The 72,089-nt window shown below is 36.2% G+C and overlaps 2 protein-coding genes across 2 annotated transcripts; both read left to right on the top strand.

Annotated features, from left to right (window-relative positions):
* Positions 1-3,764: 3,764 nt before the first annotated feature.
* LOC110458318 (heme-binding protein 2-like) lies at positions 3,765-18,500 on the top strand. The gene is made up of 5 exons (XM_021509973.1): positions 3,765-3,869; positions 9,627-9,769; positions 11,726-11,858; positions 13,045-13,213; positions 18,047-18,500. The coding sequence occupies exons 2-5, from the start codon at positions 9,629-9,631 to the stop codon at positions 18,216-18,218; spliced, it is 615 nt and encodes a 204-aa protein (XP_021365648.1). The 5' UTR covers positions 3,765-3,869; positions 9,627-9,628; the 3' UTR covers positions 18,219-18,500.
* A 17,258-nt stretch (positions 18,501-35,758) lies between these two features.
* On the top strand, positions 35,759-49,267 carry LOC110458337 (heme-binding protein 2-like). Its single transcript, XM_021509996.1, has 5 exons — positions 35,759-35,813; positions 42,380-42,559; positions 47,573-47,705; positions 48,029-48,209; positions 48,627-49,267. Exons 2-5 carry the CDS (start codon positions 42,413-42,415, stop codon positions 48,814-48,816), a joined length of 651 nt encoding a protein of 216 aa, XP_021365671.1. The 5' UTR covers positions 35,759-35,813; positions 42,380-42,412; the 3' UTR covers positions 48,817-49,267.
* The last annotated feature ends 22,822 nt before the right edge of the window (positions 49,268-72,089 follow it).

Consider the following 72,089-nt stretch of genomic DNA (forward strand, 5'->3'; position numbering starts at 1 on the left):
TATAGCCAGTAGCGCTACTGAAAATAGGCCTATGACTACTCTGAAAAACATACTTTATCAGTTCATGACAGGGACAAATGAGGGCAGGCCTATATAATGTCACAGATTAGCAAAAACTACATGTACGTGGCTTTTTTCTGACTTTTGAGGCTTTGCCTTTTTCACATTACATTTGCAGGCGAAGTGAATGTAAAACTCAGATGGATCCTATACGCGCATATATCCGCCCTAAAACCTATAATAATAATGCTAGCAACAAATCAATCTACAATTGTTATTCGGAAGACCTTTAATTGGTGAAAAAAAAATACACAAAAAAAAACATCCATTCCGGAAAAACAACCCGGCTCTGTTGACTCAGTTGTATTTCATTACAATCACTTGTTAAAATGTTGACGTGTATGGAACTTGAACACGTGAGCTTTTTCCCATCTTTTTGACAGGATATCGATATTCACCTTCACTTTAGTAAGACGAATATCGGCCTCGCTTGTAGTCCCGATATCACGGGTAACAACAGTCAGACTCAGGGGGGACCCAGGAATTGATTTTGGGTGTTCCCCAAAATTTTAAATTCAGAAGACTCAAAACAAACTAATAAATTATAATTGTCATGTCGGTTGTACATGTACAATGTATACTACTTTCTGACAACAAACAATATATAGATCTTCATTATTTCTGAGAGTGTGACAATTATAATTTCTCTGCCGAGCAGAGCGAGGCGAATTCTTTTTTCTGAAGATGTAATACTAAACTTGTTCAAGCACTGTCAAGCGTAGAAAGCTAGAATTTTTCGGACATTATTTCCATTGTCAAACAGATCGAATAAGGCATAGAATAGTTTTCTATGTTTGCGGTATTATTCCAGTTTATATTTTATAACATAGAGTATTTATATTTAATGATGGCCGAGCGGAGCGAGTGTTAACAAATTCTCTGAAACAATGGTACAAATGTAGGTTTTTGGTTAAAATGTTGATTTTTTGGTCATGTGCATGTAGTTTAAGCGAGGATTTTGGCAATTAAATATAGATTTAGTTTGTCATAAAAATGAATTATGATTTGACTGTTTGTCTTTTATTCTGAATTTGTATGCATTCATATGTACAAGGGCAACACCTGTTAAAAAGGATATATATATACATGCCAGGCTTTGATGCTAACATTGGTTATTATTCACCTGATAACGTGATACCAAGGTGGATGCTTTACTGTCTTTGAAATGTTTGAAATTTACATTTTTTAACAGGTATAATAAATCACTCCTGGTGATCATGTGTACATGAAACCACAGGTGAAAATACAGGATTATCTGTCATGAAATGGACTCCACCTTTGAAATAACAAGTAACATATATACCTAATTCCAACCAGGCGCGTAGCTGCCACGTAAGAAAATAAGCAGTTGCATGCACATCAAAAATTCAAATATACTATTATATTTTTATTTATTTATTTATTTATTTTGTAGTTCGGAAAAGTGATTAAATGATGTGTGGTTCAATTGAAAAATATATTAAATTTAACCACGGAATAAGATTGTTATCTACGTCCGTGATTTAACTGGATAACCGACAGCCAACAATCATTACGTATCCGGAAGTTCCAACCTAGGAAACCTGGTGCCGATTTTATTATTAGTATTTTGAAAGCTGCCAACATCGGAAACAAGCATGGCTGCAAATCCAACGAAAATCCCGCATCATCTTCGAAAAACAAGTTGATACATGACATCTTCCAAGCAGCTGTAGGTTCACACGAAACAACATCCTCTTTCGACATTAACTTAGGCATCGACGAGTCTAAAACGGCTACTAGTATTAGGGCCTAGTAATGCCGGACCGAACACAGTTCTGATCAGTCTCAGTGGAGGACCCAGGGGTGTTGCCCTAGTTGCCCGGGCAACACCCTTTTTTCTGTATCCAAAAATAATCTGGACTTAGGTTTTTTGAAGATTTTCCTCTTTTTCATATGGGATTTTCTTCTAATATCAACCATCATGTGAACTATGATTTTCTATGGCAAACAGCAGTCTGAATATCTATATATGCCTAAGGGTGCAGTTGCCCAAACAAGGAGTCCACTACTTATACTCTAAACAATAGGAGATTAATCCTGTTTTGTTTATATATTAGTAGGGTCTCCAGTCAGGTCAGGTCAGGTCGGACTGTCTACCTAATTGTATTGTTCTAATGTCACGGTGTGGTGATCACCCTGTTCGTGGAGAGATGATTAAACCATCTGTTGGAATTAGGTATATATGTTACTTGTTATTTCAAAGGTTGAGTCCATTTCATGATAGATAATCCTGTATTTTCACCTGTGGTTTCATGTACATATGATCACCAGGAGTGATTCATTATACCTGTTAAAAAATGTAAACTTCAAAAGTTTCAAAGACAGTAAAGCATCCACCTTAGCATCACGTTATCAGGTGAATAATAACCAATGTTAGCATCAAAGCCTGGCATGTATATATATATCCTTTTTAACAGGTGTTGCCCTTGTACATATGAATGCATACAAATTCAGAATAAAAGACAAACAGTCATATCATAATTCATTTTTATGACAAACAAAATCAATATATAATTGCCAAAATCCTCGCCTAAACTACATGCACATGACCAAAAAATCAACATTTTAACCAAAAACCTACATTTGTACCATTGTTTCAGAGAATTTGTTAACACTCGCTCCGCTACGCGCCTGGTTCCTTATTAATGTAATGTCTTTCAATATTCATCAATATTCATCAAACACGTAGTCATGTACATCGACATTACAATAGTCCAACCTTTTTCAAACTCTAAAGAAACCACTGACTATATCCGGTTACTGAAAAACTCATAAAAGCCGATTTTGTCAACAAGGGGGTGACTGTCATTAACATAAGTATTCCCCTACATCTAAACACATCATGGTAAGTCAAAATACCGGGGAAAACACTACACAATTTTTGCAACAAAAACCTCTTTTTGAAATGAGAGTACTTTTTATCTCCCAAAACAATTGTTTCACATTGTCGCCGTTAGAAACATTAGACAAACGGCACTGTAAGTGCACGTGCTAGTCCCGGATACACACGTTTCAGACAACGTGTCACTCAGCGTTCACGTCGTGTAACGTATGTATCTTGTATACAAATTCACATAAATATGACACTTACGTAAACCGAAGATTGATGACAAGGCTTCTGTAAAACCTGGATGATGAAGTAAAAACTTAAATGACTGAGGTCAAAAAACTTCTCTAAAGCTAACAAAAAGTGCAGTTGAAATTTGCTTTAAAGGAGTACATCATTAAAACATTTATTTTTTTAAAGATTGGGTGATTAGAAAAAGGGTCTAAATGTAAATGGTTTGTTTATTAAGATGAACATCAATCCTGAACAGGAATATTTATATATTATGCTTACCAATCAGAAAGATTTATGAATACAATATTTCTCACACGTGAAACAAGTGTAGAAATACAGTTTGTCTTATTGCATTTTTCATTTGAAAAAAAACACCTCTCATAAAATTCAATTTTGATAAAATGTTTTGTTTCTTCAGCTGGCATTATGTTCCATTCATACGCCTTTTTGAACTCCTGTTATACTTATCAATACTTAACCGTTTTGATCCTCATGCGACTTCTCAGTGCTCCTAGGAGCAACACTGTTGATAGTGTTAAACTATCCTAGATGCTATTTTACGGCATGCCCCGGTAATATATACCATTACTCATGTGTTTATATGTTTTATACGTGAGAAGGTGAAGGTCACCAAATGTGTATATATCAGTGAGTGTTTACGTATCTGTCATAAGCTTAACAGCAAACACAGTATAACAACAGAAGATATCACAAGGACGAAAGAGCGGTAAGCTTGGACTAAATAATGTTATTTAAACATGTATATTATATGAACTGTTCTGGATTATTTGTTTTTCAAAATGGTCAAGATTCAGCTTAATTATATGTTGATTTATATGCTAAATGTTTCATACATTTTATCACAAACAAACTGTAATTAACAATAGCGACACAGTCAATTTTCAAGCAATGTAGATTATCGTAATTTGTATTGTGACAATGATATATTGTATGCAGCATTGCTCAAGTAGCCGGATCCCATTTATCCATTGAAAAAAATCGACAAATAGAAACTTATAAGAAATTGTTTTCGTAAAATGAACTTATCACTTTGTAGGCATTGTCAACATCTTGCTTTTAAAAGATGTAATGACATGCATATAACTAAAAATTTGATTAAAATAGGAATATGATAGAATCATAACTATATCTGGCGCTTTAGCTCGGCGTTGCACACAATCTCTGATTTACCTGGATGATGAAATTTGATAAGCTTCTCTGCTTAATGAACTCATACGTCAGATTTAATATATCTGTGGTATTACTTGCGGATGTAAGATTGCGAAATTCAATAAGGAAATTTAGTTTTTGAATTAGTTGTTAAATAAATGAAGTTTCCAATTTGATAACAAATTTTGCAACAATAAATTTCATTTGGTATTCATCTTCGTGTACGAATTAATCAGTTTTAAAGTGCACAGCAGTCAATTAGCCGGCTATCACTTTGTCAGCGCGGAGTGTGTTTATTTGTTCCAGATATCTGATAACTCTATTAAAGTGCAGGAATGGCGAATATTCAACACATTTATGTTGTATTAAAAAGGAACCAATGGAATAATCGTGTCAAATTGCGAACCCTCAAAATACGCCAATTTTCCAAAAACTTACTGACGTATTTTTTATATACATGTAACAAGCTACTTTATTTTATAGGTTTATAAACATTGAACCTGAATTAAGACCTTATTTATGTACAATGAACAGTGATGTTCATGTATCAATGTGTTACCATTTAACAATAAAAGTTTATATTAAGATTCCTATCGATTTAGCAAGTGTACGTGTGTTCCACGGGAACTTGTAGAATGAGAGCAATATGGCCGAGAAAATTCGATTCCAAGAGCTAATTATAAGTTTTAAAATGTAGAGGAAATGGTATTATCTCATACATGAGTGATCGACGTAGAATAATGACTTTTCATTCAGAATCGGAACTAGGTTTTAGAAACGGGATGGACCATGTGAACTCCAAAGGAGCCTTAAGGTTAAGTCGTTGTCCTGCTTACTTAGAGCATTAGACTTTAGATTAAAAATAGTGAGAAACGCAAGCAGAAATCCTGATAATCGATGAACACTTTATCATTTGATTTTGCTTCGTTCTATTTCTGTTATGGTATGAAAATTAGATTACTGTTTCGTTTAGGATTTTATTTTTCATTTCACTTAATATGTGACCGCTAGAGAATGCAGTCCCGCGGTTAAAAATGTCTATGCCGCAGTTAACTACATCATACGATTAGAATAATTTTGTTTCAATAATTTAGTTAATAAGGTAGGATCAAGGGCCTATTTAGATTAAAAATTAGCGTCGGCTCACGCTTGGAGTTTTAAAACAAAATAAATGCAAAAATGTATGGGTATAGGAAGCTTAAATCAGGAAAAGTTAGTTTCAGAATTCATTTTATGAGAAATGGGACCTCACTGATTTCCACCTGTGTGGGTGTTAAAGGTGCGGTAATACAATTTCTCCTAGAGCATTTACATGGCACAATTATTATAAAATTATATCACCAACGAGTGCAACATATTCCAGTATGTTATTTTGATACCGAATAGTACACTATTACAAGAAAGAATTGTTCTTTAATAAAGATTAAATCAGAAACGTATGTGAAATTATTACTAATTGGAGAATTCCAATTTTGGACACGTTAATTCACATAATTCTAAAACGAGTCTATTTTTCATACTTAAAAGTTGCCTACTAATATTATCTTTCAACATCAGAAAATTTCAAAAAAATGACAACCGGTAAATTTTTCATGCAACACTTTTATTTAAGAAGAAAAAAGAAAAACAAAGCTTTCTTTTCACTTTTCTTATAAATTGTGTTTTCTTCACAACACAAAGTCCTTGGGTCGTGATTTTTAGAAAGCATGTTGTTAATGTGAATGGATATCAGTATGGTAATCATTGGTGACCTGGCCTAAAATATAATGTTTGTATGAGGAGCAGACAAGGATATCTTTCCTTGCTTTACTTGATTAGAGACAAGGATATCATTCCTTGCTTTACTTGAATAGAGACAAGGATATCCTAGGATATCTTTCCTTGCTTTACTTGATTAGAGACAAGGATATCATTCCTTGCTTTACTTGAATAGAGACAAGGATATCATTCCTTGCTTTACTTGAATAGAGACAAGGATATCATTCCTTGCTTTACTTGAATAGAGATAAGGATATCCTAGGATATCATTCCTTGCTTTACTTGAATAGAGACAAGGATATCCTAGGATATCATTCCTTGCTTTACTTGAATAGAGACAAGGATATCCTAGGATATCTTTCCTTGCTTTACTTGATTAGAGACAAGGATATCATTCCTTGCTTTACTTGATTAGAGACAAGGATATCATTCCTTGCTTTAGTTGATTAGAGACAAGGATATCCTAGGATATCTTTCCTTGCTTTACTTGATTAGAGACAAGGATATCATTCCTTGCTTTACTTGATTAGAGACAAGGATATCATTCCTTGCTTTAGTTGATTAGAGACAAGGATATCCTAGGATATCTTTCCTTGCTTTACTTGATTAGAGACAAGGATATCATTCCTTGCTTTACTTGATTAGAGACAAGGATATCATTCCTTGCTTTAGTTGATTAGAGACAAGGATATCCTAGGATATCTTTCCTTGCTTTACTTGATTAGAGACAAGGATATCATTCCTTGCTTTACTTGATTAGAGACAAGGATATCATTCCTTGCTTTAGTTGATTAGAGACAAGGATATCCTAGGATATCTTTCCTTGCTTTACTTGATTAGAGACAAGGATATCATTCCTTGCTTTACTTGATTAGAGACAAGGATATCATTCCTTGCTTTAGTTGATTAGAGACAAGGATATCCTAGGATATCTTTCCTTGCTTTACTTGATTAGAGACAAGGATATCATTCCTTGCTTTACTTGATTAGAGACAAGGATATCATTCCTTGCTTTAGTTGATTAGAGACAAGGATATCCTAGGATATCATTCCTTGCTTTACTTGATTAGAGACAAGGATATCCTAGGATATCTTTCCTTGCTTTACTTGATTAGAGACAAGGATATCATTCCTTGCTTTACTTGATTAGAGACAAGGATATCATTCCTTGCTTTAGTTGATTAGAGACAAGGATATCCTAGGATATCTTTCCTTGCTTTACTTGATTAGAGACAAGGATATCATTCCTTGCTTTACTTGATTAGAGACAAGGATATCATTCCTTGCTTTAGTTGATTAGAGACAAGGATATCCTAGGATATCTTTCCTTGCTTTACTTGATTAGAGACAAGGATATCATTCCTTGCTTTACTTGATTAGAGACAAGGATATCATTCCTTGCTTTAGTTGATTAGAGACAAGGATATCCTAGGATATCATTCCTTGCTTTACTTGATTAGAGACAAGGATATCATTCCTTGCTTTACTTGATTAGAGACAAGGATATCATTCCTTGCTTTAGTTGATTAGAGACAAGGATATCCTAGGATATCATTCCTTGCTTTACTTGATTAGAGACAAGGATATCATTCCTTGCTTTACTTGATTAGAGACAAGGATATCATTCCTTGCTTTAGTTGATTAGAGACAAGGATATCCTAGGATATCATTCCTTGCTTTACTTGATTAGAGACAAGGATATCATTCCTTGCTTTACTTGATTAGAGACAAGGATATCATTCCTTGCTTTAGTTGATTAGAGACAAGGATATCCTAGGATATCATTCCTTGCTTTACTTGATTAGAGACAAGGATATCATTCCTTGCTTTAGTTGATTAGAGACAAGGATATCCTAGGATATCATTCCTTGCTTTACTTGATTAGAGACAAGGATATCCTAGGATATCTTTCCTTGCTTTACTTGATTAGAGACAAGGATATCTTTCCTTGCTTTACTTGATTAGAGACAAGGATATCCTAGGATATCTTTCCTTGCTTTACTTGATTAGAGTTAAAGATATAAGATAATGTAAAACTCCGTCATATTTTGTTTAATGAATGAGCAAAAGACGAAATTGAATAATAATAAAGTGTATATTAGTTTTAGTATTAAGATTATTTAATTGTTTTTAAATATTTGTATGTCTTTGTCTACAACACAATCTCATCCTTAAGTAGTTCTCCAGGGGAAGACTACTGTTGCGGAATACATATTTATGAGTTATCACTGCTGCACATAACTTAAAAACATGCATAATATAATGAAGGGATTTTGTATGAAACATAAACAGAAAATGTATCAGTATTTACCCTAATAATCAATGATAATCAAATCTTCATGATTATGTAAAATTGTGCTTTGGCCATGTTTGGCATGCTTAAAACGTATTTTACCAGTTTTAATATTACATAAAAACGATTCTGTTGTCAGAATATATGGGGTTTTTTTCGAATTAGGGTTATCTTGCTTACTTCTTGTATACCAATGACATATTTAGTATCACCGTAATAGTAGTTTTTGTATACACTATACACTATCATAATGCATGTCATAATTGCATTCGCCTGCGACATTTATCCGTCATTTTTTTAGGATACCCCCGTCACTCAACCTGGTGTTATGCAAGGAGGTCCACTGCGGTTATCAGTATTAATAATGAATAATCATATATATGCGGTTATTGTTCATTTTATGTATCCTCATCTGTCGAAAAGTTAAACAAATCAAAGTGAGGGCCGAATGTTGACCCCCTCCTTTGAAATCAAATTATGATTTATACTATATTTGAGGCATACACCAGTGGTCATGTTCGTATGTGTATTTTATAGGTAAAACGTACGTAGACAGAATGAGTGAACGCAGTGGTCCGAAACAACGACAATAAATCTGTTATACTGACAAAATATGTTTTACCGCTGTCAGTCTGGCAAATGTTCAAGTTCACTACCTTCATCATCATGTTGTTACTATTGAGGACTTAAAAAACCCAAATGTCACAATTACATACCAGATTTTCGTTTTTATACAAATTCCTGTCATGTACATCGTTAAATACGCCCTAATTTATCTATTTAACACTGATTAATTCCGTCTTCTGTAGGAAACTCCAATAACAACATTTCAATGTTGTCAACTGCTAAACCATGGGAACTTCTTTGCCATCAATATTTATCACTGAAAACATATGCGACACGTACTGTACTTCCCCTCCCGTGTAAATCACCTGTCTCTTAACCGTATGAGCTTACAGGCAAGAGATCGTCACAGAATGTACCCCTATAGAAGAAGTATGCTAGAATTCATCTTTGGCATGCCTTGCTACACGGCATTGTTAATCATGATTTGAAGGAAAACATAGCAGGTGTTTTTATGACAACACATCGACACGACCACGAATATAAATATGTGTTTAATTCGGATGAAAAATATATGTATTGTACCATTAAATAATAAAAATTCACCTTTAAATCAGGGACGAATGTAATCGATTTTTATTAATTTGAAATATATGTTCAAGAAGCAAATGTGATGTTACAATGTATTATCACTTGCAGGTATGTTTTCCCCATACCGGTGGTTAGCGTTTTTTTGGTGTGCAGTTGCCCTTACTGACGCCGCCGTCATTCCCGTGGGTGGTACATGCGACTACAATGGCCTCCAGTGTCCAGTGTACCAAGTCCTTTCTCCGCCGACCGAGGTAAAGAACACACAATGTTCAGGTTTGCTTCTTTTCGACACATCTGATGGTGTCTTTGTGATAAATAAACCAAAAAAAACGGACTCCCGTGACACTGTCAAACAATATAACTAAGCGTCTGAAACTGTTGTTTCCGGCATGACTATTCCGTCTTTGCGTATTGCAGAGTTATCTTCTCTTGTGAGCAGGTATTGATTGTTACGTCATTTGTTTGTGAGAGTAACGTTATCAATTTTTGAGAAAACGTCGTAATTTTCTCACACAAACCAATGACGTAACAATCAATACCTGCTCACAAGAGAAGATAACTCTGCATTACGCAAAGACGGAATAGCTTTGATAAATCATTTTTGAAAAGAAAATTAAAATCATACCTTACGGGACTTTTATGAGAAACAATCAAGATGAAATGAACAAAATATAATCAACAACAGTGTTCGGAGTGTTAAAAAACAAACTTGGGCCCGACCCGGATGTGGACCATGAGCATCAGACTGCTAGACTATCGCTATTGAGCTGCTTTTTCGACGGAAGTGGCTTGGACAAATTGTTAAACAGTTATGTCAAAACGGAAGTTATGGGGGATTACTGTATATAGGAAAAACCAAAGTGCAGCGGGACAGTTATCGTGAACTAGGCCCGTGTGACAAAACTTGAGCTGCAGATTCCATCTCAACACACTACCTTCCTTATCACCAGCGTCGAATTTGGGTTTTTTACCATTTCGCGAAAACAACTATTGTTTTCGCTATCATTTTTGTTCATATTTTTATGCCATAGTTTCGTTTCGTCCTTATCATTTAGATAATTGCAGATATGTTTATGATCGTTTTGTATACTATATAGGTCGTGGTTTTGATACACCAATATATATATGTTTTTGCTGGCTATGGTAATGCCAAGTTATTAAAAATAAATGTCAAGCTAAGGTCTCGATATTGGTTGAAAGTCACCAATTTCATTTTTTAAACAAAATAAAAATGTTGACAACAGGACGTCACGTTGTGAATTGATAAATACCACGTATCGGGAAACATAACGAAGAATTGCATCGCATTTATCACTCTGTGGTTAAAATGTCGTTCTTGGGTAAAATCATGATGAACTCTTCAATCGTGACAGTAGGAATGTGTCAAAATGACATGGGTAAAGTGGCGAAGTTAGCAACTTTGTGTACCGCAAAGAGTCATGGTCGCGTGATACTATTAACCGGCAGGAATTTACAATTTGACATCCATGCGAATTGAATCGGTAATGATAAAAGTTTGACCTTGAAAAATAAACATTAACGGGTTCAAAACAGCCAAATAGATTCCGATCTTTTATTTTTAAAGGAGAATTGCTAAAATCACAATTGTTCAGTTTTCTTTATGTCTCGCAAATTCGGCTGTTGGCGGTCATCGTCCGACCTGTTTGAAATACTGCCTTTAGCGTACACATTCTGCCGATATCGATGACCGATTCAGTCGGATTTGCAGACGATAAAAAAACCTACTTGGAAACGTGTATTCCATAACAAAAAAAGGTAAAAGATTTATCCGTATATAAGATTGAATCTTTTCTGAAACTTATTGTTGTGAAAACAACATCGTTATATTCCAATTACCTGTTCTGCCCATGCCAGGTGACCGTGCCAGCGCTAACGTTATATTTGCGACGTGCTTTCTTATTAATTCCATGTGTTGGCATGGCTACCTAAACAGCATGTATGTATTTACACCTGGTCATTGTTTTCCATTTTGATTGACAGGTGGAAATATATACGTTGTAGCTTGGTCAATGATTAATCGGAAAATGATCATACAGAATGATGGGGTGTCTTTCATGTCATTCTGACATATTTCTAGTTTCATATTCATACGTAGCTATGTACCCGGCTTGCATTGGCACCGGCATTAAACATATGTTTCTACTCCTGTATTGAAGAACATAATACAACACCAGTTTTCCCTACAGAAGTACGAGCTTCGCCACTATGAGCCCGCTTCATGGATTGCCACGACTGAGACGGTGGCCGAATACACACCTAGTGTCAGTCGCAGGATGTACTTCCGTTTGAAGAACTACTTTGACGGAGGTAACAGCAACAGTAAGTAATCTGAGCGACGATACATGTACGGATGTGGAGTACGCGCTGAGACCTAATAGGGACAACTGTATCTGTTGTAATAGCTCATATATCAGTGTCCATTTTATCCATCTGATCCTTGCTTCACTACATTATTAATCGAAGGGTTATTCGATATTCTAATTTTGTCGGTACAATGTATATTAAAAGTCTGCAGTTGATGTGTCTGTATTCATCGCCGATATCCTGCTATAAGAAAATCCTCTACGCCAAAATAGTGACTGTAATTTTCTAGCTAATACTCGGGGAAATATCCCGATATCATCTACTCTTGTGTTTCAACAAAGGAAACATGGTGTCCACTGACATTTTGTTCTATACCACTGTCCACAGGGGATAAATGCCCATTTCCTAGTCAATCTTATTTCGCCGGATCTAATCTGTGGAGCTCCAGTCAATACGCTACGAAATGAATATATTTCCACTCATGCAGTAGATGATCAATATATATATATAGACCGATAAAAACGCATGTCTGTACGATTTTGAATACGTAAAAAATGTTCTATAAAAAATATGATACACGCATCAAAATACTAAAGAACAGAAATGAGTTTCCATGGAATATGATGCATTGAGCGAGCTATTCACCACATTTAAACGCGAGACTAAAATACTTTTAAATACATGTAATGAAAAAGATATTATACTCAAATAAACATATGAATGTACTACAAAGTTATTCAAACATCGTCAACAATGCTGGTGGTCATCATGAGTAGAAGGAAAAGTCCGTTGCTGTTCCAAAAAATATACGTAGGTATTTTAATGAAAGATACGGGAAATTAAAGCATTCGATGTTATTAAAGAGCACAATTTAAAAAATGTTCTTAACAGAAGATATTGATTACATTAGGCATTCTGCAAATCGAATTTTGATAATCATTGTAACCATTTAAGTTGTTTGATATGTGATCACTGCACTCGGCTAACTGTTCAGTGCACACATGTATGTAGTTTTAGGAGTATGTTAACATGTACAGAGGTCAAAGAGTTTATAGTAATTGAGAAATTGCATTTGTGTAACTGCATTACCTGAACACCTCAACTACGATTAGATGTATTCCTACTATGTCTGCTCGGGTTATTTGGTGATGTGCTATAAGGTTTCCCACGTATCTGAAGAGCTGTCTCGTTGTAACCATAGATCAGAACTTGGAAATGACTGTCCCTGTGTTGACGATGCGCGAGAACACGGATGTAAACGGGATGTACAGATACACCAAGTACTTCCTCTTGGTTGATTCGAACGCACCGGACCCCACCGGAAATGGCGTGTACAAGTACAACAGGCCTGCGTTTCGTGCGTATGTCAGGTGGGTAAGCGTGCGAAGGTAATTATGTAGATAAGTCATCATGAATTACGCCAAATTTAAGTAGTTGAGAACAGCAATTTTGCTGCCATTTGTAGATTTCGGGGCAATTTTAATATATTGCTTTTAACATTATTTTAATGGTTGTGAACCTAAATGTTGTCTCAAGCGGAAATTATGATCCTTTGCATTTTTGTTTAAACTAGCAGTGTAATCTTTAAGATAATAACACTCACTTTTAACTCACTTTTATCGACAGCAAGACATTTCCAACTGAATGCGCGAGTTTAAGACAAAATAATTGCATGTTAATGCAGTGAGATTAATGCTGACACAGTGGTTGAAACAGTAAAGAACAAGAAGATTGAGAATTATAGTTCTGAAGAGGTTCTTAAGAATCGACGTGAACAAGCAATATCACAATATGTTTGTGGTCTTTTACTGAAGGTAGTGTTTTGGATACGAACTTTGGTAAATGGATTGTACATGTGGAAAACCCGCAATGAATTATCGATTGTACATTTGTACGAACACCTATGACAACAGAACTCTAGACGCTATTCGTGTCTGGTGTTGTAAATATACGTACTATTACCTATCATTGCAATACTTACCAAATATTACGATCGTATATGACGAGTAATATATTAGTAGGGCCTAACGTACGTACACACATCGAGACCTGATAGCAGTGAGTTGGATTTTTACATTATTTAATGTTTAAATAACTCTTTTAAACCCCAGCTCTCGTATTGCTTTGTATTCCAATCTATAATCGATTAAAATGCCTAGTTGTTCTAACAGCGGTGTTTTTCTCTTATTGCTAAAGTTGAGTAAATATTAAAACTTCACTTTTTGGGAAGAAAAGTAGACAATGATAATTTGAAAAAAACTACCTTTTAATAGTTGTATAATCTTCGAGTTAAGTAACCATTAAAGCTGCACTTTTGAGAAAGAAAGTTAAAGAATAATAATTTCAAATAACCTACAATGTATCTTTTAACCGTTGTATAATTATATGATTTTCAAAAATAAAATATAAACGTTGGACGATCTTTGGTATCCAAATGTACCACCTAGTCATCACTCACAAATACGGTAGCATAGTTTACTTCATAGAGAATAACATATAGTAGATATGCTACTTAGATCGTCCTCTTATAGATTGACAACTGGCATCTATCATTCATGGCATACTTTCGATAGAAATATAACAATGCTACATGTACCAATTATCATGCTTACATATACAGGAAAACAAAATCGATGTCATTTATAAGATATTATTAACTTAGATCACCATAAAAAAAATAAAAAAAAATCAAAGGTTAAAAATGATCAACAGGATAACCCGTAAAATGATAAGACAAGCTACAGGTAAAATTAATCGCTAGTTTTGTTTAGCACATTCTTTTATTTTTATGCAAGAAAATTTGACTAAAATACAGCGAAAACGGAGGATTGCGTTAAGTAGCACGTGCCAATTGAATTTCAACCTTGTTGTCAAGCCCGACATCAGAAACTTCTAATAAAGATTACACTTATATAACGCTATTTGCTTTAATGCAGTAATGTTTTCGTACACAGACGTTATGAACATGCAATGCACCCCCTCCCCCCTTTATTTATTCATTTATGTGCACATTGAGATTATTATCTCGCTTAATGTATAATGGTGATTGTAAGCCGGTTTTTCTTAACAATTATAACTAATACTATTATCCATATGTGTAAAGCGACTTTCCTATTGACACTCTGGTTTCTTCTCACATTAAGAACACCTGAGCGCTTATACCCGGGCAAACAAAGAGTGGTCAATCTAAGTATAAAAAACATGTTTCATAATTAATGCGAAATAAACTTCATATTTATGTCCAAATTGAGTGATAAACTGTTGTTTGACTAATCTTTTAATTTTACATTCAGAGATGTTCTGTATTCCAACAACAAAACGATTTATTTTTGTCTCATTTATCCTATAGAACTTGAATAATCAGTTCCATATACCGACATGCACCTAAAGTATAAAAAAAAAGTTATTACCTCACTACTACAGGTATATGACAATCCTGGAGACTTTACTTTGACGGTCGTTACTTTAATGTTACTAAAAATATAAGCCCTCCTTTTAGCTGTTGTAAAATTCAATCAATCCCTCCATATGTAATTAACATGTCTAAGCAACAGGATGCTTTTAAAAGAAATCCACATAGCCAGGGAAATGTACCAGAGGAGGTCAAATGTGCACAGTAAATCATATCGTTGTAATCATGAACTTATTTCCGACTACAACTCTTCATTGGCTTTTATCATTTAACGTTTATCCACTGTCTCTTAGATCATTGATGACCTGGATATTTTTATAGATACAATGGGAGACATCATGGCGGGTTTCTCCTCCGTTTCTGTTATGATTCTAGCAAGCTTTCTTTTCTGTTTGATCTGTGTTTGCTGTTGTCTTTTCCTGTCAATTTTGATTGCTTATGTGATGCCGCTATGGAAAACCAATATTTTTATCCTGGTGTGATGCTGCTGTGGTATGCCTCCGCGATTGTATTCGAGTGGGCGGACATAGTGTTGTCCGTATCCGTCCCGTCCCGTCCGGTCCCGTCCCGTCCCCGTCCCCGTCCCGTCCCGTCCCGCCCGGTCCTGTCCCGATTCTTTGTCAATGATCAATCAACTTCATTTCTGAACGTTTTTGATCAAGCATTACATAAACGTCAAGCAAGAGAACATCTGCAATGAATATGTGTTTAAGGATTCCAAAGTCAGGATCAAGGTCACTGTTTATATTTATAGACATAAACGAAACAATTGCAATATAATTTGCATGGGAAACATGAGCATTGAGGTATTACAGACGTTATTTCAGTTCATTACACTATCGTTGCATTATATATATATTGTCCTTTTATATTCAAAGCAAGATATTTGTGTACGTTGGAACATCCATGCCTAATGATGCTTACTTACATAACTTTGTCCACGCGTGTTATAATGGTGGTATGGTTGACTCCAATGTGTTGCTGCTATTGCTTGTTTTGGCCTTGTATGTTTTTGCCATTTTTGTAAAAAAAATAGCATATTTTTTCTTAACAGAAGCCTTCCCTGTAACCGTCATTATACAAATAAAACAATGAATCATAATTTTGGTGTGATATACGCGAAATAGTTCGCCACAATTTTAAAAACATGTGTTCCTTAAATTTCTAATCGACATGTTTTTCAGTTTTAAATACAATATACGGTAATGCACTGCGATGTGCAAGAAAGACCTATTCGTACGGTGTTAAAAGTATTACCCTGTAATGGACAAAGGTAAACAGCAATTTACTTGAAAGAAAAAAAGCTATCTGATTGTTCATGTTAGAATTTCTGTTTTACTCATATTTAAGAACATACGATTAAGTTTAGGTCTTAACACTAAAAATTGTCCACCCCACCATATGGCCTTAGTTGTCTATCATCTTTTAAATAACCCATTCAAATAATCAATCTTCATTCAACAGTCGAGTAGTTGGCGTATACCTTTTTTGACTGTTATAATATAAACGTTACACTACTTCAGTATTGGTGCATTAAGAGTTTGTCATGGTAGACCGTTGTAATCCTTTTTATGGTGCCCGTAAGTACAGCTTTTAGTGTATCGGGGTTAACGATCTTTTTACAGTATCCATCCCAGTCACAGGGGACATATAGAAAACAGTTTTTCGTGTCGATACACTTTTAACTAGTGCTTAACGTTTAAGCAGGAAAAAAACAACCACCAGTTTAATGACTTTCGTGCAATGTATGTCAAGGCAAAGAGAGAGAAAATTGACAAAATAGGGGAGGTGTCATGGGAGGCGTTACAAAGTGGCAAGATAAACATTTGGAATAGAAATATAACTAAACTTAAAATAGGAAAAAGGCCTAACTGTCGCAGTATGGCACGTTATTCTGTACACATCAATGTCGACAATGCCGCATTAGCACTTGTCATTCATCGCAGTGGCACATGGGAAATTCTCTGATATGAAAAGGAAGGGTGAGTTGCTCTTCATCTGGTGTAGTTGTACTTATCATGTAAAGATCTCCAGTTCAGCGACACGTGCTAGCCTATCAACAACTGCAAGGTGACCCACTATTGGGGAATTTAGTATGACGTCGCAACCTCCTTAAAGGATATAGTAGATCTATTAACGAAGTCGTGAATTACTCGGAGGTGTAATGCATGGCACATCGATCAGTTTCTACCCCACGGCACGTTCAGAGAGGATGTGTGATTGGTCCCGAGTCAATTAATCACAGAGCTCGTAACAAAACCATTAAGGTCTATACTTTCGACGGTGAAAACAATATATTGTAAGTAAGGATCGAGTTCAAGGTCAATACACTATGAAAGCAACATTTCCTAATCTTGAATATCTTACATAGTGTTATGAATATAAACCCAAAATTAAGTTCTGTTTTAAGTTTCATCTGCAACCAATTTATCTGAGAACAATCTTAATAAACATTTATGTACAAGTTGAATTGCCTATAGAATACATACCTAAGGGCGAGTACCATTAGAAATGGTAGTTATATAGCTGTGAATGGATTCCTGTGCATTTTCATTCGGAAACTTTATATTTACACGCAGATTGCGAGCATATCAATCTGGTAGTGTTTAAATAGAAGCCACGAAAACAGGTACCACTGCACATTTCCTGATACGCAGAATGTTAAATGTATGCTTGTTTCCCCGCAGATTCCTTGAAGATGACATTTTATAAATTCAGATAATTTAAGTATCTACAAGTTCATTTATGATGCCAAGACTTAAAATATACATCTCGTTTAATTTATTTACAGACAGTATGGAGGAAGGCCCACTTTCCAGGAAAAGTTAGATGAGCTTAATAAGCTCACAACAAGTATTGGTGACTCCAGTCTCTATCGCGCAGATAGGGCGTACTTCGCCGGTTATAATCCCCCATGGGTCAGGATCAACAGACGGAATGAGGTCTGGGTGGAAGCCAACTGATCCAGCTTTAATACTAGTCATAGACTTCTAGGTTCAGTCTAATCAAATGTTTTATATTGAGATTTGAGGCGGATGTACACGAGTGATTACAGAAAAGCAGGCAGCTGGAAGCTTGTTGAGGAATACAATGCCTTCACTCCGTGATCGAGATTAAAGGAAAGGTGTTTTTTCTGCTATACAATTATATTCAGATGTTTTAAAACAATGACATGTGTAGTATTTGAGAGTTGTCTAAGTACTTTCGTACCATGTTTAAATAAAGTTGCTTTATTCTATTACAAAGATTTGTGTTAGTTAAATTAATTAATTGGTTTATTGATTAATTTAGTTTCTCATCTGTATCAATTAACGTTTTAAACCAAATGACAGTGTTTTCAAACCACAATTATTTTGTAATACTGTAACCAATGATAAATATCATAATATCATTTTTTTCATTGAGCACTCTATACACATTTTTCAAGTACGAATCATATACGTATTTCATGCCCTTACGTCCGTCATTTAAGTCTCATTCTTCGTCTGATGCGATCATATTACAGAGTGTAAAAATGTTTCACTGCATTCATAGAAAAATACCGCACAAAAAATCAAATATTGAAATGAACAAAGGGCAAGAACTTGTGCAAAAATTATTGAATCACAATTCTTTTAAGGGAGACACAACTTCATATCATGATTATAATTTATACCAAGTTTCAAAGAGATCGGTCGAAAAATGTAGGAGGAAATTGCCGGACAAACAAAAAATTCCGCTGGACGGACGGCCGGACGGACAACCCCATACCATTATACTTCCGTCAAATTTGATGGGCGTATACAAACTGTATGATCTGGATATATTCTTTATGTTAACAAGAAAATGACGTAACCAGTTTTTGGTGCTGGACGAGCATGCGCCAACATTGAGGAAATATAATTACCGTCATCTTTCAGTAAAATGTGTCGTAGATAACCGTTGGCTTTACACTCTTGCCCTTTATTTGACAAGCTACGGCATGATTGGTGCTAAATTTGGTACATTGGACGCATAGCTTGGTTTGCGTCAGCTTCCGATAAGAAAAGATATTCAACCATCACCACAGTATTTTACGGCTACAGGGATCATCAATACTTAAAAATGGTTTCATGAATGCGAGCCCAGTGATTTCTCATTTTTTGAGTACGTGAACGAAATAAATATTTGATTTTCAAATGTCTTACAAACCATCATCATACTGCCAATTTGTAAAGTTCAACGGCCTTTTTATTTTATGTTTTTTCTATTGTTGGCGTCTTGTGCTAAATTTACCAGTCGAACTGATAATTATAAGCCATCTTTATGACATTCGTCGGTATATTCATGAGACGATTTGGCTATTGTAAAATAAAAGAGGTTAGAAATAGGTTTATTTTCAAATCTCAAACACCATCAAAACGAATTATAAGTGGGAGAGGTTGGCTGAAGTTAGAAATGTATAAGACAATTGTAAGATGAGAACTAAATCGTACTGTCTCGGAAACAATGGGTACTTTTTTTATTATATTTCCTATTGGCGGTAAAGTATAGCCTTTTTTTATGATGGAGACGTTTTTAAATTAAATTCATGATGAAGTTGGTACCCTGGGCGTGTCAGACACATTATATTCGATATATAGGTTTCTCGGGCCACATTTAAAATTGAATCATGCATAAAGGGAAGTAAACGTATGGTGATCATGTATATAATAACTCACTTTGTTATACATCTAGATTTTGTTTAATTACATTCACCAACAGAAGATGTTTATAATCGAAAAATCTTAAACACAAATTTATCAAAATCGGTACCAAGTGCAAAGTGGTGTTACATGTACATTATTGAAGAAAACAATTTACCTAAACGAAACAATATATAGTTGAAGGAATATCGGCGAAAAAACCATATCGCTGGATAATGTGCTGGATTTCAAGTACATCGTACATCGATAGCTCTAAAATGATCATTAAACTATGACTAATAGCAGTAAGAATGGTTAAGATCCTCAAAGGGAGGCGACATCATTGAGGATGATCAGGAACCTGTACGTGAGAGGACAAATTAAGACGACATCATTGAGGATGATCAGGATCCTGTAATTAAGACGACATCATTGAGGATGATTAGGATCCTGTAATTAAGACAACATCATTGAGGATGATCAGGATCATGTAATTAAGACGACATCATTGAGGATGATCAGGATCCTGTAATTAACAAGAACATCATTGAGGATGATCAGGATCCTGTAATTAAGACGACATCATTGAGGATGATCAGGATCCTGTAATTAAGACGACATCATTGAGGATGATCAGGATTCTGTAATTAAGACGACATCATTGAGGATGATCAGGATCCTGTAATTAAGAGGACATCATTGAGGATGATCAGGATCCTGTAATTAAGACGACAGCCGTGAGGATGATCAGGATCCTGTAATTAAGACGACATCATTGAGGATGATCAGGATCCTGGCATTAAGACGACATCAGTGAGGATGATCAGGAAACTGTTATTAAGACGACATCATTGAGGATGAGTAGGATCCTGTAATTAAGACGACAGCCGTGAGGATGATAGTGGCCCTGTACGTGAGACGACAGCCGTGAGGATGCTCAGGATCCTGTAATTGAGACGACATCATTAAGGATGATCAGGATCCTGTAATTCAGACGACATCAGTGAGGATGATCAGGAAACTGTTATTAAGACGACATCATTGAGGATGAGTAGGATCCTGTAATTAAGACGACATCATGGAGGATGACAGGGACCCTGTAACTGAGGCAACAGCCGTGAGGATGATAGTGACCATGTACGTGAGACGACATCATGGAGGATGACAGGGACCCTGTAATTGAGACGACAGCCGTGAGGATGATAGTGACCATGTACGTGAGACGACATCATGGAGGATGACAGGGACCCTGTAATTGAGACGACAGCCGTGAGGATGATAGTGACCCTGTACGTGAGACGACATCATGGAGGATGACAGGGACCCTGTAATTGAGACGACAGCCGTGAGGATGATAGTGGCCCTGTACGTGAGACGACAGCCGTGAGGGTGCTCAGGATCCTGTAATTGAGACGACATCATTGAGGATGATCGGGATCCTGTAATTAAGACGACATCTTTGAGGATGATCAGGATCCTGTAGTTAAGACGACAGCCGTGAGGATGATAGTGGCCCTGTACGTGAGACGACAGCCGCGAGGATGCTCAGGATCCTGTAATTGAGACGACATCATTAAGGATGATCAGGATCCTGTAATTTATACGACATCATTGAGGATGATCCGGATCCTGTAATTAAGACGACATCATTGAGGCTGATCAGGATTCTGTAATTAAGACAACATCATTGAGGATGATCAGGATCCTGGAATTTAGACGACATCAGTGAGGATGATCAGGATCCTGTTATTAAGACGAGATCATTGAGGATGATCAGGATCCTGGAATTTAGACGACATCAGTGAGGATGATCAGGATCCTGTTATTAAGACGCCATCATTGAGGATGATCAGGATCCTGTTATTAAGACGACATCAGTGAGGATGCTCAGGATACTGTAATTAAGACGCCATCATGGAGGATGACAGGGACCCTGTACGGATGATCAGGATTCTGTAATTAAGACGATATCATTGAGGATGATCAGGATCCTGGCATTAAGACGACATCAGTGAGGATGATCAGGATCCTGTTATTAAGAAGACATCATTGAGGATGATCAGGATCCTGGAATTTAGACGACATCAGTGAGGATGATCAGGATCCTGTTATTAAGACGAGATCATTGAGGATGATCAGGATCCTGGCATTAAGACGACATCAGTGAGGATTATCAGGAACCTGTTATTAAGACGACATCATTGAGGATGGTCAGGATCCTGGTATTAAGACGACATCAGTGAGGATGCTCAGGATACTGTAATTAAGACGCCATCATGGAGGATGACAGGGACCCTGTAACTGAGACAACGGCCGTGAGGATGATAGTGACCCTGTCCGTGAGACGACAGCCGTGAGGATGACAGGGACCCTGTACGTGAGACGACAGCCGTGAGGATGACAGGGACCCTGTACGGATGATCAGGATTCTGTAATTAAGACAACATCATTGAGGATGATCAGGATCCTGGCATTAAGACGACATCAGTGAGGATGCTCAGGATACTGTAATTAAGACGCCATCATGGAGGATGACAGGGACCCTGTAACTGAGACAACGGCCGTGAGGATGATAGTGACCCTGTACGTGAGACGACAGCCGCGAGGATGCTCAGGATCCTGTAATTGAGACGACATCATCGAGGATGATCAGGATCCTGTAATTAAGACGACATCAGTGAGGATGCTCAGGATACTGTAATTAAGACGACATCATGGAGGATGACAGGGACCCTGTAACTGAGACAACAGCCGTGAGGATGATAGTGACCCTGTACGTGAGACGACAGCCGTGAGGATGATAGTGACCCTGTACGTGAGACGACATCATGGAGGATGACAGGGACCCTGTACGTGAGACGACAGCCGTGAGGATGACAGGGACCCTTTAGGTGAGACGACAGCCGTGAGGATGATAGTGACCCTGTACGTGAGACGACAGCCGTGAGGATGCTCAGGATCCTGTAATTGAGACGACATCATTGAGGATGATCAGGATCCTGTAATTAAGACGACATCTTTGAGGATGCTCAGGATACTGTACATGAGACGACAGCCGTGGGGATGATCAGGACACTGTACGTGAGACGACAGCCGTGAGGATGATAGGGACCTTGTACGTGAGACGACAGCCGTGAGGATGATAGGGACCTTGTACGTGAGACGACATCATCGAGGATGCTCAGGATACTGTACGTGAGATGACATAATCCAATGTAATATATATATTTGAACTTTCTATCTGCCTTTCTGAATGTTTATTTGCCATGAAACATGTATCACGTAAAAGATACAGTTGATAATGACATTCTTAATTATTTTACTTGACTTTTGATACAATAGTTGTATCTACATGTATATAGAATACGCCATTAAAACCTGACGCTTTACAATATATAGATAAAAAAAATATTTAATCAAAAAATACAGTCAATCAATATAATCAATATAACACATTAATCATTTCAAATTAGGATTTTTGCAGCGGCTAACTGAATCAAGTGCTAAGTACTTGTCATATATATTCATGTAAATATGCGTTCCTGGCTATGTACTGGAGGAATGTCGATAATCTGTTTTACAGTGAGGTAGTACTAGCGTACGTACTTGATCCATAGTGTCATCTCTCTAAGTCACCATGTCAGAGAGCACAGTGACATCCACATACTATCATATTATACTGCACCCGGGGTTGATGTGGGCACGCGATATACAGTTTCTTTGAAAACATCAGTTGAAGCATTAAACATGTATCAATACATCGAGTAAAGGATACACCATCAGTTTACTGTACTAAAACTGAAAAATCTAGCAATCCAAAGAAACGTTTCTGAATACAATACATTATAGATTAAATGTTTTAACTTCGATAAAGAATTTTAAACAATTAAATTAAAATATATTTAAATTCGCATATTGTAATATGACGTAAATTAAGTTCGGGCAGCTGCCATTTTCTTTTTCGATTTGGTTAAATAGGTGGCACTACTTCCGTTTGAAATTTCTATGCTTCATATATTATGTCACATAAACATTCCACCCTTACTTGTTACATTGGATTATCCTGTATCCATGCTAAGTGCCTAGGCACTAAGAATGGATTATCTACAAAAATACAGAGCGTCAATTCGCCGGCAACTGAAGTTCGAGAACACTGAAGATTCGTATTAATTATTAAGACATTCAACAGATTCAGAGTATAAGAGCTGAAGTATGCAGAACTCATTTTAGACTTTCAACAAACCATACGTTTTTACTTAAGACTTTCTTCAAATATATTTTTCTTAGTGTGCAATACATCTTTCAAGAATCTTGCATAATTGAACATGAGGCACAAGTTACTATATACCATGTTACTACTTTTGAATCTGATAAGAACATGCATCGTTATACATGTGCAGGATAGCATTCAGAAAGGCGTAGCGATACGATTTATATTTTTCCTTATCGATATCAATCATAAGAAAACCAGAAACGATCTCAATTGCTTATGTTTTGAGAAAATATGGTTATAAAAAAACTGGGTACCACACCAGCGAATATAAAACCCAAGGACAAAACTATTCTTACCAATTCCAGCACGGTCAAATGGTATTGAGGAGGGCAAAGGCAAACGATCAAGTACCATACTGTGCCTTGCATCGTCTTCCTTATATTGACTATCCCGAGCCGCTAGTAAGTACGAAGATAACCCGCATCTCTGATATTCTCTATACAATTGTGTGACCGCACAACGCACCAAAAATACCGTGTGCACACCGTGCATACATCGTTCACACACCGTCCGGACATCTCCATATTTCTATATTTAAGAAAGTATAGACAGAAAGATAAGCTTATAGATATACATGTAACATGAATATAGAAACATACTAAAAACATCAAGTGTATATGTTTAAACACTAACCCGTATATATTGTTAAGCCATTCCTCAATTTACACCAACCACGATTGTTATCGCACAACGTTCGTCGATCGTCCGCACAAATGTGCGCAAGCAATGATCATCCAATTTTTTATCGTTCACACACCGTTCACACATCGTGCGCGCACCGCACATCGTATGACGTTAACGTTGTGCGATCCCACAACTGTAATGTAACCTAACAACTGCTATATAAAATGAAATTAAGTTTAAATGTGTTAAAAAGAGTGTTTTTTGTGGTAAATGTGTGAATGAGGGTAATTTTAAAAAAAACTGTGCAGGACGCTGATAGCTTAGAATACATTGTTATTTTTAGGACTCTTAGGGCTCCAAATATATTTAGCCGAAAGTTCCCGAGCAAAACCGATTGACATCAACTGAAATAAAAACTCAATTCTTTCAAAAATTGTGCATATTATGTGTGCACAAAGCAAACACGTACGTGATAAAGAGGGTCTTGCATAGTTTGAGCCCAAACCCCCAAAATTCAAAATCTTTCCAATCACGATGATGTTAATTTGGATTTTAAGAGAATGTTTCCATTTGCATTAATCATAATAAATTGAAAAGACAGGCAAGTTTTCCTTTTATACATTGATTTTCCACTTGAACAATCCCATTATCAATGGAGAAGGAGAAGTCAGTGATAATGCTTCTTTCGAAGAATTCCAAAATGTGTCTGACTGAATATTCCAATTCCAAGGATTCACGAAAAATGTCAACTGGTTACCATGGAAGTTGTAACTGGAAACGCACACAAATATCTTCATGAAGGCATCAAGTTATTATTTTTTAAAGAGTGATCTGAACATTCAATTAAAGGTTTCGGATGAGAAAGGGGGGGTTTGGGGGGGGGGGCCGATTTCAATTGTACGAACGATTGTAAACCAAAACAAATTGGTATTGTGATGGAAATTGCATAAGAAATGAAACCTTTGTTGCTGTTATGGCTTTCTTGTAGAATGTCATTTAAAGAAGGATGTGTCGGTGTAGGTTAACTGTATTGATTAAGTGGGCATAAAGACCCGTATTATACATCGTTATATGTTTTTGAAATATAACCTGAATTTGTTTTTATCAAAATGATACGTAGTAAGAAATAAGGCTGGTGGTTTCATAACATATATTCATCGACCTTATATACTGTCAGTCTCTTTTGTAACAAAACTTAATGTTCGAACATACTTAGGTCCTGAACTTGACTTCTCTTTTACTCGCTGTGGAGAGACATATGGGTCTCAAACTATTGTAGTCATGGTATTGTTAATCAACAAACAATATATCAAAATATCCATATTTAAATATAAAACTAACCTAACATAATATGACGTTTATTACTGTTCAAATAGAGTTTAAAACTAACATAACATAATATGACATTAAATACTGTTCAAATAGAGCTTAAAACTAATCAAACACAATATGACATTTAATACTGTTCAAATCGAGCTTAAAACTAACCTAACATTATATGACGTTTAATACTGTTCAAATAGAGCTTAAAACTAATCTAACATTATATGACGTTTAATACTGTTCAAAAAGAGCTTAAAACTAACCTAACATAATAGGACGTTTAATACTGTTCAAATCGAGCTTAAAACTAACCTAACATAATATGACGTTTAATACTGTTCAAGTAGAGCTTAAAACTAACCTAACATTATATGACGATTAATACTGTTCAAATAGAGCTTAAAACTAACCTAACATAATATGACGTTAAATACTGTTCAAATCGAGCTTAAAACTAATCTAACATTATATGACGTTTAATACTGTTCAAATCGAGCTTAAAACTAACCTAACATTATATGACGTTTAATACTGTTCAAATAGAGCTTAAAACTAACCTAACATAATATGACATTAAATACTGTTCAAATAGAGCTTAAAACTAACCTAACATTATATGACGTTTAATACTGTTAAAATAGAGCTTAAAACTAACCTAACATAATATGACGTTTAATACTGTTCAAATAGAGCTAAAAATGTTCTAAGCATTACAGGAAAAAAACCAATATAATCACATATTAATATATTGTTTGGGGGATCGCTGCTAAAACCGCATTGTAGTAACCTTGCTACCATATGCATGTTCTGGGAAAGTACAGACCAGTCCTATCACACATAATGCCGTTACGTAATGTGTGGTCCCCTACAGAATTAGTGTTTTGCATTCTACATATCTTCTTTATGTTGTGTTCTACACCATTTGTCAGGGAAAACCAGGAGAGTCGCCATTCAGGTCAAAACAGTATTTATTGAAAATCCCATAATGCATTGCAAGGCATATACTTATACAGACAATGGATCCGGAATGCGGACCGGAAGTCATAAACACATAGTCACAAAATTCCTCCACCACAGTTTTGTTTATTCCAGTCTGAAAAACCATTTACCACAATTTAATCAGAACGTCTTTACCGATGGATTCACATGATTACTGTTCATGGTACTATTAATCTACTGGCTATTTAACAGTACTTTAAAGCACCAATTTCAATTTATCAATTTAGTCATTCAAAGTAATACTGAATTCAATAACAAACTTAATACTGATCTTGAACATATCTACATAGGACCTTGTGGTCCTGTAGCTACACTGGGGATTATTATGCCCCAAGCAATGTACATGTGTAACTACGTCCTAACAACCTAGAACTTGACAAAGCCGTCAAACGTTTTGGGAGTTCCTGCATGTCTCTTCGGTTTACGCCGGATAGGGATGTCCACAGTGAATTTCTCAGGTAAGCTCGGACAGGCGTTGGAATCACTTGTAGTTTGCACCATACTATCACTTGAAGTAGGTGGTGTTGTTTCCTCTGGTGACACAATGTGATCCGCAGTCGGAAGAGTTTGTTTGGCAATTGGCTCGTACTCAATGCTACTAGGTTCGACGTTCGAGTCCCTTAATTGATCCAGATGACGCCGCCAAAGTACGCCAGGAGCAACCTCAACACGGTATGATACTGGACCAGATTGAGAACTGATGATTCCTGACGTCCACAATGGTTTACTCAATCGATAGTTTCTGATCATGACTGTTTGTCCAGGTTCAAATGATCGTTTGGTAACATGCCTTTTCTCGACCATTCTGCTTTGAGCATCCTCCACATGACGTTGGATGTTAGGTTTGATCAATTCCAACCTGGTACACAAATTTCGACCCATGAACAGCTCTGCTGGAGTTTCGTTGGTCGTTGTGTGTGGTACATTCCGGTAAGCCAACAGAAAGTTCGAAAGTTTCTTGTTGATCGAACCATGGTCCTTGGCGCTAGATCGCATGACCATTTTGAAAGATTGTACAAATCTTTCTGCGAGGCCATTCGTACTGGGGTGGTACGGCGCAGATGTTGTATGCCGAATTCCATTGAATTTGACGCAATTCCGAAATACCGCAGAAACAAACTGAGGGCCATTATCGCTAACAATTTGTCTAGGAATTCCGTTCTTTGCGAATATGGTGCGTAGAACCTCAATGGTTTTCTCGGACGTAGTCGTGTTCATTTGTACAACTTCTGGCCATTTCGAGTTGGCGTCTACAACTACGAAGAACATTGAACCGATAAATGGTCCCGCGAAATCTATGTGTAAGCGACTCCGAGGTCGGGATGGCCACTCCCATGGATGTATTTGAGCCGCTGGTGGTGCATGTTTCACATTCTGGCATCCATTACAACATTTTGTCATTGTCTCAATGTCTTTATCTATGACAGGCCACCACACGTAGCTTCTGGCGAGTGCCTTCATCTTCACCACACCGATGTGTCCCGAATGAAGCTCCTCTAGCACACGCGTACGCAGACGTGGCGGAATTATCTCACGAATTCCCCATAGGAGGCACCCATGCTGTACAGTTAGCTCGTTTTTCCTTGTAAAATATGCCTCCGTCTCACCGTTACGGATATCCGGATTCCAACCCGACATGACGCATTCATAGACCGATGACAATGTCGGATCACGAAGGGTGTCGCGTTTCACTTGGTCGTGATTCACCGGAAGTGTGTCAAGCTGTGACAGGTTCAACAACTCTACCGCATCAAGTTCCTCCACTTTGACCTCATTTTCTGTGGATTTCACTGGCATACGCGAGAGGCTGTCAGCATTGCCATGTTTCTTCGTGTTTTTGTACTCAATAGTGTAATCATATCCTGCGAGGAATAACTCATATCGTGGAAGGCGTGCAGATGATGTCGTAGAGATCCCTTTTCGAGGGTTGAAGATGGACACCAACGGTTGGTGGTCCGTAATCATGCTGAAGTGACATCCGAATAAGTATGTGTGAAAACGTTTCACCGCCCATACTATACCCAAGGCATCTTTGTCAATTTGTGCATAATTTCTTTCAGCTTGATTCAAGGAACGCGAAGCATACGCAACGGGTTGCTCACTTCCGTCAGCCATGACGTGCGAAAGAACGGCTCCTAAGCCTTTTGGAGTAGCGTCACTGGCAACTCTCGGGGGTAACTCTGGATCATAGTGTGTGAGAACCTCTTTTGATGTGACCATACGTTTGACCTCCTCAAACGCGTTTTGACATTGTTTCTCATATTCCACCTTCACATTGGCCACACCCAATTGTTTTAGTTGTTCACCAGAATATGTCTTCAAACACACATCAGGACGTGTCAAAGTTTTCATTCCACCCGGGAAGTACTTTTCGTATGACTTCTGCGTCATCACTGAGACAGCTGCACCGGTGTCTAATTCCATGTCCGCTTCAACACCGTCTAACCTGGGTTTTATCATGATCGCGCCATATTTTGATTTCTCAACCGACATAATTTCCAATAATGCGATGAAATCATCATCATCCTTTTCATCTAGTATCATATGAACTTTACTGTCCTTCTGTTTACAGGCTTTCCTACAGTGACCTGTTCGGCGACATCTAAAACACTTCTTATCCTTAAAATAACACTCATTGGAATGGTGTGTTTTAGCATTGCAGCGGTAGCACTTCGGTTGTTTCTTGTCTGTGGGTTTATTCAAACTACCCAAACTGTTCGGTCGTCGTTTCGCAGGTTTCGTTGCGATTTTATGAACGGTTGCTGAAGACCCAGAACGTAATTCACTCGCGTCACGTGCAGCTGTTTCCATCGCAAGGGCTATCTCACTTGCAGTTTCGAGAGTCAGAGTTGCCTCGGACAGCAACTTTTTCTGTATGTGCTCGGATTGTAAACCACACACCAAGCGATCTCTCAGCGCGTCTTTCAAATTCCCAGCAAATTCCCAGTGTTCAGACAACTTTAGTATTGCTGCCAAATATTCACGTATGTTTTCTCCATCCTTTTGTTCACGTTTATGGAACCTGAAACGTTCTGCTATGTCTAACGGTTTTGGGTTCAAATGTTCTTGTAGAGTTTTTACTAACTCATCATACTTTTTCTCAGATGGCTTCGTTGGTGCGGTCAACCAACGTAATAACGAATATGTCGACCCACCCACCAAACTCAGTAATGCCGGAACTTTCTTTTCGTTTTTTACGTCGTTACACAGAAAATACTGCTCAAGGCGTTCACTGTAACTGTCCCATGTTTTGATGGAGCTATCGAAAATGTCCATGCGACCGATTCTCCCTGCCATGATGAAACTAGAGCGTGAAATGATGTGCACGAGTCAATTTTCCCACGACCACGTAGATTTACAGTGCGGGGGGGGGGGGGGGGGGGGATACACCACTGACACCGCTTCGAATAGCTCAATAGTACATCGCTAGACAGTTTCTGGGCTTCATGGCGTTACTTACGCAACCTTGACTCTTTTCCCATTATTTGCTCGAGTCCGTATCTATGTCTCGTCGCCAGTTGTGTTGTGTTCTACACCATTTGTCAGGAAAAACCAGGAGAGCCGCCATTCAGGTCAAAACAGTATTTATTGAAAATCCCATAATGCATTGCAAGACATACACTTACATATATACAGACAATGGATCCGGAAAGCGGACCGGAAGTCATAAACACATAATCACAACACTTTATCTAAGAGGCTGAATTTGATATGTTCTTTCCTTCCGTTGGTGTTTATGAACCTGGCTGTTGTAAATACATTAAATTCCAAACAATCAAATTAAACGTTCTAGGAAGTGACGGGAAAATAGGAAAGAACAGCAAATTTATCCAATGGGATTCAAACCTTCTACGTAATTCTGCGAGTGGTTTCATCTTTTTAGTTTGATGACGTTGTTTTTCTTGTGAATTTTTTCAAACTTTTGAGTAATCAAGTGTATGTACGAACGAAACGTAGGGAGTGGTGAGTTTTACCGATTTCAGAATAGTGTAGATGACGTAAGATAAAAGATAAGTTATGAAACAAGTTGTTTCAGCCTATATTAATCACTCTTCTTGGCCTTGATATTAGCGCGCGAGTGGTGGTCTTAACATGAGGGAAATTACCCGTAGAAAATATCACGTGGTCTGGCAAATGAACCCATACATTTTCACGTCAGATGAGGTTATCAAACCCTTGTCGCCTTTTACAAAGGCGAGTGGGTACACAACTGCTCCAACCGACCACCTATATCAATGACGCAGAATGCGTACATGTAATTGACATGTGCTACACGTATACACAAGTATAGGCCCCTTCACATCAGGAAATACAATGCCTATTTTGAAACCTAATTTTTTTAACGAAACCCTTGACTATAATTTAAAACATAAAAGTCTGATACATTATACTAGGCAATCGCAGACGGTAAACCGATTACCGGAAACGGTAAACCGAAAACCGGAGATGGTAAACCGAAAACCGGTGACAGTAACCGATAACCGGAGACAGTAACCGATAACCGGAGATGATAAATCGATATTCGAAGACAGTAACTGATAACCGGAGACAGTAACCGATAACCGGAGACAGTAACTGATAACCGGAGACGGTAACTGATAACCGGAGACAGTAATTGATAACCGGAGACAGTAACTGATAACCGGAGACGGTAACTGATAACCGGAGACGGTAACTGATAACCGGAACGGTAACTGTTAACCGGAAACGGAAACTAATAACCGGAGACGGTAACTAATAACCGGCGACGATAACTAATAACCGGAGACAGTAACTGATAACCAGAGACGGTAACTGATAACCAGAGACGGTAACTGATAACCGGAAACGGTAACTAATAACCGGAGACGGTAACTGTTAATCGGAGACGGTAAACCGATAACCGGACACAGTTACCGATAACCGGAGACGGTTATTCAAGAGATGTTTAAGGCACATAACTTGTGTAATTTCCCCTTAACGACTACATGTTCATTTACCGAGTGAACTTCTCCGTATAATCGATTTTCTGGCTAAAGGAGGAGGTTCACAAACGCCAAATAAACATCAACAAGTTTCATGCCCAAAATGGTACTGAAGAGAAAAAGATTGGTCTTTACCATGGCAACATTTTTTTGTGAATCGTAACATTTTTTTATTTAATACGACTATGTAAGACGATTGTGAAACGTGTATTCCCACCCATCCGTAGCACGTACAAGATTACTCCTTCTGCGTTTTTTGCGTGGAAAACAAAGTGAATTTTTTGGGAACCTATTGATACATGTATACCGCAAAAATATCTGGAATACTATCTGTCTATAAAGACTACGTTAGGCATATTAACACACACGATATGTGAAAAGACTGACCAATCAAAACCATACAAGGTGTAAGTATACGTGTGGTCATAAACAAAATCATGTAATGGGTGTTATTAGACTCATAACAGGGTAGTCATGTGATACATAAATGTAAGTATTGGGCGAGTAGTCAAGAAAATAATACGTTCGATAGCGCGGCTCTGATGCCGGCTTTAAAGTGCTATCTCACTGAAATACCATGCCGTAGCCACCTAGCACAGTATTCCGCCCGGTAACATTATCACGCATTTCATAAATGCTCTTCTGATTGACATAATAGAATCTGTCTCTAAAGGAGTACACATGTAGGTAACGAAATGACTAAATAGGTGGATGGATGATTTTTTTTTTTTTTTTTATAGAATGCAAGCATTTGGATTGGTTTTTTTAATTCTATTAATTTCTGTTTCCATAACATAGGTATAGACTAAAATGTGAGAACTTTTAAAATATAAAGTTCTTGAATTCAAGCGAAGTGAGAACAAATTTAAACATCTTAATTTGTTACTTAGTCCTTCTTTATCAGTGGAAAAAGACAAAAAACACTTGACATTTTCAAGATGTTTCAAATAGATCTAATGTTGTATATGAAGCAATTGCGTAGCTACTTCTGATAATATAATAATATATATAATGTAGTTTTCTGCTTAGACAAAAAAAGGCTGCCTGGATTAGTTACCATGTCTTCAGTGTATTTATAAGCTAAATGTATAAGTAGTGAATAGACATACAACAGACACAGAGTAAAGGGCAAGTGTGCATATTGGTTTATATTGGATTTAAATTATTGGGAGCCATTGACTAAAGTCAAATGAAGGCATGAATGTATAAATAAATGATCTTGGAAGGATTAAATGATTGAATGAAAAAGAGCGAATGAAAATGATTGAATAGGAAATGAATGACAAAAACAAAAAAATACAAATAAAGAAATGTAAACAAGCATAGGGTGACCTCTAACCTTCCTAGGTCAAGTGCTATATAAATAACATATATAGTTTTTATATACTTGTACTATGTTACTTAGTACAGTGTCATGAACGTCTTCTCTTATTTTTGTCCGTTTATCGAAGCGAGCTCCTGTGTTCACATGGCGAGAGTCATGCATGGCCGAGACATGCTCTCAGCACGGGGTTCGCTGCACACATGTGCTATGCTGGTGACGTGGGTCACAGCACATATATGTGTGATGTGACCAATACCAGTGTAGCATGTGTGTGTTTCGGACATTAGTGGCAAGCCCCGTGCTCTCGCCATAGACGTACGTAACTTGGTATGCTACAGGTCTCCGCTCTGGGTCAGATATTCGAGACTCGTATACGGAGTTTGAGTATAATTGAACAAACAATTGGCATGAAACGACATTAGGAACAACTAAATTATATCAATTACAATTATTTACTTAATACTTACTTCAGTCAATAGTCATTCATAATCTGCGAGTCCACGTGTGTCCTCGGACTCACGGCAACAACACTTGGGGACGCAAACTTCCGGCAGAGGATAGTTAACGTAGTTAATACCCCCTGATATTTTATAAGGTAGCACGACACAGTTATTAATGTAGTAAGCACCATTATTATTATGAAATAATTTGAAGTAATTGTCAGAATGAATGAATGGATGGATGGATGAATTAATGAAAATGAATGAATGTATGAAAGATAGCCCTCTTGCATGATTATGTAAGGAGACTTGAAACCAGGGAACCCTGGTAGTATTCTAAAAACAAATGTTGTTCGACAATAAAATTAATTCGAAAAATAAAAATAAAATAAAAAAAAACATAAGCGTGGTTTAGTATACACAATGTTAGAAAAAATGTGTTTATGACATGTCAAGCTATTTTTGACAGCACTGTATGTTACAAAGGGGCTTTAAATATGAAGTTCATATACAAATCTAATTAACCTGACAAGCGGTTTAACATTTACAAACGGTTAAAATGCATTTTGAGGCATTTTAGTTTGGCTTTGTCTGCTTTCGATTGGGTACAACGATTTCGATTTGAGGCCGATATGGCTCTCAAAAGCTAATAAATTAAAGTAGGAATCATATGACACCTATAGGTATATATCTTACATTGTGCTAGGGTGTCATTTCGTAGCATTAAATTTGGTTACAAAAGAGACTGGCATATTATCATGTCGGTAAATAGTTTATGAAGCCAGCAGCTTAAATGCCTTATTACAGAATCATCTAAATTTGTTGTGTAATATTGTGAACCCTAAAGTTCTACTTTTATTTATCCTAGTTGCATATATTAATACCGATGCTTAAGTTGGGTCCTTACATATCCCTTAGCACCGGATTGAAATAAACGTGACCATACCATCTTCAAGTCGCTTATTGAACGTTAAGTTTTGTTGATAACAATTAAAATACTTTCGTTGGTATGGAATGTGATACATACATTTAACAATTTAATTACTGTCTTACAAGAAGGACTACATCCGCATTGCTGGATGCAGACAAGTGTTTACAAGTGGTATTGTAATTGTCCTTTACCTGAACTAGAGGCTACAGGGGCTGGCCTTGGCCTGGGGTCTAGAGTTCACAGACAGGAACACGTCCAGACACAAATATTATGAATGGACGGAGGCCCACGTCAGCAGTGGTGAAATTATTGCATTTGTAGGTAAGGTCAGAGCATAGGATTTAAGCAGTAATTGGAATCATTTGCTAGAATCAATAAACAGACACTAGGATCATGAATATTCATGACAAGATCAAATATTGGGAAAAAAATATCATTACCTTTGAGTGGACATTGAACGTAAGCAGTGTTCTGTTGTTTTTCATGATATCGGATAACAAAGCTAAGTATTTTAAAGAATTGAAATAAAACTAATGTCGTTTTCGAGAGATGGGATATCGCCTTGCTTGCCCACATTACCTATACCAGATGCCTTATGTATGTTAGTGCCGCCATATTGTTATTTTATTTTAATTTGAACCGTTTGAGACCAACAGGTGTTCTGGAATGTCCTTATAATCAATATTAATTTGTAATATCGCCGCGGGATTGATGGTTTCCAAAGCCCTCGGTCTATGTTTATAAAGTAAATTGGAAATGCTTGATGCTCAGAAAAACGCTGGTCATTGACGAATTCATTTCCATGGGAAAGGCTGTAAGGGACAAATAACGTACGTGAAATGTATAATGTAACTAGACACTTGACCACTCCTGTCTTCCATACCCCAACCCAACAATTCTGAAACACTTATTGTTGTGACGGGAAACTCCTCAAGTATCCCTGCTTCATAAACTACTATATATAGTCCTAGACCTAAGACACTGGACCAAGTCAAGGCCACAACCTTCTTCTCCATCGGACAGGCAACAATAGCAAGGTAACGCTTTATAATTAATATTTGTGCATTTTGTTATTGATTCGGAACTATTCGAGAATTCCGAAAATTTGTTATGTAAGTAAGGAAAAACCGATAAGTACTATTTGACTTTATCACCCCTTAATATATTTAGGAGCATATTGAACGTTTTACCCGTCTTAAGACTTAAGAAGTCTATTTATAAGTGGTTAGTAGGACGCATGATAGGGCTCGACAATCACATGTAACTGGCAAGCAAACACATGCAAACTCATTTTAATATTGGAAAGTAGGTATTTGTTTTTTAAATCACTGACATTTATCGTATTAAAGCTTCCCACATTATTGTTAACTTTGTTCATGTGCGAAAATTCCAAAGTTAAAATAGTCAGCAGTTTTAAATCGTCAGCAGTATATTGGCAAGCTCTTTTGTAGGTATTTTAATATGTAAGAGACAAACATCAATGATGCTTGCTGTGTGCTTGCTACATATGCACTTATTTAAGCGGGTTTAAACTAGATATGCTTACGAGTCACCCTTATGGAGACATTTAAAAACGAAACACACGATTGCCCTGTTTAATGTCAACATCAACTGGCTCTAGCAGTAAATTTGTCGCCAACAGTCTGCGGTGTGAAGTAAAGAAGATATTACCTACAGAGACAATGTAGCATTTTTCTGCACCAGAACGTTGCCATCAACTGTTGGTAACGCCTTTACAGACAACGGTAGCGGGAACACCGCTTCCATCAACAAGGTGGAATACATTTACAGTAATAAACACCATAAACAAAATACGACTTTGCCGACATTTTAGAAAATGTCTTGAATTTCTCACCTTAATCTTATAATTTGTTATGTTACAGTATACTTCAGCTGATAAGATATATAGTACAATTAATCCCGAGTTATATTTTGATTTCAGTAAAAACAGTTTGCACAAATTATGTTCAAAGCATACGTGCCCTTGAAGAGAGTAGAGGAATCAGTTATGTAATACACTATATTTACATTTGCATGGCATTGTCACTTTATAGCCTTTTTGAAAGCTGTGTCGTTGATGGGACTTTAATTACCATGCATCACGAGACACAATTCTTAGCGTATTAATACAACACTGACCGGAACTACAATATCCAATATAAATAAACATGACGGCTGCTGAAATATCGCTGGGCATTTTGAGATTTGACAATGTCATTGTAAATGTATGTGCAAAATACAAAATAAAATAAAAAACACTTTTTTACAACGGAAACAAGACCAAGGTCTGCATTATCGTACAAAATGCACATCGGTTGAAATCACCAATGCCGGCAATGGGGAACAATTTTAACGCTCATACAATTTATCAGAAATATCGTCTGTTACACTGCACTGATCAACAGGGGTTCGTTACAAATGTCTGAAATACACATATTCTATATACCTACTGACACATATGTTACAGACCTACTGATATGAGTCACATCACACATAAACATTTCAGACATTTGGTAACGAACCTGTGCTCCGTCGCAAGATCACTCACTTCAAACGCTATCAGTTTCACGCGTCTCGCATCCACGGTTCCTGATTTCTGACGACATGTCAAATAACGAGGCCGTTATAGAATCTACCGACTGTTGCCAGGTTCCCATACAATCAACAAATAAATTCACGCCTGGATTCTTCACAAAATGAGCAAGGAGAAAAGTTCGAATTAACTTCCAAAAATAACTCCCTCGTGGAGGGCAAGGTCGGATTTACGGTGTTCACTGTATTTGTCCATGCACGAAATTTGTTCCGGGGAAAAATCGAAACAATTTCAAATCTAACTTTCAGCTCAGTGTTCTATTGATAAACTCACATCACCCTATATACATATCATACGCAATTGTATTGATACTGAATTGTGGAATAAAATTGAAGTGTTTGTTAAAATTTCAAAGAACGAAATTGTGTGGACTGTCGATAAGGCGGGCATTTTTAATTTTGAATATAAAATATAAATTAAAAAAGAACATAAGAGGCAGAGAAAACGTAAATATAAGTATTGAACTGTTTTTGTAAGGTATTTATGATCTATTTGAATAACACAGTTTTGCAAGCAAACAACTCATACTCATACAGTTTACTTTAGCTGATAAAATATATATTACAATTAAGGTGGCTCCACACATCGTCATCAGCGTCCATTTTTGTGACGTACTTCCGGAAAAAGTACAGCTCGGACTCAATTACCTTGATCGAAATGTGCATGTACACCGTGTCGTCATTTCCGTATTGCGTATCGGGCATTCAATGTCGTAGTGCAAATTATAGTAACACCTGGGCCGTTTTCGTTAAAACGGTCAGCCCGATCGGACCACTGTTGTTCGTTTATTAAATAAGGTCGGACCTAGTTATCTGATGCTGCTTTCAGGCGAGCCTTGAGAAAGCTTTGCAAGGCCTGCATACACTTTTGCAGGTCCGCTAGGATTTATACCCGAAATTGTTACATTTATAAACGGATAAACCGGTTGCTCCGCATAAACGAACAGGCCCCTGGTAAACAATAGTNTGCATACACATTTGCAGGTCCGCCAGGATTTATACCCGAAATTGTTACATTTATAAACGGACAAACCGGTTGCTCCGCATAAACGAACAGGCCCCTGGTAAACAATAGTACACGTGCGTGCCGATGATATGTCAACACCCGATATCGAGATTTTACCGGGAAATGTATAATCACACGTACTTCAGGAAGAAAGCTTTCAAATTCATAGACATAAACTGACTCACGGTAAGACAGTGACATGAGATAAAACGACCTCAAGAAGCGCATGGAATGCGGACGTACCGACCTCACATGTGCAACACGAGTTCATAAGCTCGAGGTCGTTACGATTTTCGCTGTTGAAGGAGTTTCGGTCTGTCGATTAAATCATGTTTACAAATGTAGTCTACTTACTATGTGAAAATAATGTTTTGTAAAATATCAAGATACCTTTGAAATGCATGTGTGAGTGCACGTGAGAACGGCATACCATGCGATAGCCTCTGGTCACATATGTACCTGACATGTAATTAGAAATAAACTGTGAGTTAGCGGACTGTGGAATGATGTCCAAAGTGTACATGACTGAGGGTAGTTTGGTTCGATTAAAGAACAATAAATTGATAATTTTAATATCATATTTTTTTTATTTATTTCAATCATTTTTGTTATATGTAAACAGGGACAACTGTCATTGTGTAAATGTCACCCCTTTGCAAAAAGTTCCGATCTTTTTCAAGGAAGATTACTCTCACCCGGATCGAAGTGATTGTAAAATGTAAAATAAATTAATTATAAAGCCATTGTGTATATTTTGTTCAATTTCCCATTCTATATGTATAGATCTTTGTGTCCTGTTTGCTTTTAGCTTGTAGATAATCACTTTTATCCGTAAAAAATCAATAAAAAACACTTTGTGTAACATGTGTTACATATTTTGCGATAAATAAAATATTTGTAGGGTTAATTAGAAATGCTTCTTTTCATTTTATTATTGTTGTTATTGTTCCGAACAATGTCACACACAAAAAAAAACGGAAAATATTAAAATTGACGAACATTCAATTTTTTGGTATTTTTTCCAAAAAAATCCCCAAACTATCGGAGTGTTTAGATTTTCATAAAATCAACTCTACATAGTTGCATTACCATTATATGAAAGTTTCAACGAATTTTTCTGGTTAATTGCGAAAGTGTGGAGCCACCTTAATCCCGAGTTATATTTTGATTTCAGAAAAAACAGTTTGCACAAATTATGTTCAAAGCATACGTGCCCTTGAAGAGAGTAGAGGAATCAGTTATGTAATACACTGTAACCCCCTTGAGTAGGAGTTTCCTGTGGCCTGATTGCTCGGGCTTTGATAAGTACCATGTGATCTGAGCGGATCGGTTCTTCATAGGTTGTCGTAAACAACATCTATCTGTTATTGCATGTACATGTATTTATTCATAAGTGCTTTCAACTCGAAACTCTTCATGCAGATTCTGCACACGGGTATATTCGGAAAGTGCAGTATAGCAGTGTGTATCGTTGTCTAACGTGCGTGCATATTGTCAAATATCTACTATTAACATTGTCTGATCTCTAATGTGTGTTTTTAAAATCTCAGATTTTTAATGATGTCCGAATTCTCGTTTTTATGGTGTCAAATATCTATTGTCTCACATTAACTGTTAATGTACTGTCAAATGTATAATGTTCGATATCTGACGTTTGGTTAGCGTCGAATATCTATTTCCCGATATCTTATGTTTATTAAGGGTGTCGAATGAATACTGTCCGATATCTGACGTTTGGTTAGCGTCGAATACCTATTTCCCGATATCTTATGTTTGTTAAGGGTGTCGAATGTATAATGTCCGATATCTGACGTTTGGTAAGCGTCGAATACCTATTTCCCGATATCTTATGTTTGTAAAGGGTGTCGAATGTATAATGTCCGATATCTAACGTTTGGTTAGCGTCGAATATCTATTTCCCGATCTCATATGTTTGTTAAGGGTGTCGAATGTATAATGTCCGATATCTGACGTTTGGTTAGCGTCAAATGTTTATTTCCCGATATATTATGTTTGTTAAAGGTGTCGAATGAATAATGTCCGATATCTGACGTTTGGTTAGCGTCGAATATCTATTTCCCGATCTCTTATGTTTGTTAAGGGTGTCGAATGAATAATGACCGATATCTGACGTTTGTCTAGGATATCGAATGCCTTTTTCCAGATATTTAATGTTTGTTTAGGGTGTCAAATGTTTATTGTCGTATATCTAACGTTTGTTTAGGGTTTCGATTGTCTATTTCCCGATATTTTATGTTTGTTAACGGTGTCAAATGTCTATTGCCCTGACATTTGCTGAAAATGTATTTTGAATGTCCGATATCTTATGTTTGTTAACGGTGTCAAATGTCTATTGTCTGACATTTGCTGTTAATGTTTTGTGAATGTCCGATATCTTATGTTTGTCAACGGTGCCAAATGTCTATTTCCCGTTATATTTATGTTCTGAATTCCAATGTTAACATGTGATATCAAACGTCTATTGTCTGGTACTGTATCTTAAGTTTGTGTATTGTCTAATTTGTGTGTGCTGTATACTGTCCTATTACTGTCTATTGCCTTAATGTTTGTTTGGTTGATACTGTTAAATGTCTATTGCCTGATATTTGATAATAGTGTATAGTGTCAGTTGTCAGAATCTTAATACACGCCGTTATGGTTTAATAAGAAAGCAATATCAATGTATTGTCTTTTGATCAAAACGTTCTATTTTTACAGTAGAGACTACTTGCGACAATTTGTTACATTGACGCGGTTTCATGTTTTTCCTCGAGTTCACAACATAAGGGTTTGTATTCGCGTGTGACAATCCTCTTAGAGGCTACACTAACTCAATCCGAATGAGGAAAATAATGTCATTGGCGTGTCCACACATTCTATTTGGGAATAGTAAATGGTTAACTACACATAGAGGCCGTCTGTAGCATTAGACTATAGTTTATGGTGTCGAAAGGTCTAACAGGCTTATGTATTTCTGATGAAGTGTTTCGCTTGGTCTGTACAGTATAGGAAAAAAGTAGGACGTAATTGTTTTTTTTTGTAACAATATCCATGAGTAATATTTGTGATATTTTGCCCTGTAAATGTCAGACAATAATCTATCAGTATAAAAAAAAAGGTTTCAACAAATTAAGAAAAAAAATCCGTTTACCTAAAACGAAGCAACATTCTATACAGATCTAAAATATGCCACGAAAAATATTAATGATAAGACTGTCTATTATAACAATAAATGATAAGACGGTTTATCATAAATTGTCCGTGATATATTTATCTATTTATTTTATTAATATTAGGTAAATACCATAACCGGGAACGACCTTTATCCTCCCGGCATGCACCATATCCATTTTACCTTTTGAAAAAAAACATTCCCCAATTACATCTGTTTTGTATTATTTCCTGTATTTGATTTTTGTTAGGCTGGAACCAATTCTTCGGGAAAATAGTTTTGATTCTTGACTGTAAAGGCATAAGTCACTTTAACAAATTAACTCCATAAAGGTAAAAAGTCAACATTTTCATTTATCGTATCGAAAAGTGACTTATTTTATTTACTGAACACTCTTAACCCTCCTCTTTCATATGTAAAATAGCTTTCATCTTTTGCATGTTGAAGTACACCCTGCAAACTTGCTAAATGCATGTTCATAAGCAAAAACGCACAAAGAAGCGTTTCTGATTTACACCACAATGATTTCCCCTCCATGTATCATCTACACCATCATGAACTGACAAATACATGTGTACTCACCGTGATGTCTGTTGAAATTTTGACTGTTTGGCATCTAGACAAATTCAGGTTAGCTTAATGAAAATGTAGCATTGTATATGACACAAAAATATGACGCATTGCTCCAATCCTTTCGATTGAAATTACGGTCGGTTAGATTCAGTTCATCGACTCATTCACTTGACCATTTTAAATCCAGTCTTGAATTAAAATATAAAACTGTTTTATTTTGAAAATGTTCATTCCAAAACTAATTTGATTTTATATTCCAGAAATTTGTAGTATTTGTGCATTCCACCTCTGCAATGGACGGGCTTCTATTTCTATCAAGCGTTCTGCTGACTCTAATGAACTCCAAAAATGAAGCATTAGTCATTCCTCGTACTGGCAGCAGTTGTCCAAACAACGTTATTTGTCCATCATATATCGTCATCAGGGATAAATCAACGAACGTAAGTTGACCATAACAAATAGTAGGATTGCCTCACCGACAGCACAGCTCCATAAGAACAGCGATTTGTACATCCTTACTCATGCTTTAGGCTCTATAAATCATGACCAGAAACCGACTGAGTGCACGTTTATTCACCGTGAGGGCGGAAATAACTTATCACATTAATGGACTAAATGTGACTGCGAATTCATTATTTACCGACTTTAAAAAACAACCATACAAATTATTACATTCAGATTGACAATGAATTAAGGCTGATAAATGAAAAGTGTCTTGCCTTACAAGTGCAATGCGACAAGGACGTTTCGAAACATAGTCTCGCGTAGCAGGCACCAACAATGTCTTCGTAATGTTTTGTAGGAATGGCGTGAAACTTTGTTAAGTGGTGTGTTGCGGGGGATAAGCATGGGAGTTGTACCCCATTTTTTTAACATTGCTGGGGTTTATTCATATTGGTACATTGCTGGGGGGTTTTCACATTGGTTCATTGCTGGGATTTATTTACTTTGGTACGTTGCTATGGGTTTATTCACATCGGTATATCACTAGGGGTTTATTCATATTTGTACATTGTTAAGGAATTATTCACATTGTTAAGTTGCTTGGAGTTTATTCATATTGCTACTTTTCTAGCGGTTAACTCATACTGGTACATTGCTGGGGGTTAATTACATTGGTAGATTGCTGGGGGTTTATTTACATCGGTACATTGCTAGGGGTTTATTCACATTGATACATTACTGGGGGTTAATTACATTGGTACATTGCTGGGGGTTATTTACATTGGTACATTGCTGGGGGTTTATTTACATTGATACATTGCTATTGGTTTATTCATATTTGTACATTGCTAGGGGTTTATTTACATTGGTACATTGCTAGGGGTATATTCATATTGGAACATTGCTATGGGTTTATTTATATCTGTACATTGCTAGGGGTTTATTTACATTGATACATTACTGGGAGTTTATTCATATTTGTACATTGTTGGGGTTTATTTACATTGGTACATTGCTAGGTGTTTATTTACTTTGCATCATTGCTAGGTGTTTATTTAAATTAGTACATTGTTAGGTGTTTATTAAGATTGGTACATTGTTTGGGGTTTATTTAGATTGGTACATTGCCGGGGGTTTATTTAGATTGGTACATTGTTAGGTGTTTATTAAGATTGGTACATTGTTAGGTGTTTATTTACATTGGTACATTGTAAGGGGTTTATTTAGATTGGTACATTGTTATGTGTTTATTTACATTGGTACATTGCTAGGTGTTTATTTACATTGGTACATTGTCAGGGGTTTATTTACATTGGTACATTGCTAGGTGTTTATTTAGATTGGTAAATTGCTGGGTGTTTATTAACATTGGTAAATTGCTGGGTGTTTATTTACATTGGTACATTGTTAGGGGTTTATTTAGATTGGTACATTGTCAGGGGGTTATTTAGATTGGTACATTGTTAGGGGTTTATTTACATTGGTACATTGTTAGGGGTTAAGTTTGATTGGTACATTGCTAGGTGTTTATTTACATTGGTACATTGCTAGATGTTTATTAAGATTGGTACATTGGTACATTGTCAGGGGTTTATTTAGATTGGTACATTGTTAGCTGTTTATTTACATTGGTACATTGTTAGGGGTTTATTTTGATTGGTACATTGTTAGGTTTTTATTAAGATTGGTACATTGCTTGGTGTTTATTTAGATTGGTAAATTGCTGGGGGTTTATTTAGATTGGTACATAGTTAGGTGTTTATTAAGCTTGGTACATGGTTAGGGGTTTATTTTGATCGGTACATTGTTAGGTGCTTATTTACATTGGTACGTTGTTAGGTGTTTATTAAGCTTGGTACATGGTTAGGGGTTTATTTACATCGGTACATTGCTAGGGGTTTATTAAGTTTGGTACATTGTTAGGGGTTTAGTTTGAATGGTACATTGTTAGGGGCTTATTTACATCTGTACATTATTAGCGGGTTATTTACATTGGTACGTTGTTAGGGGTTTATGTACATTGGTACATTGTAAGGGGTTTATTTAGATGTACATTGTTAGGGGCTTATTTACATCTGTACATTATTAGCGGGTTATTTACATTGGTACATTATATTGGTACATTGTTAGGGGTTTAGTTTGAATGGTACATTGTTAGGTTTTTATTTAGATTGGTTAATTGCTGGGTGTTTATTAAGATGGGTACATTGCTGGTGTTTATTTACTTTGGTACATTGTTAGGGGTTTTGCTGGGTGTTTATTTACATCGGTACATTGCTAGGTGTTTATTATGATTGGTACATGGTTAGGTGTTTATTTACATTGGTACATTGTTAGGGGTTTAGTTTGATTGGTACATTGTTAGGTTTTTATTAAGATTGGTACATTGCTAGATGTTTATTTACATTGGTACATTGTTAGTTTTTTTTAGATTGGTACATTGTTAGGTGTTTATTAAGATTGGTACATTGTTATTGGTTTATTTATATTGGTACATTGTTAGGGGTTTTTTTTCATTGGTACATTGGTACATTGCTAGGTGTTTATTAAGATTGGTACATTGCTGGGTGTTTATTTACATTTGTACATTGTTAGGGGTTTATTTAGATTGGTACATTGTTAGGGGTTTATTTACATTGGTACATTGTTAGGTTTTTATTAAGATTGGTACATTGTTATTGGTTTATTTAGATTGGTACATTGCTGGGTGTTTATTTACATTGGTACATTGTTAGGGGTTTATTTAAATTGGTACATTGTCAGGGGTTTATTTAGATTGGTACATTGTTAGGGGCTTATTTACATTGGTACATTGTTAGGGGTTTATTTACATTGGTACATTGTTAGGGTTTAGCTTGATTGGTACATTGTTAGGTGTTTATTTACATTGGTACATTGCTAGGTGTTTATTAAGATTGGTACATGGTTAGGTGTTTATTTACATTGGTACATTGTTAGGAGTTTATTTACATTGGTACATTGTTAGGTTTTTATTAAGATTGGTACATTGCTAGATGTTTATTTACATTGGTACATTGTTAGTTTTTTTTAGATTGGTACATTGTTAGGTGTTTATTAAGATTGGTGCATTGTTATTGGTTTATTTAGATTGGTACATTGTTAGGGGTTTATTTACATTGGTACATTGGTACATTGCTAGGTGTTTATTTAGATTGGTACATTGCTGGGTGTTTATTTACATTTGTACATTGTTAGGGGTTTATTTAGATTGGTACATTGTTAGGGGTTTATTTACATAGGTACATTGCTAGGTGTTTATTTAGAATGGTACATTGCTAGTGGTTTATTTACATTGGTACATTGCTGGGGGTTATTTAGATTGATACACTGCTGGGGATTTATTCAGATTGGTACATTGTTAGGTGTTTATTAAGATTGGCACATTGCTGGTGTAAATTTACATTGCATCATTGCTAGGGGTTTATTTACATTGGTACATTGCTAGGTGTTTATTTAGAATGGTACATTGCTAGTGGTTTATTTACATTGGTACATTGCTAGGAGGTTATTTAGATTGGTACATTGTTGGGGGTTCATTTAGATTGAAACATTGCTGGGTGTTTATTAAGATGGGTACATTGCTGGTGTTTATTTACTTTGGTACATTGTTAGGGGTTTATTTACATTGGTACATTGTTAGGGGTTTATTCATATTGGAACATTGCTAGGGGTTTATTCACATTGATACATTGCTGGGGGGTTATTTACATTAGTACATTGCTAGGTGTTTATTTACATTGGTATATTGTTAGGTGTTTATTTACATTGGTACATTGCTGGGGGTTTATTTACATCGGTACATTGTTAGGGGTTTATTTAGATTGATACATTGCTGGGGGTTTATTAAGATTGGTACATTGCTGGGTGTTTATTTAAATTGGTACATTGTTAGGAGTTTATTTACATTGGTACATTGCTTGGGGTTTATTTACATTGGTACATTGCTGGGGGTTTATTTAGATTGGTACATTGCTAGATTTTTATTCATATTGGTACATTGGTACATTGTTAGGGGTTTATTTACATTGGTACATTGCTAGGTGTTTATTTACATTGGTACATTGCTAAGTGTTTATTTACATTGGTACATTGTTAGGGGTTTATTTCGATTGGTACATTGTTAGGGGTTTATTTACATTGGTACATTGCTAGGGTTTTTTACATTGCTATGGGATTGCTGGGTTTTATTCATATTGGTCAATTGTTGGGATTGATACTCATATCCGCGTAGCTAGGTGACTCGCGGTTTAAATTTTATTTTGCGTGTGTTCATTAAAGAAAACGTTTTGGAATTGTGATTTGGTACCAAAGTAATCCAATAAGCATCTAACCGTTAGTAAAGTTAATTGGAAGAAAGTTCTCGTGTGTAGATAATTGACATTTTGAAAATGTATAACATTGATTTATGTTGCTTGTGAGATTATTCATCTGATTTTGACTTTGCAAAATCAAAAGTTCCTATTGTGCAAACAGTTAACTACGCAAAACGAATTGCAAGTTCTATCTGGAAAATGTATTTCCTTAATAACACTAACGCTTAGACCTTGATATGTTTATGTAGATTAAGTCTGAATGATTGCGAATCTTATCAATGACTTCCGATTATTTCATGTTCCTGATTTTGCAACAGCTAAGGGCCTATTACGGCGGACGGCTCGGTAGGGAGACATTACCGGATAGAGATATATTCGATAGGAAAGCTGGGAAAAGTAAAACATTCAAAGTGTAGCAATCGTAGCAGCAGATCAATGTTGGTATCTTTAATGACCCCCTAGTAGAAGACATAGGAAAAATAAACGAGTCTGCAGGGAGCCCTTGTTAGTTGCATCTTATGCTTTAGCAGGTCTTTTCTTTCCCCAAACCTGCACGGATTTTCATTATCCTGAATCCACATTTAATGTGTATGTGTAAATATAAAAAACGAATGATGAGCATTGGTAAAGATGTGGTTTATGTAGAATGAGATACATTGTCGCTTTTTTTGCCAGGGCTACGAGTACCGACGCTACGACGAGTCAAAATGGATTGGTACCAATCACATTGCCATGACATTGACCCCTGAAGATGAGCTAATCATGCGCAGACGCCTGGACACTTACTTCGTCGGAGGAAATGCTGAGCGTATGTCACACATTACTTCACGTTCATAGTCCTCAAGTAACCACGACTAAAGGGTAACAGGGAAATTAACGTTTTGTTTTTGGAATCTAAATTTTGCAAAAAAAGGATTAAGAAGGCATTTTGAACGCCTTGTACATGAATGAAAGGTTCAGTGTATTGTGCACATGCAGTTGTAGTGTAACAGAGAACTGTGTCACCGCTGCCTGAAACAGATTATTGAGACAGGATATCACGTTTAGGTAACATAACAGCTGACAGTAGTATTTTCATTATATATAGTGTATTCCTTCAAATAGCCACACAGAACTTTGTGTTACTTCCAGGTGCTACAATAGACCGGACCCTCCCCGTCACCCTGAGGGTGGCGCCAAACAGTCCCCCAGATGGGCGATCCGTATTCGTTATGTTACGCATGCTACCCCCCGCCATCCACCACAACACTCCCGCACCAACAGCAGATTCTGTCTTCATCCAGGAAGTACCGCCCTTTAACGCTTTTGTCAGGTAAGTTAATGGCTAATCTCTGGAGTATATAGAACCCGACTGCTTAATAGATAAAAATATCTCTGTTGAAAAATAAGATTCCGATTAGGCAAAACAAATCTTTATGCCATCGATTTTAAATTTAAGGTAATTTCCTATCTGATCATTCTCTACCTTTCCTTACATAAACCACAATTATGATTCATGTAACAAAATAAAGTAAACTATTTCCAAATTTGAAGCAGACACTAGCAAACTGCTTCCCGTTCTTTCTCTTTAGGTCAGATTCCCCATAGCCGTATACATTGTATGTTACTTGTTTTTAAGTCGTCTTGTATAATTCTTGCACAGTACATATATCTGTTGGACTTGATTGATATAAATCTTTCCGTGATGTTGAAATCAGCATTGGTGACACTAAATGATTTTCTATTCCAGACGCTTTCCTGGACGTTTATCTTTCTCAAAACGTCGACAGAAGATTACTAGTCTCAAGAACGACATCGGGGACACTTCCCGCTACTACCAAGAATATTTCCTATTGTCGGAGTTTGAATCCAATACAGCTGGTGACGTCAATAATGAGGCGTGGCTTATATCCACGGAACACGTGCTACAGAACGTGTAATACTTGCCCATTATGTCCAGTTCCACAGCTGTATTTTTCCTCCATCTAGTTTTGTTGTATGACCGACTTAAATTCATGTTACATACACCAATCTCAAAATTCATAGTTCTGTATACTGTATACAGAGAAGCTTGAGCTCGGTCAAACGTTAGCCCTTCACCGTTAAAATTACCTTTTGCCTAGTGTTAATTTCGCCATTAACATTTATGTATATCAAACTGCCTACTTGATTTATACATATTTTATTTGCATAAAAAATTTACATTGGGATTGAAGTTTTCTAACTTATATAAAGCCCTTTCCCACTGCCTACTTATATTCGCTGTTATGATAAATTCGACCTCATTAATGAGGGCGGAAAAGGCGAAAGTTTAACTTCGGCGGAAATTTCTCGGTATATAGAATTGTTTTTATACATTGTATATAAGTTGAACATAAAAATAACCACATATGAAAACAGAGTCACCTTGTATGTTATAGAAAAAGCCGTATGCAATTCTCTTATAATGGAAAGATGAACGGATTCATAGATCAAACACTCATGGTATTCTTTAATGTAAAGCGATATGGGAAAATGTCTTCATTAGCTTAAAAGCAGTTCACTATATTCTAAATTTATATCTATCATGATGTACACTAAAACAATAACAAACAAGGCACTATGGACATGGATAATACCAAACCTTCAGCGCGTTATGGACATAGACGATAATAAACGTAGAGTGCACTTGAATTAAATTTAACATGCAGTACACTATGCACATAAATAAAATTAAAGATATGCACTGCCCTACGTAAATGAATAATAATACATATATGAAATACTGAGCATTCACCATAACAAATATGTTGCCAAATGGGCAAATATCCTTCAATGTTTGTTCTTTATTTAAAGCAAATACAATTGCTTACAATACTATGACGTTCTAGATGAAATTGAATTTATTCTTACAAATTTGAAAGCTTGCAAACGTAAATTCAGAATATATTTATATTTACTCTTCACTCACGGATCTCTGCTCGATGATTTTAAGTCAGTTAACTCATGCTACCTTCGTCGGTTGTCTTGGTCATATATTTGAACACACCTGATATGTTATTCCTGACATTATTAAATGGGCATTATCAAAAGCAAAAGTGAGAACCCCGAAGAGCACACAAAACACTTCAAACGTAATGAGACACGAGTAAAAAGCGTGAACAAATGGAAGGCTTTTCTGCAGACCATTTTCGAAAACAAATTTAAGGAAAGGATCAGGTGTTTGAAATGTAAGGGGCTTCCGCTTCATCGACGACACCCGCCTTGTATAACAAAATTGCTGATATTCACTTGCACATAGAATTGGATTATTTCTCAGTGACATCACGGTGCCTGTTGGTAATGCAAGGTTTTATTTTTCACTTTAGTTTCTGGTATATTAATATGCAGAGCGGTAAAGTATTTTTTTCTAATGAACGAAACATGTCTGAGGAAAATAATATCAGGGATTGATCAAAAGATCGGGATTTATTTTAAATCCTCTTTTCATTTATTTCGCTTCTGAAGTACAGTGTGTTACAAAAAGTCTGTAAGTCTGAATTAATGGCACTAGGAATGGCAGTAAGAATTTGGATAAACAAGTAACAGATTCAGCGATAAGACATGGTTTATGAGGAGTTTTGTGAAATTTTGGAGTTCAATACGCGCGACGCCGGCTGGTACTTTAATTAGATGCTTTGCCTACAAAAACGGCTTCATGTCATACCTTGTATATATCGTTCAATTGAAGGTACATGTATGGGTCTTCTGATACGTTTCACCTTTAATGATTTCTGTGTATGATGGACGGAATTTAATTCGCCAGTTCCTGCAAACCCAGCTTTGCTATAATTGTAAAGAGATGTAGAAGAAACATGTGCTTCAGTAGAATGTAGTCTAAAACCATCTTAGTTCGTCTATTGCAACGTTTGACTGAACTTGGGAGAACAATAAACGTAAGAAGGTATATAGAGCACGGTGGTATGTTAGCTAGATCAAACATATGGGGCCACAAATGATTCCTCTCGAGTCCCCATAATGTCTTCAGAATAAACTTGTAATCGGCTGGAAGGTTAAAATGTCAATGTGCACGGCTACGGTTACGTGTCCTTTGAGGAGCGAACAAAGAAAATATATTTGTATGACTTCATTCTGAATTTGATATTCTTAAAGAATCCATACTATTATCACAGTGCCAGGACATCTTACATAGAGTTTCCAGCTGTACGGAGAACTAAGTGAGGGCAATTAGAAGACGGATAGTGTTTTTTTCTAGATTGTTTTGACAAGTAGGTACAGTGTCACTAGGTGCAAAGTATGGTGGCCGATTTATGAAAGAAATGAAATAATAATAATGAATTTTACCAAAAATAAAATATAAATATTTGCTTATGTGTAACGTCATACATGTTAGGTATAAATTTAGAAAATTAAATAAATATAGAGGGTAAATATTTGGGTTCATTGTTGGTATGAATTATAAGCAAATGATGAGTCAACACATAATACACATGTATTTTTGAATAAAAGAGGAAAGGTAACACTTAGAACTACCTTTTACATTCTTATACTCGTTAAAGGGGTATCCATATTTCAGATTTATGTACAGACATCACTTGCGACACGGGTGCATACCGTACAAAAACACTATCTTCTTTGCTATCATGCTCAAATCACTCAAAGTTCAGTGCATTTCCATGTATTATGTGAACATAACACCAGTAAATAACATTAGATTTAGATAACTAAGAGTATTACCCTTTTCCCTTTTTATATAACTCTTAATTCCGTAAATGTAGAATATAGATGGCATTGTAATTTGCAATACTAATGATAATATACTGACAGCTAAGCGAGACCCCGCCATGTGCCTGAATATGACAACCCCACCCCACCTCCTTCTTCGTCATTTTTAGTAACAGTTGACGTGACTTTGACCTTAGAAACTGAATTCCCTTTTGCACCTCTTCATAACGTCAAGCAGGATATAACAACTACCATTTTAAAGGACTTTGGTATGTTCCGGCCTGGCGACAACGTCCATAGCGTTCATCACCTGGGCGAACGTTTATCATCAAAGCCAAAAGTGAGGTGTTGCCAAGCAAGGCGCTAGGAAATAAAAGGTTTGAAGAAGCAGAAAACAATACAGAGATCCGAACTATTTCAATGGGTTAAGGAAGGTATAGCAACAACCCTTCTAAGAACTTTGGTATAGCTCGGCCTTAGGACAACACCCATAGCCTTTCTCACTTGAGCTAACGTTCAACACTAAGGCTAAAACTGGATAAAAACCAAGGAAGGTGCCAGGAAACATTAACTAAGGAAGAAGAGATACAATATGAAGATCGCAAATGCTGCTATTGGTGCAGCAGTTTTATTTTGGTCGCTTTGTGTCGCTAAGTAGAGGCTCAAGTTATAAAGAATCAAAAGCCTTTTCGAATTCGATTCATAACAAATTTCTTTGTATATGATACTTTTCGGTTCTTACTATAAAATATGACACCAATCTAGTACAGTCCTCGATACTAAGAAAGAGCTTCTTTGATTTACTGATGGACGTTATTTCCAACCGGGTTAACAAACTACAATTGCATTTTTTCATATCAATATTAACAAGAATTCCACAGGAGTTGATGTGTCGCCTGCGCAGGCAACTCCATAAGGCATTGAGATTGTGAAGACGGGATCTATTTATATTAACGGTGACTTCGATCAACCCAAGGTATGTCGAGTTATCGCACGGAAACCTTGTTTCGGACGACGCAACCAATATGGACGCAAACGCTGACAAAGTAATATCTATATGTCGCCTCGCATTGTCTGCAATTGCTTCCCCATAATGTGAAAAGGCCGTTTAGCGCCTTTAGGGAGATAAGTGTTTCGGCTTCAACTCCAGCAATCCTATGGAATAACAGTCAGTGTGAAGTTTTGAGGTTGATCGGTCCATGGAAACTGGACTTATCGCACTTAAAATAGTTTTTCTATTAATAGTAACGGCGACATTGACCTTTGACCTTCGGACCTGAAAAGTAATCACAAGCAAGCATTTTTGGTAAGATAGCACCGTATAAAAATCGAGTTCAATCAACCCTAGGTAACCCAAGTTATTGCACGGAAACTTTTTTTCTATTTATAGTAACGGTGACCTTGACCTTTGACCTTCGGACCTGAAAATCAATCAGAAGTAAGCACTATTGGTAAGAAACCACTGTATGAAGTATGACCCCGATCGACCTGAAGAAACTCAAGTCATCGCACGGAAACTTATTTTCCATTTATAGTAACGGTGACCTTGACATTTGGACCTGAAAAGCAATCACAAGCAGGCCCTTTCAGTGAGGAAGCACTGTGTTAAGTCTTCTTTCGGATGACGCAACCGACGACGACGCCGACAAAGTGATACCTCTATGTCGCCTCGCTTTGCAGGCGACAAAAATAGGCCTCTGTTTTATTAATTGCTTCGTGCCTGTTAAATAAAAAATAAAAGCAAAACACAAGTGTGTATTTCTTAACCCTGATGTCGAATCCAAAATCAATGATCCATATGATATTATGCAGCTGCGACGGCAGTTAAATCGTCTAATACCTTGATCCTTGTCTGCCTACACTATTACATATCATGCTTGAATGTCATCAATCTTGATATTTGAAGCTTCATATTTACAATTTTCTCGATAATATTCACCAGATATGATATTTCAGGAGTTAAAATATGTGTTGATTACTTTATTATTTGCAATATTAAATGCTGTGCATAGCACTTTTCAGATTAAAACAGCATTTTTTTTTAATAAATGGTTTAACCTATGGTTATATTTTACATTGTCTTTAAAACATGATGACCAAACTGCGTCCTACCGTAGATGTATCCATTTTAAGGCAAAATGATAAGCGCGAGACAAATTTCCTATACGTTCACGGACCTGTATGCGGACTTGCAATATACTGGGATGTCATCTGAAATGCGAGTTAAACGTGAACTGATCACTGCAACTTGCTTAGGGTTATAGGATTACAAGCACTTTATTGTTTTGTTTATTTGGTTGCAGTCTCTAACAACACATTGGTGAATGACCCAACGGATGTGCATGTCTGTTTATGAGCCTAACCTACATGTAGATATACAAATCACCTTCAGCAGTGTTGGATTTTATTAATCTTCAACATCATGGACTAAGATACTCACTTTTATACCTCTTCCTTTGTGTCTTAATTCCTGTTTCTTTTTGGGGACATGTCTTTAACATAGCAAAGCTTCCACTTCGGTCGAAAGGAAGTATTTCATTTAAACCAAGCATTATGACAACAAACGTAGGCAAAATGAACAGCAAACGACCAGTTTGTCAACCTTAGTCGTCACATGCGTTTTTTCCAAGGATAACTTCGCTCCGTCCAAACTGAAATCTTGAGTCATCAGAACGATATCCAGAACCTGAACAACATACCAAACATGGCAATTGTTACATATATGGTATCATGGTAAAGCTAAATGTAACAGCCTTAATTCGTTCAGATATCTTACATCATTAAATGCCGTTTGTAACAATCATTCTCTGCAGTATTGTCCGTAATGCACTGTCCAAATGTCGAGTTCATCAAAGGAATACACATTAGCTTACATGCGCAGCTGGAACAACACAAAATCTGCTTCAGTCACCATCCTAATACTGTCAACACAAATTGACTTGTACGTTTGCATGTCTTGTGATCAGCGACATGTATTCTGTCTTGCCCACTTAAGAGACGTTGACACCGAATGTCACGATTACTTCCCTAACACAGAGCCAGATAATGAGTACTAATCTCGTTATCCAGAAACATGTCCACTTGAACGTTAGTAAATGCAAAGGCTGTGTCTACTTCCTGTCTCGTGATCTTCTGGCGTTAGACAAAAAGCATGCTGTACTTCTTTTTTTTTTTTTACTGGATAAATAGTGATTAGCAGTCCTGTTGACTGTCGGTGAAAATCAGAAAACATGCCCATTATAGGCTATAGGGGATCTGCTTACATGTGTGACAGCGCCTGCATGACGTCACATTTAGCAATCGGCTGAAACAAGGCGCTTATTTGATATTATTTCTTCAATGTTTAGTGTGTTTAACTAACGTCTTGCACTTAGGTTCCCCATGTAGTTCAACATTTCAAAAACGAAGCTATCTTATTGTTCTTCAAGTATCAAATACCTGAACTTTCGATAAGTACATGCACCACAATGTAAAGGCGATCAAATAAAAGATCCGAAATAATAGAAAAAGGCAGAAATGTGTCTTATATTGACATGGCAAAACGGAAATAACGTCTGTTTTGGGAGTATAGGGTATATTAATATATATGAATATCTGAATATATGAATATTATAATATAAGCTGGGGACACATTAATGACATAGTGATTAATGTATCCGTAATTTCATCACCTCCATGCGCAGTACACATTTATTTTAATTCGTTTTAACGATAAAAACATACACCTAAACCGACACATCCGATAGTCTACACCATATGTCAGAAAGTAAAAACGTCAGTTAGACATTTAAATACACATCTTCCATCTTAATCAAATAGTTTTAATGATTTCCTTTAATATAAAGGTTATTAGAAGAAACTGTCCTTTGAGACTCCATGAAGGTGTATATAACACGATCCAACGTTGCCGACAAATGGAAGAAATGCTGACAAAACGGAAATATCAACTAGAAATGCGAAGTAAGGGAACACACAAATCTAGATAAAAGATGCAGAAAGCCAAACAAATCAACACATTTACTGCGCTTTACTATGACATAGTATACATGTCTATGGAGACATAATGACTGATACATCATGTAGCAACCAAAGCTAAATTCGTTCTATATGATTTGAATAACTTTTTTTCATTTGGTTGAAACTTCGATGACTTTACCATCTCTAAGAAAGCTTGTAAAACCTTAATGCACTGCCTTAGGCGGATTAAGACGCCGACATACTCTTCGCCAAGTTCGCCTAAGATGTGCTTAAAAGACGCCATGTCTAGTGAAAATGCTGGGCGTTGCAATCACTTTGCCACATGGGATCCATAGTAAGCTGACAGCATTGAGTCTAGCATTGTCCTACTGAAAGACCTTTTGTCAAATTACGTTGAATAAATGACAAAGTGATGGCCAATATCATTACAGTATCTTCGTGCATTTTGGTTATCGTATAATGTCAACAGGTCTGTCTTGCTGGTGTCCTTTATACTTGTCAATACACTGACTGCATTCTAATCGATTAAGCTGCGTTTTTCAAAACGCTCACTTAGACCTCTGTAGACTCCTTTGGAATCTATCGGCGAAGCTGATAATCATTCAAGGCATGGAATTGCCTTGACCTTTGTTTCTGATTCTAATTATCTGTTGTCCATGTATGCCTATTTTTCCTATGCCTAGGCATGAATCTTCTGACTTTAATGTTGCGCTCTGTACGTCGACGTCACAATGTGGAGGCATGGATGTGTCAGTTTTATTTAAGCAATCCAAAATGTCCTAACACGATATAAAAAAGTGAATGGAAACTTACCAGAAACTTACCCTCAATTCCCAACGATGTCGTTCGCCGTCTCAGTTACACGCTGTAACTGCCTTCGTAAATGGTAGAAACGTACGAGTTTACCTAGATCTCGATGAACGGTCATTATACACAGTTGTTCAGACTGAGGGCGATCATTTACACTTCCATTGATATTGTGTCGCTGTACCAGACGATATTTTAAAAAGTTTGGACACTAAGATTTGTATTGCATAACAGTGATTATTGCATTAGTTTCTGAATATTTAGTAATGTCCACTTAAACTGGTACAAGGAGTTATCCACGGGTCGCTATAACTGCAAGTGAAAATGTGCTCGTTGAATCTGTAGGTACCCTGTTTTGGAATTCATAATAATTTAAAAATCAATACAGCTAGTGTAAGTCTTGGTTCATATAGAATTTCAACAATAGATCAATTCTCTTTTCTTTTGAGATTTGCCGGATAAGGATCAATTACAATGAAATTGTCTGGTAGTTAAGGCTAAAGATAGGATTCAGTGCGCTGATAATACCATCATTATTTAATTATGTTTCAATCAAGTCAGTTATCTTGTGTAAATATGTAAAGGGTTGTGTTCATTGATTCTATTTATAACTTTTACAGAATATTTAGTTTTACAGAGCAATCTTTGTTATTGATCAAAGGAATTAAGTTACTCAAATCTCTGACTTGCATATGATTTGTGAACAGGAGCCAGGGAAAATAAGGTAAAGTAAGATTTCATTTACCGCGGGAGTCTCAAAAAGTGTTCATATTTATCGGGACGATGATAGCAAAGGTAGGTGTTCGTCGCTAAATGGCTAAATACATGAGAGCTTTTAACAAAACGACTCTTGTTCTGCTTTCTCTTAAAATAATGTTTAGTATATCTGTGTTGGCAAAGCAGCTTGGCTGTTTATGGAAAATTGACATACAAGTATGCAAAATGCACATTATACATGTCCTGATGTTTGTGTATTCTGTAATGTGAATTGCACAGATTAAAGTAAAGTGACTACCGCCCAGGAGACATTGAGGAAACTGAAATCGGTCTGCTGTCTCCCTTCAAATACTTAGATATGTGTCTTTTTCTCACTCTCCTGCTATTGCCTTCACCCTTGGTATCTATATTCATATGACCTCGGCTATTGCAAGAACGTTTAAGCAAAAATCAAACAAACTTACTGAAAGACTGATCGGTACAAAGTTTAAAGATCACGATATTGTTAGTTGTTGTGCTGTTTTCATTTTACATGCTGTGTCATTTTGAAAGTGAATGAGACAAGGATTTCTACCCATAAGACTTAAGTTAGCGCACCTTGTTACAACCAAATGTTACAAAATATGGTTTAAAAGGAATGTCAAGAGATAATTATGACTTTATAATAAGTCACTGTATCGCTTTCAAATGTTTATAATGATGACAGTTAATTATTTCCCTTGCTTCTAGATGAATAAGGTATAATTTCCATTTTGTTAAAGACATGACAAAGGAGGGGATAATGGACCCCTTGGTTGTATACAGTATGAACGATCTGTTGCACGAATTGAGTGCATAAAGGTTTTCGTTTGTCATATAAAACGTTACTGTAACTTGTTCTTCCCTAACAGACGATATAACGATGCTGTCTTTTTTGAAAACCACGTCTAGACAATATCCTATTCATTAGCGTCACTTTGGCTTTAAATTGAAATTTTTCAAAAACAACGCATCTATATCAATTAAGATTCACTAAAATGAAGAAATATAGAGTGAATCTTTGGAATGAAGCTGTCACCGAGTCTACCAGGACAAATCATGTAGGCAACTGGTTTTTTTTAAATTATCACTTAAAATACAAATTACAAATGCTTCAAAACATTACAAATTGACAATTTTAGCTACAACAAATGAAGTGTTTTTAAAATACACCTGTATTGTTTTCTGTAAACAGAGAAAGAGCAAAATTGAAAAATAAGTGTTTCAGGCACTCCTCGGGGACTGATAATCCGCCAATAAACCAAACTAACTTAAAAATAAAATCAATTCGTTATATTTATGAGTTTGAGATTAATGTGATAAAAGAAACTGTCACGAGTTGTGGGTTTTCTCATTAACGTTAACCACTTAACGTTGTATTTTCATTCTTTTCTAAGCCAGAGAGCGGCAAACTTTCCTTTCGTCAGGCCTCTTTGTTGCCGTTACGATTTCCATATGACGTCATGCAGTTGTTGACGCCTAATTTTACGTAAAAGTGAAGTCCATTATGTCCAAACACAACCTCTGTAAAATGTATGTATTTTACAAAAATTATGAAACAAGTTTTTATTAATTTTACATTAATTAAACACAGATATAACTTTCATACAGAATAAATATGCCCATATTTATAATATGTCTTCGTCGATGTTATAAACGATTATTCTGTTCGTGTCTTCGATGCACTTAAAAAAGTTGTTCGGAAATTCGAATTGCTACATTCCTCGGCTGACCTGGTGTCATAAAAGAAATTATCCCGGTGCTACAGTTGTCTTTTTTGTGCGGCTAGTGAATTATATGTTGCACAGAGCCTCCTCTATTTTGTTCTATTCATTCAATTTCGAATATGTGGTTTTTTTAAAAGCTTGTATGTTTAACCTTTGTTAAGCAAAATGTTTAAAATTAATCAGCTGGCTTATTTTTGTAGTCTTTTCCTAGAGACAATAAAACCCATTATAACGACCTTGAGGTATTCAATGGTTATGTAAAATATTTGTTTTGAGGAATAACATTATGAAGGAATCGCTATCCCCGCCATCCATGCATCGGCACTTTAGGTATCTACAGTTATCAAACAAAGTTCCATTTTAAATATATACACATGAATATTACATCATTCATTTGTTTAATCATTTTATATATGAAGAAGCATGTTGTTCCGTGACCAAAAAGGTCCAACAGCTTTTGCTCGGTACACAACCTCAATTACGCAGTTAACTGGTTGTTTGTTTGAGGCATAACGTCTTTGTACCAGCCAGAGTCATTTGAAGACGTGTGTAGATGAAGATGTAAATGTAGATGAAAAAGGGAAAAGACAGGAAGGAGAGGAAACGAAAAATAACCAAATTGGTAAAATGGAGGCGGCAGATCAAGTATGGTCTACCTGCTGTAACAATTGCATTTTATTTTTTTAATAATTACTTGAAAAGGCAATACAAACAAAAGCTTTTTAAATTGATAATACTTTAAAATTAATACAGCTAGTGCGTCCATGTGTAATACGGTTTGGTTAATACAGCATTTCAGCAATAGATTAATATTCTTGCGTAAAGATGCAAATACTTTTGCAGAATATTTAGTTTTACACAACCACCTTTGTTATGGGTCAAAGGAATTACGTTACTTAAATCTCTGACTTGCATATGATTTGTGAACATGATATAGGGAAAGGAATATAAGGTAAGACTGCGTTTAAGTGGATTACCGCAGGAGTTACGAAAAGTGTGATATTGATCGGGACGTTGTTGGAGGAGGTAGGTTCGTCGCTAAAAACATGACAGATTGGCACTGAAATTGACGTAAAAACCAGGTATGCTCGCTTGTTAAATGTACAGAGACATCATCAGAACACACCGTATTGAAACGTAAGTTATTCAAATTTCTTTAAAACCTTACTGTTACGATAAAATGATCAAGAAGGATCTCCTTGGATATATAAATATATATGGGGATGTCGTCAGGATTGGGAATCTCAAGGTCGACAACGAAACAAACATTAATTTTCCGTTTCGGTACTACAAAGACGCAAGACGCTGAAACAGATTTTCAAATGGTGAAGTGATCAGAGACCAAATACGTATAGCCTCCAATGGGGAAAGTATTTTCAGATATAAAGCCTATTCATCAAGTGCTAGTTTGACACAAAATTAATTACACTATTGCAGATATGTTGTATTTTCCTGACCTTGGAAACGACTAGTTTGATGCTTTCTTTTGAAATAAGGTCAAATAAGTCTGCGAAAACGCTCTCTGTTGGCAAAGGAAATGGATTATTTATGGACACGCAAGCAAAATACACATTGTACTGATGTTTGTGTATTCTGTAATGTGAATTGCAGAGATAAGGGTAAAGTGTCTACCGCTTAGTGGACATTAAGGAAACTGAAATTGGTCTGCTGTTTCCCTTCCAATACTTAAGATATGTGTCTTTTTTTCTCAATCTCCTAATCTTGTGTTCCCCCTTGGTATCTGGCTTTATATGACCTTGGCCGTTGCAAAGGAGTTTAAGCAATACACAAACAAACTTACTGAAAGACTGATCGGTAAAGTGTTTAACTATCACGATTTCGATTGTTGTTGTGCTGTTTTCGTTTTACATTCTGTGTCCTATTGAAAGTGAATGAGACAAGGATTTCTTACCCATCAGATTAGAAAACATTGTAAGCGCACCTTTGTACAACGAATCTGGTACAGAACAAGCTTTAATAGAATGACAAGATAAGTATGACTTTCTAATAAGTCCCTGTATCACTTTCAAATGTTTATAATGATGAAAGTTAACTATTTCGTTTCTTTCTAGATGCATAAAAAGCCTTTGGCTGCGCAAGTCAGAACTGTCTGCTATTTCAACTCTTTGGTATTGTATTCAAGTAAAATGTACCTTAAAATTGCTTCTTTATATGTATATGAGAATACACAAAGTGTTGTTCTAAACCAAGGTATAGTTTCTAATTTGTTATTGAAAAGAGAAATGCCCTATGAGAGGATAATGTATACCAGAGTTGTTTACAGTGTTAACGATCTGTTGCACGAATTTGGTGCATAAAGATTTTCATTTTGTATATTAGACGATATTGTAACTTCTCCTTCCCTCGTTCACGATATTGCGCTGTTGGGGTTTTGTTTTTGTTTTTGTTAACCTTTTCTAGACAATATCTTGTTCATTAGCGTTACATATAGCTACAAATTGAGATTCGTTTCAAATGCAACGCATCTAAATCAGTTGTGATTCGCTTAAATGAAAATAACCCTGAGAATGAATCTTTGCAATAGAGTTGTCTCCGAGTCTGCCAGAACAAATCCTGAAGGCATATGTCGTGAAATTATCACTTGAAATACAAAGTAAAAACGTATTAAATACATAACTAGTCGATGCACACAGCCAACGTAGACATCTACTGCACCATAAGGACATTTCGTCTATTTAGAAAACATCAGTGGTACTTCAGCTTGAAAGAATGGAAATTCATATCTAAACTTTTTAAACGCATGAAGAAAGAAGATGAAGAGGGCAAACATCGGGGACTGATAATCCGTAAATAAACCCAACTAACGTATAAATGAAATTAACTTTATTATATAGATTATATACATATTATTAAGCAATATGGTACATGTATTTATCAAAATACTTTCCATATTTTAGTAGAACATGCGCAGACGTTGTCCAACTATGGCTCTTTTCCTCCCTTTTGGGAAATCATTTGGTGGTATTGCCATGTGTTTCTGATGCAGTATCATAGTGTTTTTTAGACTGCTCTGACACAGATAGTTTAGTTCTACGCGATATTTCTTCGTCGATGTTATATAAGATTATTCTGTTCCTGTCTTCGATGCATTTGAAAAAGCCGTTTGGAAATTCGAATTACCACTTTCGTCGGCTGTCCTGGTGTCATAAAAGATATTTGTGTGGTGCTTCTCTTGTCGTTTATGGGCGGCTGGTGAATTATTTTGTACATATCCCCCTCTATTTCTTCCCATTAATTCAATTACGGAAATGTTTTTCTTTTAAAAGCATGTATTGTTCAACTTATTTTAAGCAATATTTTTTTTTATATCAATCAGTCGGCTTTTATTTTCTTGTTTTATCTTAAAGACGATGACCATTATAAATATCGTGACATATCTAATGGTTGTGTAAACTATTTGGTTATATTCCTGTTTGGAGGAATACAAATAAGAACGAATCGCTATCCCCGCCATTCAGGTATCGGTACTTTAGGTATCTGCAATTATCAAACAAACTTCTATTCAAAATATGTAAGCATGTTCCCTGTACGAATGCTACATCTTTGTTCAATAATTGCTGTTTTTTGTCGATAAAATGAGAAAGTAATTTGTTCCGTGACCGATAGCTATTGCATGTACTCAGTATATTCTACATGTATCAATTACGATGCTAACTGACAACGCAACAGATATACCTTGCTTCAAAGGTGCGATCGTCTAGTTACCAAAACATCAACAAAGTCGCTCATTATTGACTGTATCAAAAGGTACATATATACAGTTATCATATGTCCACATTTATATTTTAATACTTTAAACCAGGATAACGGGCGTTCATTTAGTTACAAAAAAAATGTTGTAATTATATAGCCTCGGAACATTTTTGTTTAACACTTAAGTACTTCCTTTCCTGTCAAAGAACAGAAAAGGCAAATGAATAAAGATCTTTTATTGTTCACCGGTAAAAAGATCTTACCTAGATATGGTATATAAAATCCACGTGCAGCCCACGCACTATCGATTTATGCTGTACACAGCCAATATAAACACAGTTATTATTTATCTTGATTTGTCAAAGTTCAATTGTGGCATAAGATATTTAAGTTCAGGCTGAATCAGTTGAAGGTTTGAACTAGATCTGTTCTTATTCAGAAGGTCATGAGTGACATTACCACACGTGTCTTAATATAAATATCTAACTGGCATGGTTCATTCTTTGTTGCATAAGCCCACACTTAAAGTAAACATAACATTTTCGAAAGCAATCTTAAGATTCTACCTTTCCTTGCCCACAATCAATTTACTTGAAATATGCGTTAGAAACATATCTAGACACAAAGTGGTTTGTTTTGAATAAGAATAAGACCTCTGTTTTACCTTTTATTTTGCATTTCAGTAAAAGTGTTAGCAAGACAGAAATAGCAACATCACGTCTGACCTGGAAAAACAGAAATAGCAACAACACGTCATAAATATTGTTCAAAGCGAAGCATAGCAACTGATTTAGTGAGTCGGCTGATATTAATTTTGATATCACCGGAAACATCAAAAACAAATGGGAATAGCATATACTGTGGTACCTCTTGCCTTTACCTAAAAGTGATTGCTTCAGATAAATTAAATCGCGTGATATTGGGTTATACATTTATCGTGAACATTATTATTAAGAAATGGGCGTTTCATGAAAAATATATTGCATTAGGCGGTTAAAGGATTTTCAACACTGCTTTTGCAGGAATAAATCGGAAAACATGTGCTAAGGGCGACTGACAACGAATGTCGCCTGGTTCTTAAAAGAACAACATACTCGATATTTTTGGCCTCATAAATGGTAAAAAAAATATCAATTCGGATTTATTTACCAATTTCTGTTATAAACATCTTATCTGTTAATTGAGGCTATCTTTCGTGATGCAGATATTTTCCTATGCGCATGCGTAGATGCCTACCATAAAAACAAAAACTGCGTTGCTGTGCAGAAATAGCCAAAATATGGTGTTTTTGGACAGTTAGCATGCAGAAATAAAAGATTATGTATGTGTCTTATTGATAACCCTTGTATTTACAAACATAATCAATTTTTAGAACGTATTATCATGCCCTTGATGTGTTAAATCCCGTTTTTTTGTATGCACACATTTTCAACAAAGCATAATGCTTTTCAAGTTCGCCTCTCAAGCCATCAATAGGCATGAAATGGTCTTTTTAATTTTATTCGATTTAATAGGTTTTGAAATGTCAAACGGTCGTGAAACAGATTGTATGGAGGAGGCTTAAGTTCATATTGCCAGTCTTCATCTGATGTCCTGTAACAGATATTTCCTGTCTTATTTTATATGAACCTCGCCGTCGGTAAGCGAAATATGTATTGTAGCTAAGTATTATAAGCCCATGCTACCTGAAAAAGAACATAAAGACTTAGAATATGAGTGTATATTTTGCGATACAAAGCTTGCATAACCAATAATAATCTGATATCGCTGACCTAGACGTTACGCAAGTATACAAACCCCATTATCCCAACCGATATTCCGACACCACGAACTGAAGTAAGGAACTAACACGTTCAATGGGAGGTAACTCCAACTTAAAAAAAAAAAGCTTAAAATTTAGGAACCTCTAATAGCAATAAGAAACTAATTATATTTGAAACGAAGATATTTCCAAATATTTTTACCAAATTCCAATTTTGTAGATATACAATGTACTTTTAATTGCCCCTTGTGAAAAATCGTTTTATCAGTATCAACTGTGACGTAGGGATTATCAGTGACCTTAATCTACACAAAAAAACGGTGTAAGAACCATTGATATGAGAATCAATCACCGGTTTATATTAAGACCTATCCTGATACATATTATATATTTAGACGGTTTCTTTGGAGTTTAAGTCAATGGGTTTGGTTTTGGTTTGTTTGTGTTTTACGTCCTATAAACAGCTATGGTCATTTAAGGACGTGCCAGGTTTTGATGGTGGAGAAAAGTCGGAGTTCCAGCAGAAAAACATTAACCTACGGCCAGTACCTGGCGACTGCCCCACGTAGGTCTCGAACCCGCGATACCGTGATTGGGGACTAATGGTAGCGTACGGCCACCGTGGACCACAATGATTATTTTCTTCACTCTTGAATAAGCCCGGGAGTGGTACTGTACCAGAGATGCATTTTTTGTACTTAATACTTGATTACTAAAATGTTACAGAGTAATAAAATGCTTTTTTCTGTTTTCGGAGACTATAGAAAAGCGTTTAATAGTATAAGATGATAAATTGTGGTGTAAATTGTAGTTATGTATATAAACGAGTGTTAAGTCATGTGTAAAGCTTCATGGTAAAATATCTCCTGTGTACGACTTACAGGTCGGATTATTACAAGGAGAATCTTTATCTCCAATAATGTTTTCTTTATTTGCCACCGACATGGAATCCGAATTGATTAAGTCAAATTGCCAAAGTTATCACTTGCAATTACTTAATTTGTGTTTACCTATGTATGCCGATGACACGGTATTTTTTTCTGAGAATGTAGTTGACCTCCAAAATATGTTGGATTTTTTAATCACTTATTGTCGACGTTGGAATTTGTCTGTAAATGTAGACAAAACAAAAATATTTGTTTTTAGGATAAGTAAACGATTGTACCCAAACGAGCAGTGGATTTTTTATGATAGAGCTATAGAAGTGTTAGATCAATTTTGTTATTTAGGTTTGGTTTTTAATTATAATGGTAAATTTTCCATTGCATTGAATAACATTGCTGTACAAGGAAGGAAAGTTTATTTTCTTCTTAAACGGAAAGCGAACAGATTTTGTTGAATGAAAAGACCAAGTTATCTTTATTTGATACTTACATATCATGTATTGTGAATTAAGGGTATGAAGTATGGATTTATAGTCCTGCTCCGCAGATTGAAAATATATACATTTTTTGTTTTTGAAAACCTTATGGGGTGTCTGGAAAACAATAAATAATGCCATGGTGTGTTTTGAACTTGGTCGTAACCCTTCGCATATACAGCATAGGATTGCTATTGTAAAGTACTGGTTGCAACTATTAAAGACTGGTAACTGTATTTTGAGGGCCTGTTACGATGAATTTTTAGAGCTTTATAACAGGAAACCAAATTGTAAAGCAAATTGGGTTTATCATCTGGGACGTAATTGGTGTACGTTGTGTTTTGGAGATGTGTGGTTGGCTCAATGTGTACCAAATGAGAATTATGTTTTATTATTATATATACAACGCATAAAGGATACTTTTATTCAGGGAATGAGAAACATATTCGAGACATCTTCATAATGTTTGCTACATATAAACACATTGTTGACCGTTTTGATCTACAGTGGTATTTTACAAAACCGTTATTTAGAAAAAAATAAATGAATTCTTGCAAAATATTTATAGATTGCAAGCACATAATCTTAATATAGAGACAGATACACTGTAGATATAATGCAGTGCCTCGAAACCAGAGATTGAGTACTTTATGTGATCTTGGAGATGTCGAGGATGAGTTTCATTTGATTCTTATGTGTCCTGTATTTTTAGAATTAAGAGTATCGTATATCAAGCCATATTATCGTATTCGTCCTTCTGTATTTAAATTAATAGAGCAACTGTCTAGCAAAACTTTTAAACTTATTATAGATAAAAGTAAGTACTTGATTCAAGCAACTGCTAAGAGAAGTCGTATATTATGATACATAAGCTGTCTCAAAGTCTTGCTATAAAGTTTTGTTACTGTATAATGTGATTGAGATCTATGTTTTTTACTTCACAATGAGTTATAATCTTATTTCATTATGTAATATATGGTAATCGTTCTACCTTTAGGTTGAGGTTGTATAATTGACTTTGAAGGTATTTTTATTTCTGAAAGTGTTTATTTTTATTCATAATTACTGGATTAATATGATGTATAAAGACTTAGTTGTGGGTTTTCTTCGGCTTCTCCGGTTTTCTTCGGATACTTCGGTTTTCTTCAGATACTCCTTCTCCGGATACTCCGGTTTTCTTCGGATACTCCGGTTTTCTTCGGATACTCCGGTTTTCTTCGGATACTCCGGTTTTCTTCGGATACTCCGGTTTTCTCCGGATACTCCGGTTTCCTCTCGCACTAAGACCCCCACGCGTTAACAACCGGGCCAGCAAGAGTGGTTTATATAAGTTATATAACTTGTTTCATAATAATTATATAAAGTTAACATAAAAAGACTTACAATGAAATTGACGTTCATATTTAACAAGGTAAAGACAGAATTCCTTGTTATAACGACTACTTCTGGAGGAAAAAGAGAATGAAAAAGGTATAGTTTCAGTTTTGTCAAATTCTTTGATTTAGCCGTTAATACCTATTCGGATATAGGGAACGACAGCTCTGGGCAGGGATTGGGTTAGAGAGGTCATTCAGACTATAAAAAGAGAAGTTTATGATCAGTGGCGGAGACAGTCTTGTAAACCTTGTAATGTTTATGATGTAATGATGGTTTCCCACTTGCGAGAGCGTAGATACACGTTCAGATTAACATGATATAGTGTTTATTATCCAAAAGTCAGTTTTAACTTAATTTGTATCATGGTATCAGAGAGCCAGTTACTAATAAAATGTAAATATACCTGATGTTTGAGCCATTGTATTCATAAAGTAAAAGGAAAGAATATACAAATCAAAAAAGTCTATTGATTAGCCATTTAGAGGCCCAGAATACACCAGAGGGCAGGGCCGGATAGAAGCAGGGTTATCTTTGGGGTCTTGCCCTCCCATAATGACGTAATATATTGGTATTAATTGAATGTAATTAGCCGTATGATTAAACTATAGCATATGTATTTCTGTATCCTAAGCTGTATGTTATTTACATCCAAATACAGGGGACAGTATGTAGCAGTGTACGGCGTCACCAGCTTGTTTACGGACATCCCTACAGCAAAGATACAGGGAACCAAACAGTATAACGAGGCAGGGTAAAGGAACTAGATTTTTGTTTGTGGGTTGTGGGTTTAACGCCCTCGCAACAGCCAGAGGCATACATGTATGAGGACGAGAATTAATTAGACATCTAAATACAGGTATAGGAATGAAGTGCATCCTATAGACATATTCTAAGATGCACGTTAAAGCATACTAGTAATTAAAAAATATGATAGAAGGAAACTGCATTGCATTCAATCATAACTGTTAAAAGGATGCACTTCAATCCTTTATTTATGTTCAAAAGTCAATTTAATCTCATCTTGTCTTGCTAGTTTCTTTCTGTTCATTAACAAATTTCAGGGACCGACATCTTGTGGGAACAATGTCTTGTACTAAATGATTCCAAAGTGTATTTCACGTTTTATATTGTAGTTGATAAAACTGAAAATCGTAAATGTACGCAAAATCAAAATAAATATAAAACTCGAACATGTTTTACACAAGAATTTCATTTTGTTACAATGTAGTAGGTGCAATAGGAGTTACCCCCCTTCTCACACAAACAAGTAAGATCATCACGTACCTTGTGGGCGGTACCTCTCTATACGTTATCGTATGCAATATGTGTGTAAGGTTTATATTATTGTAGATGAGTAGGTCGCACGCGCTCAACCCCTCGCGAGAACAGGTGCACCGATACCTGTCTGATGCTTGACCCGGGACAACGGGGTACCCAGCCGTGGTGCTTCCGGTGGGATATACGATAGCGACTTGATGTTTTATAGGTTAAACAGTATGCATTATGAGCGAGATGTTATCTCCCCCGATGCCGAGATATACAGGCGGAGCGGGTGAGATAAAAAAGGAGATGTTTTGAATGACATTACCTGATTCGCGTGCTGTCGACTTTCAGAAGAGTCTGGCGTTTGAAGTGAGCACCTGAGGTGGTGAATAAATAATTTGTGTGCTTATTTAGTGAGGTGACATTGCCATGGTTATCTGTTTATCTACAGACAGATGACTGGGCTAGAGCCAGACAGGTGAACATCTAATAAAAAACACATTTAGGGCGTACAGAAACTCAACATCCACGTCGTAAAGCTTTTTTTCTTTTCCAAACTCAAGTTTTAAAAGGATTAATTTTCGGCTAATATATTGATGCTAATCATGAGATGGTATCTTTGACTTCTGGCATGTTTTCCCCCCCTATTTCGTTTTTCATATAATGAATACAAAAATGGACGTTAAGTATTCTCCGAGTCCTTAGATTATTTCGGATAATTTAATGTGTAAAGCTGTGAAAAAATAGATCGAAATTTATTAAGAAAGTATGGTCAAAGCACAGCCTACCACCACACACCTGCTTAAAATAACCCATTTTCCGGAGTAACGGAGCATACCACCACACAAGTGCCTACAATAACACATATTCCGGACCGCTCCTACCACTTCGCGATTGCTAACAAGCGTAAAAGTATTCCGAAGTAAATGATCAAATTCACATATATCTATAAATATTCCGGAGTAATTGATCAAATTCACATATATCTACAAATATTCCGGAGTAATTGATCAAATTCACATACATTTATATCTACAAATATTCCGGAGTAATGGATCAAATATCTACACATGTTCCGGAGTAACGTATCAATCTCACGACCTACTCATGTGCCACAGTACCAAATTTAGATAACTGATATTCGACTGTTTACACATATTCCGGAGTAACGGATCAAGATTACTACTTCGCCTTTACCTTAGAATCAATGTATGGGTGTTTTACGAATATAAACGTATTCCGGAGAAACGGATCGAACGGATGACCGTCTACATAGATTCCAAAGCAACACACATGCCTTCATGTGTGTACTGTATGTGTGCATGTGTGCATGTGTGTATGTGTGTTTATGTGCTTGGGGTAGGGTATTTTTGACTCCTTGTGATAGCGCAGATTTGATGCCAACTTAATTGAAGAGGAATGGGTCGAACTCACGAAGATCTATACACGTTCCCGAGTAACGGATCACACTCACGACATAATCTGATAAATATATCGGAGTAATAGAACAAGATTATCACAGTATTATTGTCCATAAGTGTACAAATGTTCTGGAAAATACATACACACGTTTATTTGAGTATCGGATTAACTCACAAATACCTACACAAGATTCGGAGTAACGGGTGGAATTTTTTACTTCAGTAGTAACGTGTGAATCTATACATATTCCGAAGAACCTTTATGGTGTACCCCAGCACAACTTTCGGACTAGCGAATCACTTCACACATTAGGTGAATGAAATTTGTAAAAAAAAAACGAAAACATATCGAACTTTGCGGTGTCATTTGACGTCATGTAGATCAATGGCACCTTGATTGCCCGACTGTTTTTCCCATAAGGCATTGTCCCTGCCGCAACATCCGATCAAAACCACTCCGCCTCCTCTTTGTCGACTCTGTAAACGTCAGCATAAAGATGGTCACACGTGTACTAGTATCAGTAAAAATTCTTGTTAACAAGGTCTAAAAATAACATAGTTTAATTTTAACGTTTTAAAGTCGGAACTTCTCGTTAGATGTGTTGATGGGTAATGGAGCCGTGTATAAAAGCAGCGTAGTGTTACGTGCACTACCCGATATCGTCCAGGCTCAGATCACTCCAAACCTCAGGAGTTCAAGCATATCTTGATACGGAATTAAGTGAAATGATACTTTTTCTTGGGAAACATTCAATTTAAAGGTTAAAACTCTAAACATCACAAATGTCAGATACATTTTGATAACCGAGCGTTGTCTTACATGTCTAGTTGTTAGGCTGCGTGTGTGTACTTCCTTTGTTTAAAATCGGTTTCAGTTTCATTCGACAAATCTTTGCTATTTTTATGTTTGCCTATGTCAATAAAAGAAAAGGTTGACGTCTGTTACATGTTTTCCTATGTTAAAGAAATAACCTGTGTTTTTACTCTTTTTGTTGGTACACAGGTGCAATATTTAGGACAGAATATGGAATAAGAACCCAATAACTATATCCACTCATAAAACTAGCATGGCCCTTGTACAGCTTACAACCCATTGAGACGTTATTTGAAATTGTATCAAAATGAAAAACGATTGCTACAAATATAATAACTTTTTGCATTTCACTAAGCTTTTTGTCAACCACAAGAGAAACACAATGCTACCAAATGTGTTCCTCAATATCGTTTTGACCAATTCATAACAAATTATGAGCAATTCCGGTGTTTGGTTTGTGGTTGGGCATGTAGTTTCAATTATGTTCAAATGATAGTCTGGGTTCACTTCAAAGTTTTTGTTCGATATAGATTGAATGCAGTTGTAAAGGAAACTGTTAGATACCCAAGAGAGTACTTTCGAAATGTTTCCTTGGAGTTTTTTGTGCACGTTTTCTCGTGCTAATCAACGTTTCAAAATGTAAGACTTTTTATGATCTCCTCTCGTTCTCGTCTTTCCATATATCTGTAGCCGTTAGCTTTATGATAGCTCCTTTAAAACTGTTATTATTTCTGTTGTTTAGTGCTTCACACCCGCCATCATCTCTATTTCTCTTACCCTAGACAGGCGTATCCACACTTTTCCCAGTGTGAGATCCTAGGGTTGAAACGGGGGGATTCCCCTCTCTAAACAAGTGTATGACGTCAATAATACATTGGGAGAGGGGATACTTTGGCTTAGTCCCATATCGATATTTTACAATGTATTTTACAATGTATTTTACAACTCTATCAACATAAGTATGTCAGTAATACTAGAGTAGTTTAGTTCTAATTTGCAATGGACATTTTTTAATTCTAAATATGAAATGAGTGAAAAAGTCGGTAGATCCAGCTTATCTTCTCCTAATAAGCGCCTGACGTAGTAGCATATGCCCAATTATAAGTGTTGGACAACAAGCATTTTCAGATTCTAAAGACAAACATGTTGCAGGTATACCTCTATTCAAAGCCCCTTTGACCTTAAATTTTCATCAAGTAACTCCAGTTACTAGTTCAGTCTATTTATTCAAGTTATCACAATGACCATGATATTTGACCTTGCATCCTTAAATTCAATAATTATCTTCTTTTTCCAAAGAGGCAACAACCAAGAGATTGCATCCCAAAAACAACACTTTCCTATCTTTCAGTTATCTTATAATAACTCCCACGGCATCATTCACTAGTGTTGCAAGGATAGGATGTTAAAAAATAGAAATTTCAGTTTGTTTATTATTACTGTGACCTTGACCTTTAAACTAGTTAAGATGTACCCAAAACTTCAAGAGGAATCTTGCTCGTTTCAAGATGTATTAGTCACCAAGTTTTGGTTAAGATCTGATGTCTCTTT

This window comes from Mizuhopecten yessoensis, unplaced genomic scaffold (assembly GCF_002113885.1).
Source record: "Mizuhopecten yessoensis strain PY_sf001 unplaced genomic scaffold, ASM211388v2 scaffold9541, whole genome shotgun sequence".
Taxonomy (NCBI): Eukaryota; Metazoa; Mollusca; class Bivalvia; order Pectinida; family Pectinidae; genus Mizuhopecten; species Mizuhopecten yessoensis.

Bases quoted from the DNA above. Each gene is read 5' to 3' on its own strand.
- LOC110458337 (XM_021509996.1), top strand. From the start codon at position 42,413: ATGGACGGGCTTCTATTTCTATCAAGCGTTCTGCTGACTCTAATGAAC. The intron at 42,560-47,572 runs GTAAGTTGACCA...TTTTTTTGCCAG, and splicing joins TCAGGGATAAATCAACGAAC to GGCTACGAGTACCGACGCTA. The intron at 48,210-48,626 runs GTAAGTTAATGG...TTTCTATTCCAG, and splicing joins CCCTTTAACGCTTTTGTCAG to ACGCTTTCCTGGACGTTTAT.
- LOC110458318 (XM_021509973.1), top strand. From the start codon at position 9,629: ATGTTTTCCCCATACCGGTGGTTAGCGTTTTTTTGGTGTGCAGTTGCC. The intron at 11,859-13,044 runs GTAAGTAATCTG...TTGTAACCATAG, and splicing joins TGACGGAGGTAACAGCAACA to ATCAGAACTTGGAAATGACT. The intron at 13,214-18,046 runs GTGGGTAAGCGT...ATTTATTTACAG, and splicing joins GCGTTTCGTGCGTATGTCAG to ACAGTATGGAGGAAGGCCCA.